Genomic DNA, 71,367 nt, shown 5'->3' on the forward strand with positions numbered 1-71,367 from the left:
GTGTTGTCTACGCGCCAAATGAAAGAGCTGATAGGATACCCAGTCGAATCATATCTGTATATTCCATGAATAGACGGGACCACGACCATTCACGCTGCGGTCTCGGCCGTCTCCGGCACAATTACAGTCGCATCGACGTTCCAATTTACCGAGTATGCTTTCGCGAGGGAAAATCTATATTATTAGTTTCAAAATAATGACAATAAAAAAACTCCCCCAGTACATGTACGAAGACAAGTAAGCGTTAAAACATGTATGAAGGCATGTACGTGTTGGAACATCATACATTAGACGGTTAACATCATGCATCGATGCTTATATCGCACATTACGAATTACACATGCACATTACCAATGAACTAAAGGACTGGCTTCGTAGAAGCACCGCGCTACTACTACTGGGTTCTGCAGCGCAAGCGTTCGCTCCTCACGTGCTCCGACTAACTGCACTAACAGACTTGTCAGACATAGATCCCCCCCCCCCCCCCCCCCCCCTATGTAATAAAAAACATCTTGTCAAATTACCCGAGCACCTACAGAAGCGTCAAAAACCTGGGGACAATCAGGGGCGGATGGGGGTATTTGCAGATCGGGGGTCAACGTATCCGATGTTTGAGAAAACACGCCCTTTTCCTCGCCCAAAATTTTTACGAGTGTTGAATGCAAGGACGCCGTCAAGACATCCTAACCTCAATGTCAATATAAATCCGCCACTGCGTACACGTGCTGCTCGCGACCGCGTTATCTGTATGCACGAAATCAACTCTCCTGCGTCACGCCGCAGTGGTGGCGCGTCGGTCGCACTTCCGGTCTGGGGCGGTGGGCAGAAGTCGCCGTGCCAGACATGCACTCTTGTATTCTTTTCGGATAAACCAGACAAAAAACCTGCGTTCTCGTCAAAATGCTGCGACGGGGACTGTACCAAAAGAGTCTGGAAAGGTTTGAAGATCAGTTTTCATGTGTTTCTTCCCGCTCCGTTCGTCCGAGTGTGGATAGCAGCCGTGAAAGGGGTAAACCAGACGCTGTCGAACTACGATTGCTTGTGCGGGCAACACTTTGTGGTCGGCAGATATATTTGTTCTGTTCCAACATGAACGAGAGAAAACCGCCAAGTTGTCCGGGCCACCCGCGGGCTCAGTGCGTCTTCAAATTCACACGGCCGCATGATCGTTCGAACTTTCGTATGCTCTTTCGAGATTGCTTTTTGTCGTCTGCTCGTTCAAACAAAAGCGGCCCGTAGACCAAACTTTGACCCGGTGATTGCAATAAGAAGTAATATCAGGCCTTAAAAGACTTGTGTACGCTCGGTGTAAAGAGCAGATACAAGATGTTGATCATTGGTACCAGTGGCCATCACCAACTTGTTACGCTTGGTCCGTCCCCGCTTCCGAATTTCAGTATCGACGTCGATCATCGCCGCTACCTTCTACACTTTTGCAGCACGAGCAACGTCGCGACCGAAAATATCTAGAAGAATCTCATCATGGGTTTGGCGTCCATTCTGCGCCGTTCACGCGAATGCCGCACGTCAAATTATTTATGCAAAGTTTAGCGGTGTAACGAGCCTTCTAATTTCGCTCAGGCGATTAAAGTGGTAAGACATTGCTATGAGGACGTAGAATAGACAATTCTAACGCGAAAAACAGTATACAAACTCACACAGACGTCGACGACGTGACGTTCCAATGGTTTGTTGACGCGGGACGCGGTGCTTCTGCCCTCACTCCATTTCGCATGCGTTCGAACTGTCGTCTGCTCTTTCAAACTTGTCTACTTTTTGTCGTCAGCTCGTTCAAACGACAGCGGCCCGTGAACCATACGTTGACCCGGTAATTGCGATAAGAGCTAAGTGCAGGCCTCAGGACACTCTTGAAGGTTGGTTGGGGTAAGAAGTGTTAACAGTAGATACAAGAAGATGTTGATTATTGTTACCAGTGGCCATCACCGATTTATAATGCCTGATTCTACCTGCGATTTTCAGTATCGACGCCCACCATCTCAGCTACGGTCCACGCTTTTGCAGCCCGAGCGACGCCGCGGCTGAAAATAGCAAGCAGAATCTCATCGTGCGAGTTAGGCTTTAGCGCCCATTCTGCGGCGTCCACATGAAATGAATGGCCGCAAGTAACATTATTCATGCAAAGTTTTGCCTCGTTAATTTTGCTGAAGCCGCTCAAGTATTCAGACGTTGTTAGGTGGACGTAGAATGAACAATTCCAACGCGAAAAAGAGCACGGGGGCTCCCACCGACGCCGAAAACAACGCAATTCAATGGTTTGTTTACGGGCGACGGCGGGCTTCTTGCCCACCGTCCACCGCGCATGCGCGGCGCCGGTGGCGTCCGCTAGGAGCGCTCCGGCTTGTTAGTAAACATGAGTTGGTGTATAAGAGATTCGAATTTCTAAAAGAAAGTGTATACTTGGAAAGGGCCACTTATTTAAAATGTCTGTTTTTAGAAGAAAAAAAAATGTTGCAGACGCCAGCACGGGGAGTAAAAAAATGTAGCAAAAAATTAATTACTATTCAACGTAAAAAGAAAAAAAAAATTGTGTTTCCGCCCGGGATCGAACCGGGGACCTTGCGCGTGTGAGGCGCACGTGATAACCGCTACACCACGGAAACGAAGGCTATCAACGGGCGCCTGAAACGAGACTTCGAATGTTCCGTGGCGTCTGATATCGCTTGTACCGTTGGCTTACTTTCCTGGTGTCGCCATCTAAATAAAAACATCCGCGATGAAACCCAGCCGTACTCGGCGGGGGGGTTGCCCTTCTAAATATAAAGCGTCACGACCCGACGCCGCGGCAGCAGCCTCATCTCCCACGCCACCGTCAAGCCAGCGACCGAGAGAGGCAGGTTCACACGTTTGCGGTTCAGTGTGACCGAGTGTCTCGTTTAGACCGCTTACGACTAACCGATCATACAGCGCCAAAACCGCACATGTTTCGTAGCGTTTCTGCACGTGTGCTATCATAGCTGAACCCATCATGTACAGGGAAGGCCCAGTGACTTTTGACATCGTTTAATTGTTAGCAAGATTCGACGAAGTTCGACTGATGGACAGTGCTGCCTCGAATCTTGGGAAACAAATAAGGTGGTTTAATTTACGCTTTATGTAAATTACTGCGTATTTTGAATGTGTACTTTGAATGTTTCAGTTTGTTGAACAAGTATTGCCCTCTTTCGCTAGGTGGCGCCAGCTCAGTTTCGATTTCCGCGCAATAGCACAATAATCGAACTTCAGTCGAACTTGACGAACTTTCGACAAAATCCGAACCTAATCGAAATCGAACCTCGCGCGGCAGGTTCGCGACATGGGAGCGTTTCACAAAAATCGGCATCGATACGGCCGATATGAATGAGGGATTTCATTTTTGTTCCTTCCGTTCAAAAAGGCACCCTATTTTTCACTTCCGCACTCGATGTGCCATCGCCAGGAAACGGAGCAGTGCACACAATCAATGTGTCCTGATCGAGTACTTTGTATTATTATTTTACTTTTGCCCTGTGTTTGAAGAAGTACAGCGACGGCGATCAGAGACCTAATACCTGTCTGCAAAACGGGTTCATAATCTCAGCAACAACAAAAAAAATGGAAACAAAAATATATTGACCGAATGACCTGGTTGACGCGACGCTACTCCGATACGACCAATAACGTCGGTGACTGAATATTACGTCCATGCAGAATAAGGAAGTTGCGTCAGATTGATATTTCGTACGGAGACGACGGTTCAAGAATATCAATCGTAGCAAGCCTTAAAGAAGTACCGTTCTGTTCATCTTAATGCCATAATCCATTCTGCAACTTTGACGCATCAGGGCAGTTGGGAGGCGATGAACAAATAAAATAGAGAGCAAAATAACATTAGCAAATAGCTCACTTTAAAATCAACAAGCTGGAGAGCTATCTCCTAAGCTAACGCTTATTAACAAACACAAAGTTGTGCAAATGGTTCCACGATCATAGAAAGACAAAAGCAAAACAGAACAACGACAGGCACCACAGCTCACCAATGAACTGGGTAAAAAAAAAACACACACACACAAATAGTGATAAAAAATGTTTTAATGCACACTAAATTTAGATATATATACAAAACAGTCCCTCCTACGCGCAAGCGTAGCTACTCCTCCAAGTGATCACCCCGCAGATTTAGGCCCACATGCCGACATCACGTCGTGATGTCGGACAATCCCGGACAAAAGCTCACCGGACAAAAGCTCACCGGACAGAAGCTCACCGGACAAAAGCTCACCCATTTCTTAGCAGACCCGGACAAAAGCTCACCAGAAAAAAAATTATGTTGGTCTTATAGAGAAACTAATAGCGAGTTCGTTTCACGGCACTCGTGCCCACGCGTGCCCACTCGCAGCGTGGAACGGGTTCGTTTCGGCCGGCACTCCACGAGTGGTTGCACTCTCCGAGTTCGTTTCAGCGCTGACACCCCACGCGTGCATGCACTCGCTGCACCGAGAAAATCGGGAGTGCGCCAAAATGCAATCCCGTCATGCCTCGCTCCGGTGGGGCCGGCGAGGAGCGGGAGCAGACGACGAGGGTTCGTCTGCTACGATATGTCGCGGAACCGAACGGGAAAAAAAGTAGATTTTCTTATAAAAATCGGGTCCCGCGGGCCACGAAATCAAACGCGAGCTTGAATTGTGAGCGTCTGCTATTTCCCGAAGAAAGAAATTGACAACCCGTGATTTATTTGCAGGTTTTAAATCGCTCTGTTGCCGTACAAACGCTGAAATATACCAGTGTGTAAAGAAATGCTCGGAGCAAACGCATCAGCGGCCCGCGAGATATTTATCACCATCCGTGTGCGGGTGAAAAATTTAACATTTGTCGACAAAACTCCCCCAGCAGAAACCTCTGACTGCCCAATAAGCATCAGAGAAAGCTAAAGATGGAGACTTTACCCGAAGATTGGGCAACATCATCATGTTTAACATTTACCTACGTCAGCTAACTTGCCCCGTCGTATTTTGTTCGAGAAAGCTCTCGTTCTCGACGCCCTCACCAAAGCTAATATCTAATCCACCTATAATGACGATCCAAATCGAAAGTCCCAGTTTTGCTGGATATTCCAACAAGCTAGTTTTAAGCCGTACCCTTTCAGTGGTTCACGCATAATACCATGCTCAAACGGATCAAGCTTCTGCTCGGACAGCATCATCAGTTTTCTTCAGTGTAAACGGTTATAAGAATTGAAAGATCGCAACCAGCTGCTTTGTAGACAGCTGGTTGCGGAAATTTACGCCGTCTGTAATTATCTCTACGGCAGCCTAGCTGCTTGAAGTCATCGCAACTATAAACTACAGGTTGCAGCGACCAACGTTTGTAGATAAACGTTGGTAGCCGACTGGCATTCTCGCATTCCCACGCATCACTCCGAACAGAAAGGCGCTAGTTTCGGTTTGAAGTCGGTACTCTTTCTACAACATAGATGGCGACAGCATCAGTCTTCTGCACTCGGTGCATTTGGCGAGTTCGTTTGAGTCCAGTTTTCCGTGCAACACTCTGTGAGTGCGATGCATTCTGGGAGAGAACTCGAACGGTGCCGGTGCGTGAGAAACGAACTCGCTATAAGTTTAGAGAAAAAGGCGATGAGCCTCCTTTTAGCGAATTCGGCCATCGCGAAGCGGCGGCCCAATTCGCTAAAAGGAGGCTCATCGACTTTTTTCTAAACTTCGCTCAAATTCGCTGTAATGAGCCGCCGCAGACTGCCGCCGCGAAGCGGCGGGAGCGCAGCAGGGGGCTTGGGTTAACACGCGCACCAGTGGTATACGCGCGAAGTAGAAAAGCCTTTTTTTTTTTTTTAAATAGGGTTCCCTTTTCGATAAACGGCATATCTTTAAACTGAGGCTATGCTTTCTCTAAACCGTGCTTCAATAAAACGTGCCCGTTCTCTAAAACATGTTTTAAAAATATGATGCAATATCCATCGCGTCCGCATTTTATTTCAGCCAGTGTTTCGCTCTGGTAGAGAAAAAAAAAAATGAGGTTAGCTTTTGTCCGGGTCTGTGAAAAAACGGGTGAGCTTTTGTCCGGTGAGCTTTTGTCCGGTTACCCACGACGTGGCACCCAAAAAGCTGCGCGATGATTATGCTGAAAGTTGACTGAAGCACGTATTGAGATACGTACTGCAGTCACAATGTTGTGCATATTGAAACATTTTTTTTATCACTTTTACTCCTTTTATCAAACTCGCCGGAAGCTGCTGCTAAACAAAAACAAACAAACAAAAAAGAATGCTCTTGTACATTACGACGAAATGTAGTCTATCAAACGTTCGGCATTACGCTTCAAACTCTGTGCGAAAATTGAGGTTTCTACCCGAGGGTAATGACATGTCTTTTGTTTGCTGGCTCGGAATGTAAATCGACGTTATGGAGTCGCAGACCCTTACGACAAAGGGGTAGAAGCGAGAAAAGTGGCCAAAATGGCGTCTGCTCTCGGATTGCAAACGAACAGAGAGAGAAGGCGGGTGTTAGGCGGCGGCGCGGCGAAACGGGAAGCAATAGCTCATCTTCAATCTCCGCCAATCAAATTCGACGGGGAAAACAAATCACCACGGGGTCGAACGACGGCACGCATCTTTTCTCGGGCACGCCACCGCGCTCCCCCCCCCCCCCCCCCCTTTTTTTTTTCTTCTTTATTTCTTTATTTTTTTAAATAAATATATTATGCCGCATTTTACGTTCACAAAGAACAAATATAAAAGTGTAAAAACGTTCGTCTGCTTCTTTATTCCTCCCCCCCCCCCCCCCTCCTTTTTTTTAGTATATCATGGCGACAAAAAGTTGTCTGCCTTGCCAGCTGCCGTCCCCAAGGAGGCATCTTGAGCGTATGATGCGTATTTTTTTGTCGAACCTGTTCGAGGTTCGAATGCGTCATACGAATCTTTGACTTTTTGGCAAAATTCGACGAAGTGCGACTTTTTAAAAGTGACCCGACTTTTAAACAAAAAGAGAAATATTAAGTTTTCATCGGGGGAAAAAAAATGAATTCTGTAAAAGGAAGAGTGTGGCCCGGCTTTGATACGAAGATTCCGAATATTTGAGAACAATAATTGCCGCGATAGTTCGTTTTATAATTTTACACAATATCAAAAGCAAACACCGAAGATTTTCATGGCGTGTATGCTAATGCAAAACAATGCACCAGACAAACGTCGTCCCTCCTCTCCGCTGCGTGGCACCACCTCACCTTCAATTTCCGCGTACTCGAAATTCAGTCCTGTCAAACTTCGCGTCAAAAGTTCAAAAAAAAAAAAAAAAAAAAAAGTCGACTCAAACTCCGATAGGTTTGCGGCATTCATAGACATGACAGAGCTAAAGCCGTCTCGCTCGAAAGCATATAAAACAGTGAAAAGATTACAAAAAAACAAAAAAACTATGCACCAAGAAAACAGACATATTCTAACACCCCCCCCCCCCCCCCCCCCTTTTCCCCCGCTGTGAAATCCTAGAATCGGGCCCACCGTCAGGGAGGAAATGCCACGCACTACGGTGTGCGTTGATGTGCATTGTGTCAAGGACTGTCAGTGCCAGATGAGGACGGCTGTGCGTGTTCAAAAATAAGGAATAGCGCGAAGGAAAAAAGAATCGCGCCACAATTAGCTTTTGCAGAAGGTACGACAACCGTAAGTGGCGGTGTCTGTCGACATCCAGTCCAAGGGTACGCACTTCGTAGAAGCTTTCCCACCGAAAGTTCTAAGGCTGAATTTCTTCTAACGTGAATGTGTCGTTACTTCTGCCCGTTCCTTTCATATTTGTAGTAAAAAGTGAAAGGAAATTAACCGACCGGAAAATAAATCATATCCGTCGTGGAATTCGAAGACACTCATCCGACTTCACTTGAAGCGGGGGTCACGTGCGCCATCCAATCGTTTCTTCATTAATTCGTTGCACGTTCTCTTCGCAGTGGTGCTGTTTTGTTACGACGCGCAGCAAATAGATTAGTCAGAGAAAACCCAAACAAGCTTCGATATTGAATTTAGTTGTAAGCAGGACTAGTGGAGATGTCCAGGAACCCTTAGAAACACGTGCAGAATATAATTACAAATAGCTGGCATGTGATTCGAGCAATCATTCAAACTATGAAAACGTTTATAGAAAGAAAAAGTAAGGCGACGCTCAAATCATTCTCAACCTTAGAGCAGAACAACCGCGTCGTTCTGGTATAGTCTTGTGTATTCATTAAAAGAGGAAAAGTGCGACTGATGCCATAAACAGTGCGAAGAAAACGTCATCGTATACACTCTAACAATACAAAATAAACAAAGACTATCTGCTTTCCCACTAAAGGCCCCCTTTGATAGCGGTCCGGACAAGAAGCCAAAGTTTTAGAGCTTGCTGTTACTCGAATCAAAAGTTAGAAGCGATTTCGGGAAATTTTCGACGGGAAAATAGCAGGCGACGAAGCCCACCAATACAAGGGGATTTATGGGCGCCAACTACCGAAAACGGACCCAATTTACCCATTAGATGTTTTAGAAACTCGCTTACAACTTCAGAATAAGATAGCGGCAAGGTCTGAAACTTTTGACATCTTGTCCGGACATCTAGCGCCACAGTTGGGCGGAGATGAGCGTTTGGCGACGCGTGAAAACACGGTTATGTTTTCGCCCGAACACCCGGTATATTCGACAATAATATATCTGTTGTTGTTGTTGTCTTTTTTCTTTTCTTTTTTTTTCAACACATTGGGAGTTGACAACGGATTTCAACAGTGCTGGCGCGCGCCTAAGTGACATCCAGAGTGTTTTAATATCGTGACATCGTTCATTTTTGATCGACATCGGCGGCACCGAAAATACGCAATAGACCTTTTGCCGAATTACCCAAGCATCAAAGAGAATGCCGGGAACGTAGGTACACGCGCTGCGCGTGCTGACTAGGGGTGTCGCGAACTTTTGTCGAACCAGATTTTTTGGTCGAACTTTCGGGGTCGACTGGGTCGAACCGGTTCGACGAACCTTCGAACTTTTCACCAGATTCGACCGGTTCGACTTTGCGGACAGTGTGGCCAGACCTTGATACAAGCATGTCTAGGTTTGGAGAATTTCTTTTTTTATGCAAAGGGTTATTTTATTGTGTGAACAGCTGCAATTAAAATAAACTAATTCTATTCACTGAAGAAGTTCATAACTTAAATTTTAGTACTGTATTGACTGAAATAGCCGATCAGCGCTGCACCTAATTCATCTCTTAGCCATTACCATCCAATCCGAAGCCAACTGGTTAGCCTCTCGCGCATGCGCACACGAGTTGAACCTCAATACAAGGTTCGACGAACTTTCCACTAAACGGTCGAAAAAGTCGAACCTGGTCGAACTCGAACCGCGGCCGGTTCGCGACACCCCTAGTGCTGACGTCTGCAGCTGTTCGAAAGTAAAAATCTAAAACAAATGGCACTTCGCACGCGCGTTCCACAAGTGCTTTATTTTGGATATTTCGAATTTTATGTATCAGGAAGGTGGGCACGTGCAGCGCGGGTACCTGCAATTCCCAGCATTCTCTTTGATGCTGGGGTAATTTAGCGAAAGGTCTAGTGACCTGTGTCGTCTCGTCCCAGGCAGGATGAAATGAGGTGACCCGCCGAGTCGTCAACCTTGAGCGCATGCTATCCCCGCCGCCACACAGGGAACAATGGATTCGTAGTGACCGCGGCCAAAAGCAGACGAAAAAGAAACAAAAACCGTAAATGACACCTCTTCCAGGTCAGCTCGCTTCGCGGGAACCATTTTGGTTCGGTCCATTTCCTCCCCCCAACCCCGGTTGTAACAAAGGAAACGAAAAGAAAGAAATGAAGGAGAGAAAAATAGGATGACCCAATCTAGAGAGCAGCACGAAATAAATCCATTCCGCGGTACAACGAACCCAGGGCGCTACGTTGCAACGCAAATCGTCGTCTGCTATTTAACGGCTGCTGCTGAATAAAACAGCAGACGACAACGCCTCGATACGGGTGTTGCCAGACTTCAGACGACGAAAAACAGTAAAATCTTGTTTTGTAGCTTTTGTACGCAGTACACACACGCAACAAAAATACGCGAAGAGTTTAAGAGTAAACAAAAATATTCTAGACCGATTCGACGCTGCTTTAGGAATGAAAGAATAAACGGAAAATCAAGCCATTGCGAATTCGTGGAAGATGTAGTGTAGTCTTTCACTAGCTCACCCCCATATCTAACAGCTTGAAAAACGTTTTTAATCATGAATACTACCGGCTTTTCAACATTTCTGAGTGCTTAGCTTAGCACAACAATGTATCGAAATGCGATCCACAATAAAAACATCGTTGTTGTTTTCCAAGAAATGTTGTGGGCGACACTGCGTGAATAAAAGAAAGATCGTTTTAACGCAACATTACAGCGCGTCAACATTCGGGTCGGCGACAGCACCCAACTGCTCGCCTCGGATCCTCATCAACAAACGAAGAAAAGATCCATCAGCACACAAGATGATAGGCGGTCCTTATCCGAGATGGTTGTAGTACAGGCACAAAAAGAACGATAACACGAAGAACGGCTTTCTGCCGACAGCGTGATGGATCGCTGTTATTCGTGACCCCGTTAATTTTATTTTCAAAATCTGTGTGGGAAGCTCTCCGACGTATCCCACCCACACCTCCACGAGGAGATGTCATCCTCACCGCACGATCGGCGTATGGTTTACTAACTGAGTCGGCAGCGCAAGACATTAAAAACACAGACTGCTGCTATTGTTGTAGCGTAGTGCAGCGAAATCATACCCAGAAGGCCACGAAACAGAATGATATCACGAAACGCATAACTAAAGAAAAAAAAAACGGCTTGTAGGGGGGTTCTCGCCTCGGCGTATGTCAACTTCACTCTCTAAAGATGGTATGGTGTCAGTCGTGACAGTGGAGCCTGTGTGATGCGGCGTGCGTGACGGTGTGTTTGAGTCGAGATCGGCGCAGGGGGCTTACCTGGAAGACGGCTTCTTTTTTTCCAGGGTGGAGAAGCGACTTCCCGAATCCGAATTGGACGAGATGCTGTGTCCGCGTGAGTGCATTCAAAAACCGTGGATGGGAAGTTTTGCTTCACTCCCGTCGGAAAAGATCGGGGGAGAGCCCGACACGAAAAATGGTCGCCCACACCGCAATCCCACAATGCAACGCGCCGTTGTGTTCGAATTGGTGGCGCCATCTCAATTCGGAAATATCTACTTTTACAGTGGTTTCGGTTTCGTTTCAAAATTATTAATTTATTAGTGCTTTGTGATGCAAATTTTTGTAATTTATTAAATATATTTACTTAATTTTTGCCTTTAAGTTGTGTTATGGCATAATTAACGTGTGTGTTGACCAAATTAGCCAAACCGAAACCTAAACTTTGAAATATTATGAGGATACAAAACTGTATTTGACTTATTTATGGCAAAATTAAAAAAAAACCAACACTATTTGAATTTAATAATTCAACATTGCAGGCGATAATAAGGAATAGTTTGCGACCGCTCACTTTACGACTTCACCGTTTTCGTCGCCAGGGCGACAATCGGTGACGCGACAAAGCTCGACAAAGATGGCGCCGTCCAAGTCGGGTGAACTGCTAGCGCGCGTGAATTTTCCGCTGTATTCGCTGAACGTACTCACCGAAAGGCACATCTTGGTCACCGGAGGCGGCGGCAAATCTAGGACCGGCATCCCCAACAAAATCGTAAGTTACAAAATGACCGCAACCCGCTCTTTTCATTCAAGATGAGCAACTCGAAGGTCCCTAGAGTTTCCAGAACATACGTGTCAAAAGTTACAGCTGATTACGTAGATGTGTTGTGTTTCGCCTCTTCCTGTTTTTTTTGCTTTCTTGTCCCCTGTTCAGTTACCGGGGTTGCTGCACGACTCTGTGATTTGTAGCTGGGCCTTTAAACCGACGGCGTATTTTTAAAGCTGCCGTAGCGGATGTCGTTAAAAAAAAGGACGTTTTCCTGTTCCAGCCGTTTGCACCGGCACAAACAAAAGACCTGTCGTAAATACGATGAGGCTGGGGAGCTTGGCATTGGAAAAGTGATATCCGCTTAGAACTTTTTTTTTTTTTTTATGTCAGTTCGTATTTGTCCTGTATTTTCTCTTCGCCGTTATCTTTAAGCGGCTATCAGAGCTCTTGTAGTTGGGTTTACAAGGCAGCCCTTGTTTTCCCTGTAAGTCTTTTATGTTTTTATTGTTGTAGTGATGAAGTTGCTTGTCAAGATGGCTGCATTTCTGTAGAAAGTGACCTCCTGTTTTCTTCGAATCATGTTTGTCTTTCTTTTTCGAATGTGAGGAGTGTTCATTTGATACATCAACAGCGCCAACTGAAAGGAGATTCTCCCATGATATTTGTGTTCTTATATTTTTTTTAATAATGTTATGTTGGGGAAATAAATTAACACAAATTCGTCAAGCAGCACCATGTCAGAAATAGACATTGAAAAGCAGACGCACTATATATTAAAGTGCGAGCTGGTTTATGTTACACATTTTTGAAAAACCGGAGTTTGAGACATCTTGTGTGTTGTCCCTTTTGTCGTCGTCCGTCGTTTCTGGTTTTTAAAAAAAGGATGTGTAACACTGTACATAGAGCAGACACACTTTACATAGAAACCAGTAAGTAGAATTAATCGTCACTACCCACCAATGGTGCCGCTCACAAGCTGTGTGTAGGAAGTTTTCATGCGACAAGAATCCACCATTTTGTTGTTATATGTCCCTCGGTGCTTTACGTATTTGATAGTGCCAGATAAATCCTTCAAATGCTTGCCTTTGGCACGCGCCAAATTACAAAATGGTGCACACAATCGCGTCAATGAAAACACCATATACATGGCTTGCATTGAAGTCACGTCAGGCGCCATCGCTCTGTACCATTCTCTTGTGCCCTTACCTTCTGCAGCAGGCATTTGGCACCATCGAATTTGTTCATCTCGGCAAGGCTTGCTGAGGAGAACAAATCTGATGGTGCCGAATATATGCTGCAGAACGTACGGGCACAGAAGCATGGTACGGAGCAATGGCGGCTGGTATGGCGCCATATGTTATCACATGCAAGGCATGTATAGGCCGTTTTACTAAAAGAGGGCAAGAGAGAAAAGGGGAAAGGGCTGCCAGTGCTTTCCTGAGTGGTTAGGAATGAGCAAAAGGACCCGGATAGATGCCTGTGTTCCTTCAAGTTTGGTTGTTTTCTTCGCAGTTTCCTCTATTTTATTTTACTTGAAGATGTAATTAGAGCTAGCGGAATTAATTTCGACAATCCCCTGGTCGTCGGGATATCATTGTTTGGTAATGATCTGCATGAATAACAAGCGAAAGTGCAGAATGTTATTGGAGGACATCTGTATTGTGCACGGGATCCGACAAGGCAACGGCAGCTGCGATGTCTTCAAACTCCATTGCTTTCCAAATGACCAATACTTCTGGCGGCAGTGGGTTGCGTCCGTAAACAGAAAATGCTTTTCCCCGACGCTATCCTCTCGAGTGTGCTCAGAACATTGAACTTACAGCCGTAACCTCGATGAACATGGGCCACGCTCGCAAGGTGGGCGCGAGTCTTCTCGTGAAAATCGCTGTTTCAGCTTGTAAATTTTTGTAAATTAATTTATTTTGCAGCAGTAACATTGACTCGATTTTATCATCTATTACGCTTAGTTGAAGGCTCATTTCCGCCGCCGTGTGTGGCTCGAAATTGTCAAAAAGTCAGTTCTATCAGTTTTTTTTTAATTGCAATTTCCTGTGCGATAGCAGGGAGCTGTGAACTTGTGTTAACTGTCACAACGCGACTGGGCTCTTCTTTTTTTTTTTTTTTAATTAATACACAAAGCTGGAAAGAAAACTTGTATTGGTATTGCTGAAACATGCTCATGCATCGATTTCAAATTTTTTAATTATTGAATAACTCGCGCCAGCAATGGGGTCATCTCGACTTTGCCGTTTTTAGTTCTAAACAAAGGAGACGCTCGTCAACATGAGATCCTCGGTTGAAACCTTTTTAAACACCTGCCAGCCGGAGAGAGCTGCTTTCGATCGTTCCCTGCACTGCTCTTATTCGGTGCGTCCTTGTTCACATTAAATACAAGAAAGAATAAAACGCCAAGGGCGGACAAAAGAACGCACTTGTCCGTCCTTTACGTTTTATTCTTTCTTGCATGTAGCTATCATCAACGCGCTCAACTAAAAGTAAATTGTTCACATTATATTTCATTGGTGTGGACGACACAAAACGCCAAAAATATTCTCGGTGTACTGCATCTAAAACGACAAAAAAACTGAAGAAAAATTCAATCGCTGTTAACTGAAACAATATTTTTAGTCCTTTCCTCAGATTTCTATCAGTGGCGCGTTCAGTGCCGCATTCAGTGCCGGTCTTGCCATCGTTGCGCTGGCAGATGCTGTAATGCGGGGTAAAGAAAGTTCCCAATAAGTTGATAAACACCATCCGCGGCCCACAAGAAGCCTCCTAAGTCGGATACCCAGCACTTTGGAGCACTCAACTAGCACACCCCATGCGGGAACAGTGCCCCAAAGTGTACTTTTGCCAATGTTTCTAAGCACTCAGCGTGGCTGCAGAACCTGGCGCTCGATGGGGGCACAGTATTTAAAATGGCACTGACCACAATAAAACGGTCTATAGAGAAACTCAACGCTCCTACGTCGCGCCGCGGTGGTGCGCGTTGGGCGCACTTCCGGTCTGGGGTGGTGGGCAGAAGTCGCAGTGCGAGACATGCATTCCTGTGTTCTTTTGGGAGAAACCAGACAAAAAACCTGCCTTCTCAAAATGCTGCGATGGGGCTGTACCAAGAGAGTCTGGAAAGGTTTGAAGATCACTTTTCATGTGTTTCTGCCCCCTCCGTTCGTTTGAGAACGTGGATAGAAGCCGTGACAAGGGCAAACCAGACGCTGTCAAACTACGATTGCTTGTGCGGGCAACACTTTGTGCTCACCAGGTGTAGTTGTTGTGTTCTAACATGAACGAGAGAAAACCGCCAAGTTGTCCGAACCACCCGGGTTCAGTGCGTCTTCAAATTCACACGGCCACCTGATCGTTCGAACTTTCGTCTGCTCTTTCGAACTTGTCTGCTTTGTCTCGTCTGTTCGTTCAAACGAAAGCGCCCCATAGACCAAACTTTGACCCGGTGACTGCAATAAGAAGTAATTGCAGGCCTCAAAAGACTTCAGTTGGCTCGGTGTAAATAGTAGATACAAGATGTTGATCATTGGTACCAGTGGCCATCACCTACTTGTTACGCTTGGTCTGTTCCCGCTTCCGATTTTCAGTATCGACATTGATCATCGCCGCTACCTTCTACACTTTTGCAGCAAGAGCGACGTTGCGACCGAAAATTGCTGGAAGAATCTCATCAGGGTTTTGGCGTCCATTCTGCGGCGTTCATGCGAATGAATCGCCGCACATCAAATTATTTACGCAAAGTTTAGCGGCGTAATGAACCTTGCTCAGGCAATTAAAGTGGTAAGACATTGCTATGACTTAGAATCAACAATTCCAACGCGAAAAAGAGTATGCAGACTCACACAGACACCGACAATGCAACATTCCATTGGTTTGTTGAAGCGGGACGTGGTGCTTCTTGCTCGCAGTCCATTGCGCATCCGTTCGAACTGTCGTCTGCTTTTTGTCGCCAGCTCGTTCAAACGACAGCGGCCCGTAAACCAAACGTTGACCCGGTAATTGCAATAAGAAGTAAGTGCAGGCCTCAAAACACCTTTGAAGGTTGGTTGAGGTAAGTATTCTAAGTGTAAACAGGGGATACAAAAAGATGTTAATCATTGTTACCAATGACCATCACCGACTTGTAATGCCCGATTTTACTTGCGGTTTTCAGTATTGACGTCCACCATCTCAGCTACGGTCCACGCTTTTGTAGCCCGAGCGATATCGCGTCTGAAAATAGCGAAATGATTCTCATAGTGGGAGTCAGGCTTTAGGGCCCATTCTGCGGCGTCCACGTGAAATGAATCGCCGCACGTCACATTATTCACGCAAAGTTTTGCGGTGTAACGAGTCTCGTTAATTTTGCTGAAGCCGCTCAAGTAGTCAGACATTGTTAAGAGGACGTAGGATCAACAATTCCAACGCAAGCACAGGGACTCACACCGACGCCCGCAACAACGCAATTCAATGGTTTGTTTATGGGCGACGGCGAGCTTCTTGCCCACCGTCCACTGCGCATGCGTGGCGCCGGTGACGTCCGCTAGGGGCGCTCCGGTTTGTTTGTAAACATGAGTTGGTGTATGCGGAGGGCAAGTTCGTCTGCTTCTTGCGCTGGGGGGTAGCGGTCACGTCAAAACGCCGAACCCTGATTGGCTGATCGCGACCCCCTATCTGAGCGTCGTCTGCTCCTTTGCAACGTCGTTTGCATCTGTCTTACCTTTCCTGAGACTTTCGGAAGTGCAGGTCTTTACGAGCGAGCTCGACTTCGCCTTTCAGAGAGGGCAGACGAAATAACTCGAGCGGTACATTGTTTTGATCTAACGACTAGCAGACACGCATCAAGGAGAGAAGTCAAAGGACTCACTGAGGAGGTGTTCCGAGGTGCCGAGGTTTGTTTGCTAAGAACCGAGAGTGAGGGTAGTTAGCCTCCGCAAGTTCCCTCCCAAATACTTTTTCCCTCCTTTCGTGTGCGGCGAGACTCTTCACTCTTTAACGGCGTAGGCGGGTTGGCACGGTTGGCGCAGTTAATGTCGTCTGCTTTACGTCTGCTAGTCAAAGCGATGGCTGCTTTACCTTTCCTGCGTCTGTCGGAGATTCACCTCTTTTTCACCGTCGAGAACGTGACCTTCGAAAAAGATTTGTATTTGTCTTTTGTCCCCCTTGTTCCCTTTCTCCAGGGATTATTTTCGTCATTCTTGTCCAGCTCGCTTGCACCTTTGCATTTAATTGCATTATAACAAGAATTGCTTCTTGGTGTCAGCAAGTCTACGACATAACTTCCGCGATACGTTCGACGCCGCTCGGGTAGCTCGATCGATCTTGCTCGGATTCTTTTCCAGAGATTAGCAAAGGTTTTCAAACTTCTGGCACTTGGGTTTCCGCCACACATACATACCCCAAAACGCTAACTGACAACAGCCTTTTAGTCGAGCGAGAAAGTTGTGACAACAAGCAGCGATCGAGCACTTTTGGGCTATGATGTGCTCACGGTACCGATCGCACAGCCGCATTTGTTTATTTGCAGTCACTACATCGGCAGACTTTTGTCTTTAGCTGACTATCTTTGAACAACTCATTAAACGCCAGGTACCATTCACGAAACTCGTGCAACTAAACGTTTTAACATAGCGATGAACATGGTGTTTACTCCTTACCTGAGCGAGCGACCTGCCGCGGCGTGCTGCTCTTGGGGCACTGCAGCCACTGCTGTGGGAGGGTCCATCTTGGACAGTCCATTTAGAGCCGCGTAAAGTGCGGTAGCCACCACATGTGGCTGCACTTTGTGGCGCCACGAGGGCAGTCACAGTGACTCTTTAAAATGCATCTAAAATGTCACCTTTATTAGAGAGTGTCTTCTTTATCGCGTAGCTACAATTCTTAAACGACGCCTGGACATTCGCAACTAGAGTGAAATTCTTCACCTCAAAAGAAAGGACGTATCCTTCAAGGTATTTCCTTTCGCCTTTTTCGAAGGCCGCGTTCTTGGCGGTGAAAAAGCGGGGATCTCCGACAGACGCAGGAAAGGTAAAGCAGCCATCGCTTTGACTAGCAGACGTAAAGCAGACGACGTCAACTGCGCCAACCCGCTGACGCCGTTAAAGAGTGAGGAGTCTCGCCGCACACGAAAGGAGGGAAAAAGTATTTGGGAGGGAACTTGCGGAGGCTAACTACCCTCACTCTCGGTTCTTAGCAAACAAACCTCGGCACCTCAGAACACCTCCTCAGTGAGTCCTTTGACTTCTCTCCTTGATGCGCATCTGCTAGTAGTTAGACAAAAACAATGTACCGCTCGAGTTATTTCTTTTGCCCTCTCTGAAAGGTGAAGTCGAGCTCGCTTGTAAAGACCTGCTTTTCTGAAAGTCTCAGGAAAGGTAAGGCAGACGGAGACGACGTTGCAAAGGAGCAGTCGACGCTCAGATAGGGGATCGCGATCAGCCAATCAGAGCTCGGCGTTCAGACGTCACCGCTACCCCCTGCGCTATAAGCAGACGAACTTGGTTTTTGCATAGTTGTTGCACTTTAATTAATTTGCCAACTAGGTTTTTTATTTTACCCATCATAGCTTCTTTGCTTTTTTTTAATTCACTTTTTTGTTATTGTAGACAAACTTCTGTACTTCCACTGGACAGATGTTTGCTGCTTGCTCGCTCTGTTGTCTCCTCAAACACCTGCTGCATCCCATTTTTTGTGTCATCCGTTATTCATGCTTCTTTGTCTGCTCTGTCATCACATAGTTTGTCTTGTCCACTGCCTGTCCAAAATTTAACATGTCTGCTCTATAATCTGTTCTTTCGTCCCCTCAGTTGTTCCCTGCGTTTTTTTCATTTCTGGTTCGGTCACCTGTTCCCTTTGTTGCCCGCATAATCTGCTTCACTGTCTGCTCTGTTCCTGCCCTCTCTTCTACTGCTTCACGTCGTCCATTCTTCGCTCCACCACCTTCTTCATTTTCTTTATCATCTGATCTCATCTCATTTATGTCTACCCCATCATCAGCTCTGTTGAATGCCCTAAATCTTGGACTCTGGTTCTATGCCCTCTTCGTTGTTGCTTAGTCTGCTTTATTTTCTGTATCCTTTGTTTGCTCTATAATCCACTCCATTCTCTGTTCTATCGCCTGCACCCATGTTTGCTCCATAATTTGTTCTGTCGTCCGCTTTCTTTTTCCCATGCAATTGTATGCTTCACATTTTGTGCTTTTTGGTCCCTTGTCCTCTTCATTGTCTGCTTCATCACGTGCTTTAGTGTCTGGATTCCTTTTCAGTCTTTTGTCCACTTCATAGTTCACATCATTCTCTTTTTACTTTTCTCCTTTGACTATAGACACCGATAAATGATTCCTAATCATCTGTTCTGTCGTCTGCTTTCTTTTTCCCATGCAGTTGTATGCTTCACACCCCGCACTCTTTGGTCCCCTGTCCTCTTTATTGTCTGCTTTATCATACGCTCTGTTGTCTGAATTTCTGTTTGGTCCTTTGTCTGTGCCATAAACTACTTCATTTTCGTCATTGCCAACTTCATTACCTGCCTCCTTGTCTGCTCCATCGTTTCTTCCATCATCTGGTGAGGCATTAATCCTTATCTCCTCCCTCTACTGCAGGAGATCTACGAGCTGGTCCCAACCGACAAGACATGCAAGGCAGAGCCAGTGACACGCCACCTGACTGGCGACTGCGCCATCATGAACTCCACAGTTTTCTTTCACAAGACCAAGCGGGACTTTGCTCTGGCCGCCGGGCACGACGAGCACTGTCAACTGTACCGCATGCGCTACTGCCTCCTCGAAGACAGCCACGACGATGACAAGGACACGCCAGACGCCCGCAGCGACAGAGGTCTGTGCTCTCTCACGTTGACTCTTACTATCCATAATGAATGAATGGATTGATGAATACGACTGAAACCACCAAATCTGGAGCTGCTTTGCTCCAGATTCGGCAGCCTGGCGGAAGCGCTAAAGGAGGTGGGAACCGTGACTTTGGCGAAATATGCAGAAAATATTTGTGCATTCTAGCGACCAGAACGTGTTACAAAGAGTTGGTCAGCAATGCGGTTAAAGTTACAAATGAGCTGGTGGCAAAAATTCCCACCTTTGGTCTTGAGAGTTCGCAAGAATGTCGATGGGGACTTGCGGATAAATTTCTGTCATTGCTTGGTGTGCGAGAATGCTGCTTTATTTGTGCACACGACCAGAGTGCCGAAAATCAGTGTAGTGGCGGTGCTTCCAGTGTTCAAGAACAGTGCAATGTTGTGGTGACAGGCCCTGAGTACAAGGCTTAGCTCTATAAATATGTCGCACACCTATAGAGACAGATCTTCTCGGCTTTAGTTTTTTCTCAAATCTGAAGGTAAAAGAAGCATTCAAACCCATTTTAATTCCTATTTTTAAGTGTCAGGTCGTGTAGCCACCCGAAGAGCTGCCTTCCCAAAATTAATTTGCAAAAACAGTTATGTTAAAATGTGATTTTCTTTTTTTATCCCACAGCCATTCTCTTTTGATAATCGCCTCTTTCCAATAATGGTCAATAGGCTCTGTGAATTAATTAGCTCATACATTATTTGACTGACCTTGCCTAAATCTGAAGAAGCGGCATCACAACGTTACGCACAAGCTATGTAGCTTATGTAAGGATTTTTGTCTGTGTGTACATATCTCATCTGTCACAAAGTGATATTGATTGCTTAGTCATTTAATTGGTCAATCAATTGTTAAATATTGCTGAACCCTTTGAATTAGGGTGATTGCTTGCTCCATTTAGCCAATATAATGGCAACTGTAAAAGAGAGGGAACAGTATTGGTGGTGGGAACATGAACTAGAGAAATGGTGATTTTGTGCCTTTGAAATATCGAGGAAAAATATATTTCTATGTATTGATTGATCTATTCATCAATCATCAGATGATTGATGATTGATTAATCAATCCTACTTAAAGGGGTACGGTAACTAAAATTGAAATATTCAAATTTTGTTCGAAAATGAGTCAAGTATGACAGATAATAACCGTAAATGATAATCTCACGTTTGTATTTTGAACGACCGGCTATATTTTTCGTTCCAAACGGTGCACTCGAGCAAGCGCTCCAAGAGAAGCAAACGGAGAGCGCGATGCGTCATGGGATATCCGGCGCAAACAAAAACAAAAAGAAAAGATTCTCCGCAATCGTGAAGTACAAGGCAGGCGTGATTATGAGCTTTGCGGCTTGGTGGCATTGTCAGCGTTGTAGTGGTGTCAATAACGTCAGCGCGTTACAACCGAGTCGTTCGAAGTACCCGTGGGGTGACGAACGTGTGGCTGGCCCAAGGAGCTTGTAGCTTCCACAACACTGTCAGCTTAGGGCTGAACGAGGTGGGGAAAGCAACTTTTGTTCGAGTTTTGAGCGACGGGCTAATCTTCTAGGGGGAGAATGGCTGTTTCCGGTTGCACGAACAAGGGTCCGAGAAAGAGGGGAGTCCTTCCTTTCCGTCTTCTTGGGTTTGGTAGAATGCGCGATTTGTGAGTTGAGCTAGGAGGAAAGCTAAGAAGGAAAATGTTGAAATTCCAAAGGGCGGTGCTGCTCCGAAGGAATCTGCTACGTCACGACTACGTAACAAGTTCCCCAAAGTTGCTAGGTTACCATGCATCCACCAGGTGCACATTGAAAGATCATTTATTTAGCTTTAAAATTAGTTTTCTTGTGTTTTTCAACGGAAGACGTGTTTTTGAGTTTAGGGTGCAACATGCAACACATTCAAGCTAGAAAATGAGTGCTGGAATTTCCTTTTCCCTACCCTTTTAAAGGGATACTGAATTGAAACTTTAAAATACAGAGAACATCAAGAAATAAGTCAAATGGGATCAGCTAAATCTGCGATTGATAACCGCATGGTTGTATTTTAAGCGGATGGCTATATTTTTTGTTCTAAACAACGGGATTTCGGCGAGCGCTTCAAAATCAGTCATTGAAAAACGCGATCCGCCTCAGACGATTCGGCGCGGCCTTGACACCACCATGCCCTGAAGGGCCAAGCGTATCATAGTTACAAGCTTTGCCACTTGGAGGTATCAGCGCGTTACAATCTCGCTTAGTCAAAGCACCCAAGGGCTGCAGCATATCGCGGAGCCGGCGGTGCTGCCTTGAGTGTGCGATGTCCAGCCAACGCAACGAGAGTGGTGGGTATTACAACGACAAAGACGCTGCTATATCACCAGTGGCGATGATGGCCGACAAGCGATTCGGCCTACTCGTATCTGTATGATTTGTCTGCCTTGTCTTTGTCGTCTGCAACAGGTAACAGAGCTTGTTCGCGAAACAATATTACGACAAAAGCTAGAAAGAAATCCGCATTAATAAAGCGAAATTATAGTCTAAGCCCGTTATAACAGACCTTGATTTTGAAAAGGAGTATGTTGTATGCAGATATGAAGTTGAGTCAATGGCGCATAGAGAAAAACCAACCAAACTTTACAAATCGGTATGTTATATCCAAATGCCTGTTGTAACCAGGTCTGTTAAAGTGAGCTTAGACTGTATTGCAAGTTTTTCGTAAACTACGGTGAAATCCTACGACCACGCCTATGACATACAGCTCCAGAAGTTTACGAACTTCATATGATCAAATCTTCATCGCCGACAACATCGCTTGCTTACGTTGTTTCAATGACCATTGTGCATTTCTATGTGCTCTCTGTGCGCATTCCGACATCAACCTGCACGAGAAAGAAAAAGTGTTTGGAACGCCGAAGCAGAGACAAACGCTAGAGCCACAGATACCTGAAAAAGCTACAACGACAATGATCCCACCGACCAAGCAACCGCCAAGGACTAGCGTATATTTAGGACCGCTAGGCTTAGCAGGGCACTCTGACACAATGTTACTCCGACGACCTGGGACAAGACCATCTGCACACGACAAGCTGGCTTGCTGAATGGAATATGGCCACATGACTTTTGTGGACCCTTCTCGTATGAATAGTTTTAACACTGACCTCTATACCATGGTGCTGCACTCTGGTGCAAAACCGCCCTCCTTAGCAGTACAGGTTCGGCTGCAATGACGACGAGCACGTTAGAATTCTATTGCGGCCACGTTCCAATATTATTGTGGCTTTTTGTCTGTTGGAAAACATTGATTATTTTTTAGGGAGGCAATCCTCCACAAAGAAGGGTTGCCTGTGTGCCAGGTCTCCGGGGCGGAAGAGATAATCCTGGCGTAAGAACATTTGTCGACAGCGAAGTGCGTCTCACAGGTAAAAGCAGTGTCGTTTATAACGTCCGCCTCAAGATAAATGCAGTTTTTCTTATGGTTTCGCTTCCTCTTGTAACTCAGAGCTATTCAGACGAAGATGAGGATGCTATATTTTTCAAATTGTATTTTCCCTCACAGCTGCACTGTCGCACACACTGCTTGAACTGGGGCAAGTTCTCTTAGTAAGTCGGAGTTACCGACTGATGGGAGCATCCCGCGACTGTTTTAGTTCATGCTAATGATGTCAATGATGAAGTGGGCACTGCCAGACCACAACACTAGGTCACTCTGTATAAGAAACCCAAAGCGGGACGCGAATACGGCCACAGCTCATCTGTTCCATTACCAGGCAGTGTGAGCGGGGTAAACAACAAAATTAAAAACTTCTACTACACGCCGCAACACCTTGTTGTGTTTGCGCACAAACCGCTGCCATCAAAGCGGTAAAATCCTAATTCACGCACGTGCGTCAGTAACCCACTCATACTTTTATGAGTAAAAAGAGTGATCGCTAATCGACTCACATTTTTACCTTTCTTATGTGATGCCGGAATGATCATTTTTAATGCAGTTGCGGGTAACACCAAACAAACTTTTTGCATGATTTTTTTGTTTTTTTTTTGCTGTTCAGGTGCAATTATATCCATAATACTCTGCACCAAAAAAAGAATTGGCAATATTCTTTTCTTCTCTCTGCGAAAAATGTAATTAAGAATTTCAGTCATACATTTTCAGTTATTTACCTTTGTAAGGTGTCCTGTCTTGGCCCCCTTTATGTTGCTTTCAATTAACACATCTAACATTGCCAACACACTGAAATTCATCAACCCAGCAATGTTGCAAAGTCTATTTTCTAGAGTTTCTTGGATAGTAATTATACCTGTTGTGGGCTAACTACATCATGTTAATAATGTATAGAAAAACTGAAGTACAGCCATCAACTTCTTTTTGAATTATGCGTTCAGGTTAGTACACAATAGAGGCTCAATTATCTGCCTTATTTTACCTTGTCTTTTAATTGCCGTATACTCGCTTTCTCTTGTAAGCATCGGGGATAAAGATTGGCGGGTAAGCAAAGTGAGCTTGGTTTTCAAATTTTAAGTTATTAAAAAAATGGTTACTGCATATTCGAGTTTCTTTTGTCGACAGCCATGAGGAACCATCGTAGCTACTAGATTAGGGACTTATCGTATAATGTTAGCTGCGGATTTCGGGCCCTGCAGGCACGGGCTCAGTCTGCAGAAAACTTTCCCATGCTCTCGCATGTGATCTACGAAAAGTCCCTATTAATGTGACAAGTAAGCGTAGCTGCACCCCTGAATCATGCCACAAGGTAAAGAATCAACAATTAACCTTGTCCTCCGCACAGCTGGCGATTTATGCTTCTGGCAATCTTCCTTGAATCGCCTCCCAGGAACCAAATAAAACTTTTCAGGGGACACATATTCACCTTTCTGTTTAATGTGATGCTGTGGCACTTGAGTAAACGGCCATATCTGGTGCCCTGCCCTTTTGCGTTCGGTACATTACTTTACGAAGCGTGAGGCCAGCACGACAAGCGTACCAGCCTCCCGCGTCGTCTGCTCCTCGTACTGCTAACAAGTATGGCCGCGCCTCGCCAGGGGAGGAGGGCTTCTTTATGTGCACGGCGAAACTCAAGTCTTTCCCCTTGTCGTCCCTAACTTGTTTTCAAATGAAGCAAGGGAGAACACTCTCGTCGAAAAGGGACACTCTTCTCGACCCTATCTCCTTTTTTGTGTTATAGAGCTCATATAAATGCCATATGGATTGCCTTCGGAACATGGGGACATACACTTTTTTTAGTGTGTCCATTTTATTCCGACATGACCGTACGCCAACACATGGCGAGTTAAAGCAGTTGGGAACTAATCAACGTCGGTCCAATCTTTCTCTGCCGAGCTTCACGTCAGTGTCGAGTTGCAATTGTCTAGTGGCCCAGCGGTTCATGAAATCGGTTGTACAAAATCGTTCCCCAATCCGTTACCAAGAATGCGGTACTAGTGCGGTTCCACTACCAGTGCGAGCAGGTATGTACGTGGATCTTGCTGACACTCTTTCACTTCAAACGTATATCCTGGGAAGTCGGCTCTCTCCCGCATCCCCAAAGCCACAACAAACGTGGCAGTCATTTGTTTACATGCGCGCCGCTTTGCAGAGCCGTGCGGGCTGCCTCCTTTTAGCAATGATGGTAGTTGCATTGACCTCGGAGCGATTGAGTTTGTTGCAGTCAACCAAGGCGGCTATCCCGTCGTCAGGAGAGGTGGGCATTCTCGTCCGTTTAGATAGAATTTCGTGGCGTCGCTATTACATTTCACATACACAATCCCCAAACCACCCGAAGCAAGCGTTCCCTGAAAGACCACTTGATACGTGCTTCACCAAAGCACGTCGATACTACGTTCAGACCTAAATAATCTTTATGAGTAAGCATACTTCAAGTTGTGGCGCTGCTCCCACTAACATGTTGTCGTCACGACATTTCATCAAAGCTTCACAGACATCTACGAGGTGGTTTTGGTTATCATTTTATTCAGTTTAAAATATGTTTTCTTGCGTCATCCTACGAAATATTGGTGTTGGTGAAGTTCTACTTTAACCCGCTTTATGTTTAAGCAAAGAGACAAGCTCTAGAATTTGGTTTTTGTGCCCCTTTAATCATGCCACATCACTGCAGAAAGAAGAGGCTCCTCTTCAGCAGTCCGCCGGAGACGCAAGTCTGACTCCCTGTCATCGTCGACTGGCGGAGCAGAGCGCGGCGAAGGGGACAAGCCACAGAAGGTGGAAAATGGCGGCCCCACCGGCCTAGCCGCAGAGCCGGAGACGACCAAGCCTGACTCCAATGCCAACAGTGTACGGATCGGCTTCTCTCTCCAGCCGGAAACGAGCTTCCAGACAGACTTCAGTCCGAAGGAAGAGCCCTTCCAGAAGGTGGTGCGCTTCGCACCCGAAGCGGAGCTGCTCTTCACTGGAGGAGCAGACGGATGTCTACGAGCCTGGAAGGTGAATTGCAGACGAGACATCTGGAGCGTCGTTTGCTCTAAAGATGTTGCCGGTTTGAATGTAGCTGTAGCCAAATGGCATTGCAGGCAGACAAATGTTTACAGGCCTGAATGTGGAAGGTAGATAGTGGATGAGACCTCTGGGACATCATCTGCTCGAAAGGTCTTGGCAGTCTGGGTGTAGCCATAGCCGTAACTGAGTAGCACTGTAGGAAGACGTTGTGCCCTGCCTGAATTGGGAAGTAGCGAAAAGAGAAGGTCTTAGGGGATATGAAAGGATATATGGGTAGCTGAAGTTGTCTATATTCAATTTTCATCTATTGATTAGTAATTCACTTGTTAAGAAATGAAGGTTTCCTTTATTTTCATTTTTGCTTTGTGCTAAAGCAAGAAGTACAGTGAATTCCGTTTAGAACGATCTCACATGCAGCGAATTATTGTCAATATCGAACTCACAGAAAATTTAAATAAAAATGCATAAACATACTTTTTATAACGAACAACATATTAGTTATATGAAACGTTTCCCCCAGCGAAGGCTTCCAAAAATGCACAAACAATCGTCTTCTAGCCTCTCCCTTCCCCCAAAAAAGAAGTAGGAAAGAAAGAAAATTCCAAAAGCTCTAGTTGCAAACGAAAGTGAGCGAAGAGAAGCGACGCAGAAAAGGAGATCAGCTAAAAAAAACAAAAAAAACTGCATGTATGCAAAAAAAAAAAAAAGCTTTCTAGCGCATTGTTACAAGGCAAAAGTGAAGAGACGAGAAAGAAAGAGAAGGCTCTCGCCTTACAATGAACGCATCGTGGAAGTTCTTTGTAAATTGTTTTTGCTATATTGACTGATCGTAGCGTTTCTTGCTGTTCGTTATAAACGGGTTTGACTGTAGTAGCTGTTTGCTGATGTAAATAGTATGTTCCTAAAGCTTATTCTTTTTTCTTTTTTAGAAATTATTGCATGCTTTGGGCCACAAGTAGAATTAATTTGTTGTGGCCATACACTGACAGTGTCTAGTGCTTTGCTGCCATATTTTTCCACTATGCATGTAATTGTCATTTGAAGCATTCCCTTAAGAAAAGTGTTCTTCTCGATATCTGAAATATGATCAAACTGAATCGAGCGGAGTCCCTTGTTTTCTTGTTGCACAGTATCCACAATTTAACATGGAGTATGAAGTCAAGGCTCACACTGATGAATTGGATGACCTCTGCATCAGCCCTACAGAAAGCATGGTCAGTATTCTGTCAGCCTCATTGCCTTCATGGCACTGAGGTTCTATTTCAGCCTTTGTAGTGTAATGTACACGGTTCAAACCCTAGGTGGCTCATTCGTCATGGATTTTATGCGGTGTCGCCCACATCCTGCGTTGGTCTACACCAGGGGTTCTCAAACTTTTTTGCCCCAGGGAACCCCAGCAAGCCTCAAAAAGTCCCAAGAAACCTCCCCCCCCCTTGTTGTCAGCCTATAATACTAAGCATGGAGACGTTTAGATAATGAACAAGAGTTTATTGCACTGCCAAAATAAGACAAAATGGAGGACTTCACACAGAATAAGAATGCAGAGACCTGGGGCACAGTGTAAAATATATATACATATTAGTGCAAAGGGTGAGGTTGGTTTGCTCGCAACACCAACTCAATTCATGGCTCAGTCCGTGGAAAGTTAAACTAGAGGAGGGGGTGCAGTGCAATTTGAGTGCTCGCGGAACCCATGAGACTCGCAGAACCCCTGTGTTTTGCAAAACCCAGTTTGAGAACCCTTGGCAATAAAGCCCCTCTATTTCTTTTTCCTTGTACCTTTTTTGTCAGAGTCACCTTCGTTATAATACTTCATTCCACAAGTCACATTTACTGGCAAAGTGGAGAGCTACTATCCAAGACTACGAACCCTGTGGACTCATATTTTTTTTACAGAATGACATAAATAGTTCCTATTCCTAGCCTATATTTAGGGCTGCACCAGAAGTTGTGATGCTGCAACAGTTTGAGATGAGTGAGGCTTCTCATGAAACCTTGGGCTTCCTTGAACGTATCTACAGCTGACTGAAATTTTAGGTATCATGCATCGCCTCGCAAGATTTGAAGTTTAGATTCTCAACAAAATTTAAGAACTGCCTAAATTTCTTTTCCTTTACATGTTAGCCTAGCTTAAACTGCCTTCCCAGAGCCCCCAAATTTCCTTTGTCTCTGCTCCCGTGCAAGGCGTTTTTCCTGCTAGAGCACTATTTTAGAAGATCTCAGCCACCTATTGATGCATAACTATGAGCCACTCGCACCCTAGTATATGTGAATTGGTACTGTTTAGGGGCCTGTAGGCTTCTGCACTGCTTCATTGTATCAGTGCCGAGATCGGCAACGCCTCCTGAGCTGTCATTTGAGAAAGAGCGAGGTTCCTCGATATCGAAGATTCTGAGAATCCATAGCCTAGGCCATACCCACCTGGGTCATGTACTGTAACGTGCTTCCTTTGAAACACGAAAGCCGCTATTGTTTTCATGTCAAACAATAGCAGTGAGCCTTATGAAATTGTTAGAAGCTCGACTTCTGGGCATTCTCACCTCCCGGCCAGTATTCTGCTCCCACCCGAGACTTCTGCATGGGAGTAACGCTTTTTGTCACGTGCCACAGGTGGTGACGGTGTCACGCGACGGTCACGGGTACGTCTGGGAACTCAAGGACGGCAAGAAGGTGTGCGAGCTGGCGTTCTCGGCACCCGGCAGAAGCGCCGAGAAGTACCTGTTCAGGGCGTGCAGGTGAGGCGTTGCAGGACGATCAAAGCATGGTCTCGTAGACACAGGACCCACGGACAACTTTAGGTTCCCCGCCAAATTTAGCGGAAAGGTTCACGTTGCATGACGTGTGCACAAATTCAATTTCCCCACAAAATTTGTCGGGAAAACTCATCACGATCGCACTGCTGCCGCCTAAATGCGTCACGCAGCATGATTGCTGCGCTAATTTTTTGGTACACTTCTCTAGTTTGACGCTCCGAGTGCAGTCTGCGAGCATCTGCGTCGGACGTGCTGCGTATTCTGCAGCTGTGTCGCGAGAGTTGTTGCGGCCGAGTCGCAGGAAGGCTGAGAATGGCAGGGAGGTTCCCAAGCATCGTGCCTGGAGCGCGTTTCCGACTGGTGTTTTTACCGCATCTAAATAGGGTGGTCCCCCGATTTCCGCCTCACTCAGTCATAAAAGTGTCGCGCTGTTGCCAGCCACATGACGGTCCGACTTTTGCGACATCATTTGTTGCCACTTCGGGACCTTTTTTGTTACGTGGGTGGAATGGTACGGCAAACGTGCTAAGTCTGAGACTAAATTTCCTACATGCTAAATTTCCTACATGACTAAATTCCCTTCTCCCCGCGTTTCCCTCCCTTCCGTCGAAGGCAACCCTCCTTACCCTTCTTCCGCGTCACGCCTTCCCCCCACCGCCATTTTCGTTCGAGGCCCACGTGGCGCGCGCCTATTCGTGACGGGCAGTACTTGTTTGCTATTGCGTACAAACGACTAGATGTTTTATTTTTTATTTTTTTTAAATATGAAGACAGTTTTGTTTTCTGACGTGAAGAAACTAGTGTTTGTACACCTTCATTGGAGTTCTAAAGCACACGAATACATCTCGATTGACAAATGTAATATCGCGAGCAGGGTGGGAGTTGCTCGGGTGTGAAGAAAGCTTTCTCCAATTTCGCTGAATGCGGATGACCTGACAAAAAGAAATGCGAATGGGGTCCCGGGTATTTTGAGACATTGACATGCACTGCAGAAATATACTGCGTTTACCCGTTTATTGCAGCTAGTGCTGAGGGCAGGAACATAATAGAAGGCACCTTTTCAGCGTGTAAATAGACAGTTTTAGCGGATCGTTAGGCAAGGGATGCGCTGCTAGCAGGAGCTTCTGCCATCGCTTTAAGCATGGATTCAGCGTGCGCCCGCAAGGCTCACAATCCTTAGCATACGCTCTACTAAATCTTTCTATAGTCTATCTCAGGAGTTGTGTTCAACAAAGGCAAAGGCATAGGTGCGGGCACATGGCTTTCAGATTTGCTTCCCTGAAAGAAACTGTGACAGCCACACTCTCGCCTATGCTTTTGCATTTGCAACGTGCAACTTTGCAGTCTCGGCATCGCTCGAGTTCGGCAAACAAAACACGGCACAACGCGTGCCAATCTAGGTTTTTCGGTAATCTTTATCATTAGCGATCGCTTTGCCAAACCAGCAGCTTGGTTTACTTCATACTCATTTTATAAACACTGAATACTAGCTGCAACTGTGCATGTGCTCACGGAGGAATATACAATGTTTGCTATTTACGCACTTTGTGCATTTAACTACCCATCAAATACATTCGTCTCCCTTGAAAGTACCGAAACTTTTCCAGTTGATTCGGCAGCGCCATCGTCTTCGTCGCTGAAGATATTTTTTTGCCGTCGGGACGGTAAAAAGCTTCTTTCCTTTCGCAACGCTGTTCGTACAATCCACAGTGCAGCAGTTGGTATCTCGTTGCTGCCGAGATCGTGGTACATAAAAAAACAAAACTACGGCCGGGCCGCAAGCAATGGAGCCACTCCCATTATCTCGTATGAAAATGGTGACAGTTCAGACCAGATGATTGAATCTCGCGGGAGGTAACAATCACGTGTTGCGCCCAATCCATTTTGAGTCGGATGAAAAATATATACTTAGAGGGAAAGAGCATGGGTGAGGAGGAATTTATCTTCCCCATTTCAGACAATGGTTTGCACGACCTTTCATTATATATAGGGACCTTATCTGAGATGCATTCGAGGTGCCGCAGCGTGTGCTTGCTGGCAACGATGGCGCTTGGTGTCTCTTGAGCGCCAAACTTGTGTGCGCAACCAAAGCATTACGGAGGGCAGTGAGTGCGTGCTGTCTTGTGCCGTCAGTGACTGTAGCGGTCCGCAACCGTCTTGTCTGCGGCAGGTTTGGCATTGTGGAAGGGGACCGGAGCAACCACCGGCTCTTCACGATATCCAACGCGGCAGTGCGCAAGAAGCCGCCCTCTCCCTGCTACCTCGTCAAGTGGGACGCCCGCAAGTTTGTCCCAGAGAAAGTTCAGGCCACGGGTCCTGACATGCTGTCCTCGCTGGCTGTAAGGTGAGCTCTCGGGAGATGGCTGGTTGCTGTACGACTGTGCCACGGGCGCTTTTTCGCGATGGGAGGAAAAGCAGTCGAGAAATTGCGCGTCCTCGAGAACATGAGTGCGTAGCGCGGGATTGCGGTGCTCCTGGCAAACGAACCTTTTAAATTCGCGGCAGCGGCGCCACCTATCTTGAAATGTTGCAGACTGTCGTTGGACTTTGGCTCTTCCCTGTTATGACAAGAGTGTGACAGATTTTTCTGTTACGTACCAATTCCATACATGGGTCATTGTCCCGAAAATTAAACATTTAGGTTCATGAAAAGTTATTTTGGTGACATTGACTATATTTTACTATATTATGTTGATCAATAGGTAATTTATTGGTTATTTTTATAGAAAACACTGTTGAGCTTCCAGATGTTTTCTTTATATCTTTAACAACAAATATTGTAGAGCATACTCAAGATAAAATAAGTGACAGCTATTTTAAAGCTTTTTTTTTCATTATCAGAATGTCTTTTTTGTTTTCATTTTGCACTATTAATGCCATAAATAAAACATATAGACTCATATTTTGTGTAAAGATTAGAAAATATTCTGGTGAGGGCTGTGTTGCTCCGCATCTTGTATCCGCTTCAAAACTAAGGTGACTGTTTTCGTTCGCATGCACCATTTTGACAGTTTTCAAGTGCGCACAAAAAACCCAGTGTCAGTCGTAGCAATCTTGCAACGTTGGAGTCAGCGACAAGTGGCACGACGGATCAACCCATGATTAGGGTGACCCGTGACATGACTTACCCATAGAACATCTGCTCGTGACAAAGCTCACTTGTGACACGACCGACTCGTGGTACAACTGCCCCCTTATACGACTTACGGTTCACTCAGATTCAAAATTGACGAGAACATTCGTGCATCCTACAAATCAATTTCACTCGAGGTATCTCTTAGTTGACAGCTTTTTTTTTTAATTGAGATTTTTTTACTTATAGTGTAGCTTGTAAACTTTTGGGTTTCCACCCCAAGGAATGGTGTGACGAAAAAAGGCTGTCAAGTCTGCATGATTATTTTAGTTGATGCAATGACTTGTGCTGCAATTTACTCGCGACTGACTGTTATACGACCATTATACACTTCTTGCAGAAACTATAGGGGGCGCTTCGAAAAACGTGCCTAGCGCTGCTAGTGGAAAAGCTGGCATTCGACAGTGATACGCTTTGAGCAGCCTGCGGCACCTTTTCGCAAAGCTGTAGCGGCGGAAGCGCACGCAGACGGAGCTTTGGCTTTTTGAGCCAATACGTTGAGGGTGACGTTGCATGAGGGCTACAGCAGACTAAAGAAGGACATCTAGCTGTTCTCCACTTCGTATATGTATGTCCCAGAAAATAAATTTTACATCTTCCATCAATCACTGCATGCTGGCTTCCGACAAGAAACCTTCCCAGCTTCTAGAAATGCAGCCACTGCATTTCTTTACATAATTGACGGGACATTTATATCCTGAAATTATTCTACCACAAATTCATTGAGTTCAGCGTGAAAAAGAAAAAATCAAGATTATTGAAATCATGATTTAAAGGGATGCGAACCGAAATTTGGATTCCACAAAGCACGCAGCAAGAGCGTGCAGTGGAGTGCTACAAATACCAAAACATCACTCATACAGCGATATCGCAAACGGATCACCGTTTGCGATATCGCAAACGGTGATCCGTATTTTTCAAGAAAAGGAGGCGCATTTGACAGAAATGGTCATGTCATGTTTCTCCGAAAAGGAGAGGGAACGGCCTCGCGTCTTCTCCGCCTCGCCGCCTTGAGAGAGCGAAGCGAAGAGAGGAGGCAACTGGGTACCTTGACGTCATGCGCCTCGCCAGCCTGGTTCAATCTCGACCTCTTTTTCCAAAAATATGGCCGTCCATTCGAGATATTACACGACTGACAGTTCGGGCAAATTAATTTTTTTATAAGAAACCAAGTTAGAATTTAATATTTTTAACACCAGGTGAACATACCGTACAATACCGGGCAAGTGCCCACTCAAACTTTGGAGATAATCGCAAACAAATGGGGGATGGGTGCTTGTCCGGTCATCAGTTTTACATATAAATGTACTGTGCATATTTTCTCAGATCTTACAAATTTGGTAATGGGCACTTAATGTGGAATGGGCAGATGCGCGGTATTCTACTGTATGTCTGTTTTGTCACCGCAAGTTAGTTCTCATCGAAATATTATGAAAAATGGCACATAAATATACCACTGAGACATAAAAAAGGTACACATTTATTTCTGTTCATTCATAAGCTAAAAAAACTTTAGATTTTGGCCCAAAGTGAATGGATCTTGTAAGACTTCCCTGAAAGCTGTTAAACAGCCTCCATACTTACGAATTGAACATGGTTTGCGGAGGTTTTAGACAAATTTGTATATCTTTCGTTATAACACTCACATTCCGGTTGGTCACTCTTGTTTCTTTTTAAGATTAATAAAAATATGAATACGTTAGTAGCACTAGACGCTAGGATCATATCTTCAATTGGAGCCGACGTAAGCGTACGATTCACGCCTTTGTTACTAACTACCACACAAGTGCCTGCCTTTGAAGCTTGTGTGGTGGTTAGCAGATACAAAACAAATGCTAAAATTACACATGGGATGCCATCTAAACTCACTGTTTTCTAAGATAGTCCCAATTATGAGAACTTGAAAATATTTGTTTTTAGGACACACTGACAATATGCTATACAAACTATATTTTAGGAATGACGGAAGGAAAGCATTTGAAGGTTACTTGACAGTCACGTTAATGTTTATTTTTGGGAGAGTGACCCACAAACTCGTATCGCTGCGTAAGCCAGATACGGAAAGCACAAGCTTTGGTGCGTCGTTTCGTTGCTGCACTGCACTCACAAGCATGAGACTTACATATAGACACCCTATTTCTCTTATCATTGCTTACGTGCTTACAGCGGAAAAGATGGCTGCATTTGACTTAATTCAATGACCAAAACCTGAGCACCATGATGTTACACCGTCACTTCACGGCACTTTATAAGGGACTGACAGTGTAGTATGTTGTGTCTGCACGCAGCTACTGCTGTGGTGGTGTAGGACTTGTGCTTATTTTGTACTTGTGTACCAAGTTACTGATATTTCATGCGGACATCAAACAAAAGTTAGTCGCCTGTTGCAGGCAGGTTTTTCTATACAACGAGAAACTTCGCCGAATAATTTTAACATATTATAAAACGAGGACTGCACGTTCGTTTCATCTTAATAGTCTCATTCTGGTTATAGTGGAGACCTGTCCATCTTACTGTCCGGTGCTTTTGTGCCACAAAACCGTTCTCATATTGTGTAATTCTTTCAGCGAGGACGGAAGATTTGTCGGTGTTGGCCACCTGTCCGGAGCCGTGGAAGTCTACATAGCTTTCAGCCTCCAGGTACGTCGGGCTCAGCCTCTCCAACTACGATGAAATCGCAAGGATTCTACAATTAACCAAACCGTGTCTCAGACTGTGAGGATTTGGCGGGCATCTCTCGAGCCAACCGTAGAAAAATTAAATGTGTCCGAGAACTCCCGGCAAAGCCCATGAAGTCGAGGCAACTTTTCATCCCCTAAATGTTTCTTGGCCTTGCGCATTTTAGCAACCTTTCTTCCTTTTTTCTACTTTTTTACTCATATTCTTTTTTATACTACTTTTTGTTTCTTAATTCTTCAAAATTATGTTTCAAAATGTTTTAATGTTTTTTTTTAATTGTTCTCGTTTTCTTATTTTTTTCTTTGTTTTTGTGGCTGCGGGATCAGCGGCTGTACCGGGCCGAGCACGCCCACAACATCTTTGTGACGGGTCTGGAGTTCCTCAAGTCGTGCGACGAGACGCGGCGCCTGGCGGGGAACTACGACGCCTCCCTCATCAGCATCTCGGTGGACAACCACATTGTGGCGCACCACATACCTTTCCCAGGTGAGCGCCAGGCCCTGCGCACACTGCGAGGTCCGTGGCCCGAATTTGGCCACCGGCACGGCTTGACGGAATCCCCACTGTGTGGACAAACTTTTCGAAGACGTATATCTTTGTCTCATCGTTATGGACGACTTAAATTATGGGAGATTTTTATTGGCAGAGAAGTGAGGCGTTCGTATTAACCCGACACGACTGCATTCCACGTGACCTAGGTTGTTTGCTCCGTGTATTATTTCTTTAATATACCGGGTGTCTGGGAAAAGCAGTTCAGTGTTTTTCTCGCCGCAAAAGCGAACTGTGCACATTCAAACTCTGAGTCTTTGGCCATATGTAGGTCGAGCGGTCTGGATCCGACGCCAGTTTCAGATCTTGCCATAAGTGATTTCTGGAAAATTTCCCATGAGAGAACAATGGCCGACAAAGCCCAGGAACACGCAGAAGCAAATGGCGTCAGCTACCGGGAATGAGCCCCATTTTCTTGTTGGAATTTTAAAACTTCCTTATTCGGTCGTGTCTCGTGAAAGTGGACATGCAAAAATATTGGGTGGGAATGTTTCTCATAGATCTTGTCGTGTAAAATGAGAAACCCCTGGATTTTGTCACCAAGCTTTGCTATCGCCGAGGTGACGATGTTTAAATGCTATTCGTGCAGTGGACACGATCACTGCGCGAGCATTCGATTCGGGCTCTTGACAGTCGGTGCCTCGACATGCAGCCGAACCTTAACAACGTGTGGATCACTGCGCGTGCCCCGTCGTTTGCCAACCCCAGCGCGCTGCTACGATAGACATTGGCGGCATATAGTAATCGGCACCAGATTGCGGGGCTGCTTTTTCTGGCTGCGAGTCGGGGGAGCAAACGCTGCACATGTTTCTCTCGCTTTTTCTGCGAGTGCCCTCGCTTAGAGAAGAAAATTAACTCGTGTTTCACAGGCTATGAATAACGAGGAATAATTCGAAGCAGGCATTTAATGGGAGTTCAAAAATTGTTGCAATGCCCCCTTAGTTTTTACTCCACCATTTTTCCCAAAATCATCCATAATGGGAATCATCAGTAATAACGAGACAAATACGCATGTATTTACCGAGTTCGTCCCTGAAAGCTTTGTCTGTGGGGCGGGATATTCATATCAGTGGCGTCCGTGTAAGACAGACATGACTAACTTTTTAATCGGATAACGGCAAGCTTTGAAACTCTGGCATCTGCTCCAGACTGCTAGTGTTGCATCTAGGCGGAGACTGAGCGTTCGGCGGTACATAGTTGATTTTTCTAGTGAAAAACGCACTGAGAATTATTTTTCCAGAGACCCTATACATGGGCCATAGATTTTGCGGTGCTTAATTATCAGAAAAATCGCCCGACATTTATTTGTGTTTTTTTTTAATAAATTTGGAAGTATTGTTGTATTTTGGCAATTTGTTCCGGATGGACACCTAAAGGCGCGTTCACACTCTTGCAACCGAGTACGACCGAGAAAGACTTCTTGGGACCGGATGCACTGAGCGGCGCTGGTCCTAAGAGATCGCAAGAGGCTTAAAAACCGGTTTGGTCTCTCTCGGTCGCACTCGGTTGCAAGAGTGTGAACGGGCCTTTACGTTCACACTCTTGCGACTGCTTGCGACCTCTTAAACCTGGGTTCCTTAAAACTTCTTAAACCAGAGAACACACTGGCGCCATCTATTGGGAAGCAGTGTAAACTCGGCGGTCCGGCATATTTCTTTTTATTTCTCGCGCAATATCCTTTCTTTTTTGGCTCGAAAAGCTTTTGTCAATGTTATAAACGAGCCTTTCTATGGGTATTACGCACATTTGACCTCGGAAATCCCGCAAAACCTTTGCTTTTGTGAAATGCAGTTCTAGGGTCACCGCGTAGATGACGCCACAATGTCAGTGTGTTCCCTCATTCTAGAAACATTTAAGAAGTTGTAAGAGATCTCGTATCTCTCAGTCGTACTCGGTCGCAAGAGTGTGAACGGGCCTTGACACGGTAATTATAGGCATGAAAAAACAATATTTCAAGACCTTGAGGCGAGGGTTTTGGGCATAAACAGTCCTAGCTGGAGCAAAGATTTTCCGAAACTTCTGTTTTCCGGTTGTAAATGATCTTGTAATTTTGACACCAATGGTTGTTCATCGGTTTTAACGGATGTTGTATTTTTGGCACCGACAGACATTTATTGATGTTAACCGGAAAGTCTGGCCTACCTGTATAGTACCAATCTGGTTGCTCATGAAATTTGTTCCGTCTCGTTCTTCATACAGCGACTATGGGAATGATGGGCCTGTTTGCCATGTTCGTCGGAGTGCTGCTCATGATCTACCTGCTCATGGACTTTCTCGGACTCTAAATCCGACGCCCCGTCGGAACATCCCAGCAAACACCGGTGCACCACGAGAGGGGAAGGTTCCGGAACGACCACAGTCCAACGTTTCTCACATTCCAACGTCTCACCGCTTTGCCGCCGAGCGTACCGACGACATAGATACAAAGACTTCTTCGCCGAGAACTTGTCGGGAGACAAGGGAAAAGTGACGAACAGCAGCAGCTTGCACCACGAATTGTTTCGAGCCCGGTAGTCGGCCATGCGAGCTCATCCTTGCTCCCCACTTTCTCGCGGGGGGGGAGGAAGAATTTGCGATAGAAGCCGGAGCATGCACAAACATCTGCTTCTATATCGCACTGCTCTTATGACACGTCGTCTCGACAAATATACAGCGTTTGTTTGAAGGACTTTTTGTTTTAGGAATTTTTTTGTGGTTTTAAACTAGGGTACTCCACTCCGCTTAGGGGTAGCTTTTTTTTCGTTGCGCACGTGTTTGTCATGCCAGCATACTTTGCTGCGAGCGGACGCAATGCCCACGCACAATAGACTTCGTGTAAGCTTTGGCGCGAATACATTGTGCTTCGACGTGAAGCACAGGGTGTTTACGCTAAAACTCGTAAGGTGTGGATGCCTCCCCTCCTGCACCTACTCTTTCTCTTTCACCTCTGTGTCCTTTAAGAGTTTGTTCCGCTCCTTTCAAACAGAAAGAAGAGAGCAGCTCCCATATAACGAAGCCTTCATGCAAGAAATTTTGCCGTCACTAAAGAAGACCCATGTAATGCACAGCTTGGATACGAGTTCTGCATCAGCATTCGGCTGGAATTCGTGCTCGATCGACGAGAATGTCTCAGCTGAACGCTGATGCAGCAGTCGTGTCAAATCTGTACCCCGCTTCGGCGTTTTTTAGGCTGCGACAAACATTCAGCGCAATGGCTTCGTTATCTGGAAGGTGTCGGGCATGTTTTTCTTTTTTGCTCTTCTCCTTTCTACCCTCTCAGTTTGGGGGGGGGGGGGGGGGAGAGAGGGAGGGGAAGGGGGCGATTTTCTGCCCTGCAGAAAATTTGGGCACTTCATTTCCTTGCAGGGGCACGCCAGCCAAAAATTTTCATGGTTTGTTTTTATTCCAATACCCCATAGTGGATGACGTTTCTGAACAATGTGACAAGCGTATTTATGAAAGCTGACCTCAGCATCCTTGTATAGGAGGGATTTGAGCTGCTGCACCTATAGAACTGGCATTGTTCCGTGAATAAACGAAATCTCGGTCCATTTATTGTTTGGCGTCTGCTTTCCTTTGTCCGTTTACAGACGAGGTGTGTAAAACGCAGCACCAAAGATCCTTGAAGCGTTTGTGACGTTTGGTTGTAAAACAATGCAGACGCGAGACGAGACACATGAACGACGAGAGCAGGTGAGAGCGTGAAACGAGAGATGGCAGGAAAAACTAAGCAAGACCGGATGGCCGATTGATACAGGGTAGTTTTTATTGGGTGGCCGCTTGGGCTACCTAGCTAATGCACGCTCAATTACGGAACTCAGTTTAGTTACGATTTTGAAAGACGACCGAAATTGGTCTTTTGGCGCAGATTACCCATGTCTTGGCAAAATGTAGCAGGGTTAGCCCTCTTGGTGCAATCGGCACAGCAATCACATCACTGAGATGATTAACCACTGCATTAACAGCCTTTTTAGCAGAACAAACATCTGTCATGTCACCATCGGCCTGCTTAACTGCCGTAAGCACTTCTTTTTTTATTTATTTACCTTGAAAGGCCTCGATGGGGAGACTACATTGTGGGTGGCGTCATATAAAACATACATTATTGAACAAATAATCAGCATAAAAAAAAAAATTAAATGACACCAAAACAAATATGAATGATGAATTCACAACAGATAGTCACAATTACCCACGTGAACTAAAAGAACAAACGAAAAAACTTACCACCCCATTTCAGTCAGTCGTGGCCGGAACAAATTGGGATAATTCGAACATATTAGTAGTCTTGGCAAAGGGAATTTGAACTTCGTTAGGGTTATCAAGAGTGCTAATGTCAGTGACTGGTAGGACGTTGGTTTGACTGAGACAGTGGAAATGCATAAAATGGACATCCGGACTATGACCTCCTTCAAAGCAACGCTTGTGGACATTATTACTGCAGAAAATTTTTTTGTACAATTTCTTTAACAATTTTGTTTTTCAGAAAACAGTTAAATTATATTGTCACCGCTTTTAAAAATATCATCCGCACAATATCCAAATGTTGAATTCTCTGCTGCACAAATATTTCAATTTTAAACAGAGCCGAACTGCTCAGATTGCACTCGCAAAACATATGGTATTCCAGTTGACAACAGCGGAAGCTCCAACGTAACATCATGCAAAGAGCCACGAAAGCTCTCAAGTGCTCAGTGAAAGAACTTTGTTCTAAGACAAGATTTACGGTATTAAGGGAAGCTCAATTCTTTGACAATGATCCTTGTATGAACCATAAACCAAATTGATTAAAACTGAGCAAGTCAACGCCCCTGACTCGACGTTACCATGCCTGATGCGATGTCTCAACACGACCAGCCATCTATACTTGCGAAACTTGGCGTGAAATTTTGTATTGATGTTCATAAATGATTTAACCAATAGTGGGGCGTATTTTAATGAAATAAATATCCCACGTGACTGGGACTAGCTCAAAAACTGGGCAACTTCCAGATGTCACCGGATAATCCCTTTAAATGCCTGCCACCATCCTCATTCTGCAAAAAAACAAAAAAGTATATCAAAGCATATTAAAGATTTTCAGATTAGCATGCAATGGAAGTTGTAGAGCCAGTACACTTGAAGCCTGACAGTCGGAATATTCAACGAGCCCACACAAAGTGTGCAAAACTATTTTATTAAAATAAATAGTTCAGAAAAAAGCGGCGGCTTGCAGCCTTTGGATGACCGGTTCTCAAGACACGACATACGAGATCTGGCCACCAACGTCCACTGTGGTCCCGTCCAGTTCCATATCGACGCCGTCCTTGTCTTTCTTTATCCGGAAGACGGCCTTCTCTGGAATGGCTAGCTTGCCTTCCTCGGTGTTCCCAAACGACGGTATTTTCCGTGGGCCCAGAACTGGATCCTCGTACCTCATCAGCGTGACCTTCAGTTTGTCAAGGTCGAGAGTGCCATCCATCCTCCCCAACCTTGCAACTACCTTGGCTGCAGAGTCGCCATCCAGGATGGGAACTAGGAGCTCAAACCGTCCTGAAGAAGGCTGCTGATTGATGCAACGCAGGTTGACAAACGAGTCCGATGCGTAGACGGCGTGCGGCTGGCCCGGGCAACAATCCTCCCTGACCTTGTCCTCTGCTTCAGTCTCGTCGCTGAACTTAATCTCAAGGTCGTCCAGCTCCAAGGTGTTGAGGATGTAGCGAGAGTTTTCCTCGAGGACCTGTTTTTCGTCAAAGTCGAGCGTCACATTGAGAGCCTCAATGCCGGTTTTTTCTACCTTCTCACGGACTGCTTGAGCAAACGGCATGACTTTCTTCATGTACTTCTTCAGCTCCGGCTTGTCCTTGAGCATTGCAGACACCACTTTGTTGTCTGGGAGGGTGCCATTGTGCTTCTGGAACAACTCCTTTAACATGGTCAGTATGGTCAGCTGCCAGGGAGGGAACGTCTTGGCAACCCAGACCGTGAGGCGAGTCATCTGGGGCCCTGGAGGACACATGGACAGGTCCTTCTTCTTGCACTTGTTGCTTGCAGCGGTCCTGAACGCCTTGAGCCGCAGACGAAACTCGTGGACGGCTTCCATGAGGTATTGCGACGACCGCAAAAGCGTCTCGTCTGCTTCGGATGCAACGGGCCACCGGGCTCTCATGATGCTCTGTTCTTTCCCGAGCAGGGACCATACGTGTTCGCAAGTATGGGGACAGATGGGACTTAGCAGGACTGCTTGCGTTTCTATGAACTTAAACACTAGGTCTCGGTGCATTCCCTTGAGGACGCAAAGCTCTCGGTACTTGTCCCTGGCCGCCTGGTATTCGAAGAAGCCCGTCCTCAGCGCCTCCTTGAACATCATTTGCTCGAAATGCTCTGCCGTGACTCGAATACCATGGTTCATGTCTGCCTCGAAAACCTTGTCAACGTAGCTGTCTGTTGGACCTGTACGCAGCGTGTTGGCAGAGGCAAGCATCTCCTTGACCCATTCCAGGAATGAGTATAGTCTGAGTATCCCAGCATCTGCCATCGTCTCGACAAAGTTGGCATCTTCGATGCCGTCTCCAGCATCTGCAAGTGCGAGACGCATCCCGTCTGCAGAGAACTTTTCCAGGGCATCGGCAAGGGTAAGGAAGTTCCCAGTCGACTTGGACATCTTCTCAGAGTTAAGCAGGAGGTGTCCGTTGGCTCTCATACCACGGACCCACTTCTGCGGCTCTGATGGCCACATGGCGCAATGGGTGAAGATGCAGTAAGACAGGTGGTTGGGGATCAAATCTTTTCCAGAGCAGCGAAGGTCCATTGGGTACCAGAACTCAAATTCCTTCCGCATTGCATTCAGCGCTTTGTTGTTCATCAGCTTAGGATCATTTCCGAGCTTGAGGAACACATAGTCCCAAGCTTCCGGGGTCATCTCTTCTGGTTTGATGTGGAAAGGTGGGCATGGGGTGGACCCCATCAGGTCTCCTCCTTGAAGGTAATGGGCAATGGTGTAGTAGGCCATGTAGATGGTTGAATCCGAAAGAGACTCAATCAACCAAGATTCGTCCCAAGGTAGCTTGGTACCAAGTCCATAGGTCCTGGAGCAGGCATGCTCGCAAAGCCAGTCCAACGTAGCCAAAAAGTTCTTGCGCACTTCGTCCGAGTAAGTCTCCATCTTTGACAGAGCAGTCTTGGCCATTTCCTTCCACTGTGGGTTGCCATAGTCCAGGTACCATTGATCGCACAGCGCAACGACGCACTCGTCACCCGAGCGTGACATCACCTTCTTCTCAGGCTCCATGTAGAGTACAGCTTCGCCACGTTCAATCAACTCTTTCTGGATGTCCTTCTTCATGTCCTGGACTTTCTTGCCTTTGTGAGGTCCCACAAGAAGCACTCCTTCATAGAAGCCCTTAAGGTAGACCTTCTCCTTGGCCTCTTGGAGCTTCTCGCGGTCATTCTGGCTCTGAATCTTGAGTTCCTCACAGGCAACAACAGCGCTCAGGGTCCCATACCCTGGAACCTCAATGATGGGAACTGGCTCAAATGGGAGCACCATGTGATCTGCAACTCCAAACTTCTGACGGAGGGCTTCCTTGTTCTTGAGGTCACGGAGGGCGGCATAGTCATCCGGAGCATCTGAGGGCACACTGGTCACCACACCGGTTCCCTTGTCCTCCTTGATGGTGAGCATCGGGAGAGTGTAAATGACTTTGTAGGAAGTCAGTGGAGACTCCAGTGCAAGCCCCATGATGTCTTGTCCTTGGAGATGTAGCAGGACATTCACACTCCCAGCTGCTGAAGTGAATCCTTGGTAGCTCATGTTGAGGGCAGCACGGTAGGTGCAAACAAAGACTTCTCCGTCTGCTAGTTCGAAAGCAACATACTTCATGTCGGGGCGCACCCAGCAGTTTGTCTGGCCGTACATGGTCTCAGTGCGAAGGGTCGCCGCAACAAGGAACACTTTTCGTCCCTCCAGACTTTTCAAGGCCTTGGGCAGCGGGGCAACCGCCTTCATCTTTACAAGAGTGTACTCTTGTGGTCCAACGCCTTCACCCGAACTCCTGTCATGGTCCATGCAGGGTTGGTTGTCCTTGGGCGAAAAGATGGTGTACCTTTTGCCAAACTTGATACGTTGGCGTTCTTTGAGCTGCTTGAACTGCCAACGGACAAACGAGTCGTAGTACGGATTCACGTCGGTGGTCACAAAGGAGCGTCTCCAGTCCACTTTGACACCCATCTTCTTAAGGTCCTCTCGAATGATCGGCGGAAAGTACTGCAGCCAATAGCTGGCATCCGCAAACTTGGCGATCTCTTCGTCCGAAAGCCCCAGCGACTGCATTATCTGCCACTGGTACTTTGCGGCGACAGTTTTGGCGGCCGCCTTGCTTTTCTTGCCCTTGGCCTTGGTCTTGAGGAGCGCTTCGGCGGCGTCGCCCGTGTCTTGGACTCCGATCTCATCATCACCGGTTTCTTCCGGAAACACAGGGGGGCACCCGAACTGTTCAATTTCGCGAGCAAGCTTGTCTGCGCAGGCCTTTATGGGCATGCCAGTGGCGTGAAAACCGAACGGGAAGAGGCATTTCTTCCCCTGCAGGCGCTGGTAACCGACCGCGAACTCGCATTTTGAAAGCGAAAACGTGTGGCCGAGGTGAAGGCGGCCGTTGACGTAAGGGTACGGGAAAGTGACGAAGAACTTGCCCGTCGTAGCAGACGATGCCTGATCGTCTGCGTTCCTTTCGAAGACTTTCTCGGCGTCCCACCTGGCTTGAACGGCAGCTTCGATGTCTTGGAGGGTTCTCACTTTGAACGTCCCTTTTCTCTCGCCGGTTGCTGCCATGCTGACACCGTTCTCGAGTTGTTCGAAATCAGTTTTTCACCCAGTGAAGGGTTCACTGGAATCCTTATGTGCCGGATTGTTAAAAACCTAGCCAGTTGGGCATGTGATGCAGGAAAAACTATTTCACTGCAGTCAGCATAACAGAATTGGAAACTTTTCACGTGGAAAGTGATGAACTGTCGCTCGCAAGCCGGTTGGTGAAAAGAAAACACGATGCACAAAAAGTTGCTCCCTTAAATTTAGACAAAATAAGCATCGTTATACAACTTTAAAATGCAATTTACTTTAAATTATTTATGACTTAAATATAATTTTTAAAATTTAAAGAACTATTTCGTCCGGCCTTGTTTCACATAGTTGTTTTCATAATGTTGTCAACGAGCCTAGAGGACGAGCTTTGAATGTTTTGTTTAATGGGTGGATGTATACCACAAACTATGCTTTTAAAATTGGGTGTTTACTTGCGCTACCCAGAGGTTTACATTGCGGGCTCGTTTAAATAATCTGGCTCGTCATTCTTAAATAAATAAGAGCTTCTAAAAAGGTTTCTAAATTTTAGTGTTGTATTTAAAGGCTAAAACATTGCTGTAAGTTCAAATTAATGACTTCGTCTTTTTTAATTGTCAAAATACGTATCATCATCACCGATTTCATCCAACGGCCAATCACAAAGGCAAGTTTAATATAACAAAGACCAAAGAACGGCTCGACCAATGGCAAGCGGAAGAAGGGAAGAAGGGAAGAATTTTGAAGCAAAAAAGCACACGAGCAGCGAGGAGCGTTGGATGCGCGAATGGCAGTTCGCATTTGAAATATTCGAAGCGACGGTCGGTCGCAGCAGCAGCGTCCAGTCATGTCTTCCGACAAGACTGCTCCCCGAGATGTGCCAGACATCGTTGTTGACCGTCGAGCCAAGAAAGAATATGTCCGAGGACGATTCCTCGGCAAGGTACGCAGCTCTTCAACTTACCTTTGTCGGCTACCGGTCAGCCTTGTTCCTGTGTGTTCCTACCTTATAGTTTGGTAGTTAATGGGCTATAACTGGAGGAAAAAAGAAAAATGCACACAATATTTGGTTACGTGCACGTAGAGGTAACTAACGGGCCGTCACTCTGCTCTGTGGTGTGCCTGTGGCCCCTTGTGGCAAAACCGTTGGGGTTGTTCCCTCGTTCCCACCTTTCGCATATTTGAAATAAAAATGCTATTCGGTTCGGCTTATCGTTCGAAATATATTGTTCTTGCAGAATATGTTAGCAGAAAATTTCCAGTGATTAGACATATCAGAACGCAACGTCGGGTGTTTCCTGTCGAGTGTCGGAGAGGGGTGGCATTCGTTCACACAAAAAGCATTTTGACGAACGCCATCTTTTGTAGTTTCGGGTCATCGCGCCTTTGGTGGGAACTTGTTTTAGAGAAAATTGTGTCTAAATCTACAGTTAGGTAAATGTCACTAAGCGGTGCAAGCCAGCTGGATTAACCTGATTAAATGAAAATGACCTCTGTACCTGTCCTCTCGCAAATAAAATGACCACCCGTCCCGCATTCAAGGCTCGTGTCCCGCGTCCCGCAAGAAATGCCACAATCTTCCAAATGACCCACGTTTCACATTGTCGTAACCTTCGCTACGCAAATTATGGCGCTTCCTAACAACGGGCCACGGGGGAGCGCGGAGGTTACTGATAAACGTGTGAATCTCGATGGTATGCAATTTTGCATCGAAGCACTGCGGGAAGCGAACGTCGTCCTTGCAGGAGCGAAGGCGCATGCGCCGTTGTGCCTCTCCCCTTATTGGCAAAATATCGTAAGCGAAAATTGCTGGCCAAAAGTTGAAAAGTAAACTATTGTATTTATTTACAGCACAGTATTTCGGGGTATGCGTGTTGGTGAATTTCCTTTAATACTTTTTCCTTGAGTCGTGAAAATACCGTCCTCCTCTTAATCCCCTCCCCTACCCTCCCCTGTCAGCAAGCCAGATTGTGTCTCATTGCAACCTACCCACCACTCGCATGGTGATCAGACCACCCCTAAAAAATGCCCGGGGAAAACCTTGACCTCATTTCAATGTGTCGACCGAAACTATGCCACTCTCCTCCCTGGCCAATAAGTTCCCAGATATGGAAGTAGTCTATTGGTGTTCAAAACGCGTGTTTTTATTGAAGACTCTGTGTCCCCGAATGGAATTCACTGTTTTTCTAACAGCGAACAGAAACTATCGATTGTCAAAAACTCTGTTTCTGCCTAAAATGTAGCTGTTGCGGTCTGAACCGGATGCCAAGGTTTCAGAACAAAGTTATGTTATTCAAAAGTTGTTACTGATTTTTCGGAAGTTTTCAAAGGTAAGATGGTGGCCGACAGAGTCCGCGAATGCATGGGTCTGAACAGCGTAAACTGCCGAGAATGGGCCTCATTTTCCCGTCGACAGGTTCAGAAAATCACTTGTAACTTTTTAACAAGACAACCGCTAGTCCTGAAACTTTGGCATCTGGCCCGAACTGCTAGTAGCTTCATGTTTGGTCGGAGATTGAGCATTTAGTGATGCGAATTTTATTTTTGCGGTGATACTTGAGAAACCGTGAGGCGACACTTCTCCGCCATATGAATTGAAAGTTCAAGTCTGGCAGTCCGTCCAGACCCACGTGATGAGCATGCTTGCTCATCATGTGGGTCTGGACAGCCACAAGCAAACTGTGCCGAAAAAGTGCATTCTCCCCCTGCAAAAATAACAAAAAAAAAAAAAAAAACGGACAGAAGCGGAGCGCTGCATTTTATATGGTGGAAAAGTGTTCTCATGATTTCTGAAATATCCTCTTTGGACATCCCTTTAGCTGCACGGGCGAAAGCCTTGACCTTCTCTGGGCTTTAGAAAATACTTTCTTAATACTGCACCTGTGTAACGCTTTTGGAGTGTTGAAACTCTGTGTCAGCTACCCACTTGCACATCTTTGGAAAGTGGGGGTTAACAAAACAAGTTTATCAAATGTGCTGCATTGACAACACAGTAAGATGGATTCCTCTGCACTGGCACAGCAGTAGCTTCCCACGCCTGGTTCCTTTTGCTCCTGCAGTTATTTTCTGAAACATATTTGCAAGATTTTCTCGAAATTCGGATTGTCCGGGCTATTTTCCAGGGAGGATTTGCCAAGTGCTACGAAATGACCGACAAGGACACCAACGTGATGTATGCCGGCAAGGTGGTCTCGAAGGCCTTGCTGCTTAAATCCCACCAGAAGGAAAAGGTAGGTTTTTTGTTATGGCCGCTCGTAGGGGTGTCTGGTGGCAGGGGAGGTCCCTCTCTCCCTGTGGCTAAACATAGCCTCAACAGGGATTTTAAGGTCGCGTGACCAACTCCATGGGGAGAAAGTACCTAGCATTCAGGACAATTCCCCCCAGCAAGCATAAGCTTTGCCTGTGGTTTTCTTCGGTTCTCTTCAGTCCTAAATTACACAAATGCAATTAATTTTCCTTGCATTTCAAGCTGGTTCACCCTCTTTCAGCGCGCAGTCAGACTTGAATAATCGAAGTAAAAACAGACTTATGGCAGCCTTTTCTTTTTTCTTTTTTTGAATGCTAGGTGCCTTTTGTTTTTTGTCACCATGGAGCCGGTTGTGTGACTCGAACTCTTTCCTGACCACTGGAAAAGTAGCAATTTACAAGGGATCTGCACAAATGCTTTTATTTTTCTAACTAGTTTAAGGAGCAATATGACACATCAAAATGTGTAGTTCTTTCAAAAGAAAGAGGTTGGTATAGGGTGCGAAATATTTGAACATTTTAATTCTTAAAAATACAATGTATGTGCTGAAGGCGTATAAATGCCGAAACTTCTACAGCTGTGTCAAATTAAACAACAAACAAGAAAAATTCGTAATAATAAAAAATGTGCCCACACCCACGGCTATTCCTTCTGAAAGTTGGTGTACTCTTAACTGACATTACTTATTTTTGGTTCATCCGAGAGTTAGGAACATGTCTGCTCTTTAACGAAAGAATGCTTATATTTGTGAAACACAGATAGTGCATTTCACGTCCCCAGAAGAATGCTTTCTCAGTGTTCTACCTTGGTTTTGTCATAGCCTTGATTGTAGTTACTTCATACCTAGAATTTGTGTGCGCCTTGTTGGGAAAATAAAACATGCAGGCCGACTCAGGACAACCTTGGCAATTATGGTGATGCGTGCTGACAACCATGTGTTAGCGGGCATCTGTAACATCATTTATAGTGTCCCCAGAGCTCCCGAGGTCAAAAAAGTATGCCGCAATGCACTCGAATTGTGTAAATAATGCTAGCTTTGTTACAAATGCATGTTAGACAAATGCAACCACTGTTTGCAGGACTATTTTTGACAGCCCACAAGCTAGTGATAAAGCTCAAACCTATGTCTAAACCGATACTAGAGTTCATCGGCTATCCACGAGATTCCAGGACACAATTCTCCACTCTAAATTTAATGTCTTGACGGCGCTCGGAAACCGTAGATCACTGGTGATTGACGACCTATGGGCGCAGTCAGAATAGTCAAAATTCCTTTTCCCTCCAACTCTAACCGCCGGAAGAGATGCCCACATTCGCCAGCAAACTGGCCCTGGCATCATCCTTGCAAATACGGGGTTGCACGTCGATTGTTGGTGTTCCTGCATTACGCACGAATTCAGCAACTGGTCGCACCCCAACCAGCTACATTTCGTGGCGGTCGGCTCTATAAACTTGTTCACACAGTCGCATTGACTCCAATGCGTCGTAAAGCCGACCTCTCCATTGGCTCGTCGTAAGGGTCAGCAAAGCAACAGCTCGATGCAAGGAGTCTTAAGCGCCGTTCACACTTTTGCAACCGAGTACGACCGAGAGAGACAAGACCGGTTTTTAAGCCTCTTATGACATCTTGGGACCAGCTCCGCAGCAACGCATCCGGTCCTAAGACGTCGCAAGACTTGGCTTAAAAACCGGTCTCGTCTCTCTCGGTCGTACTCGGTTAAGTGTGTGAACGAGCCTTTAAAGGTGCACTAAAGACATTTCTGAGGTTTTCTGTTCTTGGTGATAGCTCATTATACAAAGTCCTGGCATCCCAGAAATCGAAAAATTATGCTCCTGCAATGTCTATTTCTCTACTGAAAACATACTAGCATAATTTTTTGATTTCTAGAATGCTTGGACACTCGAACTCAACTGTGCATGAGCATGTTGCTTCGTAGCTATCTAGAGTGGAATCTGGGTTAGTTCAGCATGGACATAAAGCATTCATCTGAGAAACGTGCATCAACCTTGCTGCCGTCAGATTAGTGAGGTACTTTGCTGATCTCTGCTCTTTTTTGTCTGTTGTCACGCCTCTATCAAAAAGTTTAACATTTCTACGAGGATGATGCTGCAATTGATATCTGGCCTTCTCTTTTCTTTTTTCCTCGATTGACAGATGGCACAGGAGATCACAATCCACAAAAGCCTAGACCACAAGCACGTGGTCGGCTTTCACAGCTACTTCGAGGACGAGAAGAATGTTTACATCATACTGGAGCTGTGTGGCCGGAGGGTGAGGTTTTGTTAGAGTTTCATCATAGGCGAAACATGGGTCGGGGCTTAGAAATCTGCACGAGTAAGGGTTAGCCTACGGGCATGGCGTTGCGTTAGAATCTACAAGGCAGGCTCCCTGCTCGGGGCACCTACACCTGGGGTGTTAAATGATTAGTGAGTGGCGTCATTACGGACCCCAGCCACGTAAACCATCATACCCGCTCGCAATTTCTTTATTTATTTTTTTCTATGGGCTGCCTAGTTTTGCAGATTGTACTGACTAATAATAGCAGCAAAAAAGAGTAAAGGATGCTTACTTCATTGACTATTGGGTACCGTAGTGCATAGTCAACATGCATAGCAGTGGCAAGTGAGCTGTCATGCCATGGAAATTGCGAGCTATTCATACCCGGCATCGACGGAGCAGGCGTCGTTGGCCAGGCCGCCGCAAATTTTCAAAATGAAAAATGGGTCGCGTGGGGGTCAGAGTTCAAGGGACTGCGGACCGGGCTGGGCCGAGCTCCTAAATATCCGCCCGTGCAAACCTGCAGCGAAGAAATGCTGCCGCAACTTAGTGGTGGTATGCTACGTTGAAGGCGGTTTTTCTGACCTACTGTCACCACTGCCCTGTCTGCCCCCGCAGTCCCTGATGGAGATGCACCGGCGGCGGCAGACGCTAACGGAGCCCGAGGTGCGCTACTTCCTGCAGCACCTGGTGCAGGCCTGCCACTACCTGGTCTCCCAAAAGGTGATCCACCGGGACCTCAAGCTTGGCAACCTGCTGCTCACAGACCGCATGGAGCTCAAGGTCGGCGACTTCGGCCTGGCCACCCGTATAGACTACGAGGGCGAGCGCAAGAAGTGAGTTTCTTCTTCTCTTTTAGATGCGTCGGCGTATATTGCCCCGGTGCATGCCGCTGTCCTTGGTACGGACTGGGCCGGTTTCGTGGAACCGCGGCGCGGTTCCCACCGAAGCTTTTTCGATCCATTTGTTCGCTGGTTCGTCAGCCTTCCTTATGCGAGAGGGAAAGCGTCGTAAGCTTTCCCTCTTGCGTACGGGACAGGATACAGCTGCAAATTATGGGGTTTAGCGAGGAGACTGAATTGGCCTAGAAATCACGCATCTGCAATTTTCCCACTGAATTTAGCAAAGAAACTGAAGTCATTCGACATCACAGGCCACGGCTTCACCAAATTTGGAGCAACTAGCCAAAGAACGTTTGCCGTTGAAAAACTGCAGCTAGTATTCACATTCAAGTTCACAACTGGAATGTGAACTTGAATGTGAGGAATGTGAACTGCTGTTTGTTTTTTTATGCCAACTCGTTTAGTTACTACCTTTAATAGCTTCCATCCCTGTGATGACACGGTTAATTAATACAGTAAAGTAAAGCTAAATTAACTGAAGCAGTCAATGCAAACCTGAGAATAACTTAAACATGTTCAGTGGAATTTTGTTCTTTAATAAATGTAATAAGGTGTACCGCAAGGGTCTGTTTTGGGGCCCCTGTTGTTTTTAATTTACGTAAATGACTTACCACTGTGTGTATCATCATCGATTAGCCTCTTTGCTGATGATTGTGTAATTTATCGAGAAGTCAATAATACTACTGACATCGAACTTCTTCAAAATGACTTACAAGCTGTGGCTGATTGGTGTGATTTGTGGCAAATGTCCCTCAATACTAACAAATGTAAAGCGATGACTATCTCCCGTCGAATTACTATATCTCCTACTTACTCAATCGTTGAAATTCCTCTTGAAACTGTACCATGCTATAAGTACCTTGGGGTGCACATCACTTCTAACATGTCATGGAAAACTCATACTGACCACATTATCGCCAACGCTAACTCCATGCTTGGTTACCTGAAGAGAAACTTTAGGTTAGCCCCAGTGTCCCTAAAACTACTAATGTATAAATCCCTTGTCCGTTCCAAACTAGACTATGCAGCAGCAATTTGGGATCCTGGTCTCTCAACTCTCGTGACTGATCTTGAAGCCCTACAGAATCGCGGTGCCCGTTTTATATTTACTAACTATCATCGCACATCTAGTGTCTCAACTATGAAAACTAATTTATCACTTCCTGCTCTTTCATTACGCCGAAAAATATCTCGTTTGTGTCTTTTTTATAAAATTTATCATTCCAATACTCCGCTAAAAAACAAACTAATGTTAAATCCTGTTTTCATCTCTCCGCGCGTAGATCATCAATTTAAAGTCGGAATTCCTCATTGCATTACCTCAGCCTATTATAACTTTCATTCCAAGGACATCTTCAGAGTGGAACCGCCTTCCCACGCAATTAGTAAACATACCATCCTTTGACTTGTTTAAAAGTGCGTTGACTACTTACCTATGTTAATATCTCTCTTTGTTTGTTTGCCTTGTTTTATACATTTCTTAATTTGTTTACATATTTTTTTTTTTACATTTTTCGTGCTTGGCTTTTAGTGTTTGTATATTGTTTGTGTTCCAAACTTGTCTTGTACCACTCCCCTCTGTAATGCCCCAGGGCCTTGAGGGTACTTAAATAAATAAATAAATAAATAAAGCATATTTATCGCTTGCATGCCGATTTTTGTCATGGGGTGCGGTACCCCATGACAAAAATCGGCATGCAAACGATAAATATGCTTTATTTATTTATTTATTTATAGAACATCATTGATGTTCATAATCAAACGACAAAAGCTTTGTATTCTCTAAATAAAAAAAAATGGTTTTATTACAGCTTTTATCTATATTTGGGTTACATTTGATTTTGTACCTACAATAACCATGCACAGCAGTTTTTACTCTCCTTCCCCAATGAGCATCTTGTTACAGTGCCTTATACTTCAATGCACTTCAGTCTACATAAATGCATAAATCTTAACATGATATTTGCACTGGAATGAATAAAAATGAAATGTTTGTTTATGCTCCAAAGGGTCCTCCAAAATCACTCGGACCAATCACGTCGGCGAGTAGAAAAATAAAAATATTTGATTATTGGTTGACCTTTATATTCAGAGAAGTAGGAGGAAACGAAAATGGTGCAAGTATTATCTCGCAGAGTCTCTACTCGACGTATAGTTAGTTTCATCTTAAGTCTGAGCACAGTCGAAAGCTCGACAGCCAGCTCACGCTGCAGAACCCAGGGATCCTACCTGCCCGTTTCAATCTGTATTAGCATCATACCTGTGTGTGCAGTCGTGTATCACTACTGCGTGGTGCACGTTAAAGACCCCAGGCTAGTGGTTGTACCGCACTGGCTAAATTGCTCAAGCTGTATAAACATACTCACTGAAAGTGCAACTCGTGCGGCATTCGTCGCTGCACTTGATTTGTTCAGCCCATGGAAAAACACTTAGGGCCGGTTGCACCAACGTCGCTTATCTTTACCCAAAGCGGCTCTTTCTTAAGGCGGCTTAGCGTGCTAAACTGAGCTCAGATAAGCACGGGTTTAAATTCCGGTTGCACCAACGTTAACCCGGCTTTACAGACGCACCCCTAGCTAAACGCTGGATTTGCGTAGGGAATGTAGGGATAAACAGAGCGAACTAGGGAACGCTCAGGGGGACGAATACAATTGGCGGAGAGGAATCACGTGATGTAAACAAAAAAACTGCCGTAGTAGTCGTCGGCGTCTGCTTTCGCTGTATTTCTTCGGTGAGTAAGGAATTAAAGGTCTCCAAATTCAATCATGTTTTCGCTTAACGTTCAAAAACTGTAGTCAACGCTTTAAATAAACACGAATGCTCTTTACATCTGTGATTGTGTGTTTAATATCGGTTGATAACAAAATACTTTAACAGTGACAGTAGTTTTCGTGCTCACATTTTGAGATAAAGGAGCCATCGGGGGCCCCAAATCTCACCGAACGCGAGAAGGACGCTCTACTCGCTACATCACTGCAGACAAAACATCATCGAGAATGAGTAGGCAGGTAAGATGACTACTAAAATCAAGTCATGCCTGAGACGGATAAAGCTCAAAACAATGACGAACTCGCCACGGCAGCTGCGCAAATGCCCGGAAATCGTCGAATAGAAGTCGTCGAGAGGTCAGGTCACGAGACCTTGCATCGACGGTACTCATTGCTATCAGCAAGATGACAGAGCTGCACTGTACCATCGTTGAACATTCGCTGCAGCCTCAAACGGACTTCAGTAGCACACTGTCGAGTTCAGAAAACAAAACAAAAAAACTCCTGTCGTACATCACATCGTGCCGGTAAGAACGGTCGTCTTTTCGCATCACCTGCCCCAGCCTGCCCCGATACAGCAATGAACGAATCTAGCATTGTAGTCGTTACGATTTGTCGTCGCCACTGATGAAAGATATAAAGCAAAATATTCCTAAAAAATCGCGATCACCAAAAAAGTTTCGGTTGTGGAATGATAGTTTTCTGAAGCCAAGATTCTACTCGCGAGATTAGGAAAATTCACTGAAGATTGTCTCAAAACTCAGAAAACGAAAAAAATTGAATTTTCGCTGTTTTATTACTTAAAAGCGCCGCAATCTAATGCAAGCGGCAGAGGTGTCGACAATCAACTGATCGCCGAGATCATGTACTGCCACTATTCAACGCGCTGATAGGATTGAAGGATACGCGCTGCAAGTGTAAATAAACAAGGTGGTAAATAACAATACGTTACAGTTATGCGAAAATCAGTAAGTACATACGAATAAGCTCGTTGACAGAAGAACCAACAGGAAGACAGACGTGAGCCCCACAGCTCTGTACATATGTCATGTTCCTCCGCGGGGAAGAGGGCATGTCGAAAGACGAAGCGACACATAAGTAGACGAGCAAAAATTCATTTACTCACAAGCACAAAGGAAAGCAGAACAGAAAACAAAATTATAAGCGGAAGTGAAAGAAAAAAAAATAGAGTGGTTAAATAGCTACAGTCAATACAGACAATCTCGGTCGCGCGCTGAGAACACTCAGTCTCGAGCGTCGATCTTGTTTGGAACGGAACGCGGCCTTGTTCTTCGATGTTACGGGTGTGGGTCCAAGCTTGCTAGGAGCTCTGGGCCTCCCAGCACCGGTTCGATGGTATCCTTTGACGGACCAGGTACGCGGCCTTGTCCTTCGATGTTACGGGTGTGGGTCCAAGCTTGCTAGGAGCTCTGGGCCTCCCAGCACCGGTTCGATGGTGTCGCTTGACCGACCAGGTACGTGGCCTGGGTTGACAGGAGTGTTGCGAGGACACCCCTTCGCGTCCGCCTTCGAGCTCGAAGTCCAATGCTCCGGGCTTCTGGTGCGAGCAGCAGGCACGACGTCGCCCCGGCTCGATGGCGGCGAGAAGACCTGGAGCGGAGCCAGGGTTCTCCAGGAGCGAAGCCTGGGCTGCCGGGAGCGTTCGCGTGTCAGCTGCCGCCCTTCAGGTTCAGTCGTCGAATGTCCTGCGCGAGCTTCTCCTTTCCCTTTTGCTCGAGCTTATCCTTTCCCTTTTGCTCGAGCTTGCCCACTTCTTCGTCTCTCGCTTTCACCGTCACTTCAGGAACGTGACAACATATCTCGGTTAGGGCTAACACACCCAGAGAGTGGAGAGCCAACTTGAAAACAGGGGTCGATAAACACTTCACGCGACAATATTTTGCATCCTTGTCACAATCGAAGGTCATTTTGTCGACACTTTCATGCTGATGTAGCCTAAAACGCTTTGCACAACCAATTTCGTCGACCGCGACAAACCAGCCATCATGTTTTAAATCCAGGATTAAGAAACAACCAAAAGCAAAGCGCCCAATGTTGAGCGCTTAAGTTAAGCGTAGTTTAGTGCTAGGTTTAGCGATAGGCGATTTTGGTGCAACCGAACGAAACCGAAACTAAGCTTAGGTTCCCGGCTAAGCTCCGCTTTGCGCTAAGCGGTGTTGGTGCAACCGGCCCTTACAGGAAGATGTATGAATGCCATGATTTTGCGCTTTGACGCTGATACGCAAAAACATCTGATCCGTACCCCCCCCCCCCGCCCCTGCGTCCAGTACTCTGGTGTTTCGTTCTTGGTGGCTTGGTTCTTGGATGCTTACGCATCAATTCATGCACTTTCTAAAAACTAACTTGGTACCGTCTTTGGGCCGTTTGTTCCTGTTTCTCAGTCCTCTCGTTTGTGTGTTTTCTGCAGGACGCTTTGTGGCACCCCAAACTACATTGCACCAGAGATCCTGGGCAAGAAGGGCCATAGCTACGAGGTGGATGTCTGGTCCATTGGCTGCATTCTGTGAGTGATGTTTTTGTTCTTTTCTGTGTTTGCTTTCAGTTAATTTTTTACAGTGGAGCTATTAAGGGCTAAGTTCCCCAGGATCGTGTCCGGTACCACACAAATGTTGACACAACTCTTGACAGCCACTGCAATCTATGAGCGACGGCTGCAACCCGATAACCGGCTTGCCGGCCTCGCTTATAGATGGCGGCAACCTTTCCACTCTGGTTTTCACCAGAGTGTAAAGGCTGAATTTCTCTGAGCGTTGTCCTAGACGTCGTCCTTGAGGTTGTCCTAGACGTCGTCCTTGAGGTCACCCCACCATAGTACAGCTTCGCTGCTCTTCCTTCTTCACCAGTGGAAAGGGTGAAAGCTTTTTTTTTTAATCATTTGTGCACAGAAGTAACAAATGAAATCCGGTTGTTAAAGTAGCTACTGCAAAATCCCATATGAGCGCCCTCTGCTGAGAGATTGTCCGTTTCGTTTTTCTGGCAAAATACATGTACTATAAAAATTCTGAAACAATTCCCATCCCCGATTCCAGTCGAATATCACGTGACATTTGACGGGAATCGGATCAATCGCGCACTGTGCAGTACCAGTTACAGTGGGTCCTTGCGTCTTTGTCCCCGATTTGCACTCGCAATATCAGTTCCCGTGGCATGCGATCTAATCCCGCATGTTTATTGCATCCTGAAATGTGAATCTGCTTTCTCCGCAGCCTGCGGCATCCATTCCTGTGACAGTTCGTCGCAGGCTCCTGCGTCTTTGTTTGCAATCTGCGCGTACAATATCTGTTCCCGTGACAGGCAAATTCGTAGCGGGTTCCGACGTCTCTCTTGCACCGTGAAACGCAAACCTACTGGGTCAGCAATTTGCGGTACCTTTCTGCATGATACTGGAGTTTGTAGCAAATTCTTGCGGTTCAAGGCATTGCGAGTTCAATCTTCCGATCTGGATGAGCATTGCACCGGCGTGCTTTCGTGCATCGCCACTGCACGGTGCACGTTAAGACTTGGGGCAATCTGTGGTACTGTGCCGGCTGAATTTCTCATTTACGATGCAGACGCCAGTTGCCCATTGGGGCCGACTACCCTCCCTGAACGTACCCGCAATACAATTACTTTTTTTGTAGTGACCATAGTTGAGTCTGGCACTCGTTTGTCCGCAGCTTCACGCTGCTGGTGGGGCGGCCGCCATTTGAGACGTCCACCCTGAAGGAGACGTATGGGCGCATCAAGAAGAACGAGTACCACGTGCCCAAGAGCGTGAGCAGTCCCGCCCGGAACCTCATCAACCGCATGCTCCAGCCGGAGCCCGAGCGGCGGCCCACCATCGAGGCGGTGCTCAACGACGACTTCATGCACTCCGGTGAGCGTGGCAGAGGCCTCGGCCTAGTTTTGCAACTAGCTGTCGTCAGATTCAAGGACGACATCGCGACTGGAAAGCGTTCAATATAATGGCGTCTGATTGCCATAAAATCCCCAAATCTACCCCTATTTTTTTTTTTTTTTTTTGCTTCATTTTTGGCGTAAATGCGGCTTGTTAGCTGTGGTGGGATGTAAGCGAACGTTGCTGAATGGGACGTACGGTCATCTTTGCTTCATAGCCCCTTGCCACAATAACAAACTTGCAAGGGACACATGACCTAAAAATGGCATTTTTTCAACTTTTCTCCATTGTATAACGAAAGTTAGCCCACTCCATGTTTTCACCCGATTTGCTCTTGATTTTAGATGGGCTACCCTGTTTACTTGCGTAATGAACACACTTCTTTTTGTCCTGAAAAATTGACATATATTTTGGTTCTTTGTGCAGGGTAAAATTTTTTCATTTACTCATTTTGCGCAAATGTCATTTTAGGTGGCAATATAACACGGCAGCGTACTGTGGCACGTCTCCACTGACGGAGGCACACCCGCAACTGATCATGAGCGCGCCACAGTAACCGTTCCTAGACCTAACCTCATGATTTTATTGTTCGATAGTGGACCGCAGACGGCGACGTGTTTGTTGACATCAATGCATTCGATGAGCGAAGACTATCCAAAGCTGGGCACTTCCTCGACCCCAGCTTTGTTGCGTGTGCGTGCCACTCGGTTTCATTGTTGATCGCTTCCGCAACTTCACATTTGCAGCCATTACAAGAGCGTCTTGGCTTAGCTTGACTAATCTTGGCCGCTTGGCGGCAAAAGAAAATTGGCTGGTGGCTAGCTGCCTTGGACGCAGTTCGAGACTCGTGGAGCTAAAACTTGGAAATTGTTCATCACGCAGAGGGAAAAAAAAATCCAAACATTGACGCCTGTTGTGGAGGGTGCATTCATTATGGGAGTAAATACGGTATTCTTAAAATATTACGGTAGTTCAATATTTCCAAATTTATTTATAGTGTTGCTTTTTGGTGGGCTTTTGCAAGATTCTAAAAGTACCCGTGAACACAAATGAGACAATTTGTCACGTGCCGCATAATCGGCAAAAAGCTTAATGCAGTAAAAGAATGGCAGTAGAAGTGTGCATGAAAGTAGAAAGAGTACTTTCTAATGGTATTCTTGATTAACAAAAGTGCAGTAAAACGTGCAATAAAAAAAAATGCAGTTAAAGTCCAGATGAACATGTAAAAGAATGCTCATTTATATTTACACTTGTACCAATGGTGGCTCGAAACACGAGTTTCGTTTGGATTTCCAAGAGGAGGCCATTCTAAAAGGTGCACCGCCATCAATATGTGGTTCTATGTCTTCATTTTACTAGGGGATCGTGGTAATGTGGTCATATAATGTATTAACACCTCAGCTCGAAACACAGGGAGTGGAAGCTCATGCTGCAGACCCCAGGGATCCTGGGTTCAGTGCCTGCCCCTGCCAGTTTCGATCGGAATGAACATTGTACCGGCATGCGGTTGTGCATCATTGACGCGTGATGCACATTGAAAGACCCCAGGCCGGCAGTAATACTTCGCCGGCAAAGTTTCTCGTCTGGTGCGAAGACGGCAGACGCCCGTTGGGGGGCCAGCCAAGTTCCCGCTCTCTAAATGAACTCTCAACACAATTACTTTTGTATTATTGAATTCTCGTTCGCTTCGTCACGTGGACAGAAACCAAGGAGCAGGGAGTGTGTCGCGGGTTTTACCGTGGCAAGACCAGGCGAACTGGCGCACTGTACTGTCGTTACCCTATATATCTTTAATGTGAATCTGACGTGAATGAGGCAAGCAGTCGTGTGGTACGACTAGAGTCACTAAATAAGGTACGCTTCGGAGTAACGACACTTACCCATCTTGGGGCTTGAAAGCATGGTTGCCAGTTCTGTAAAGATTTATCTGAAACCACGGGAAACGCTTTTCCGTCCCCTACAAAGGTTTGCGACGGAGCAAAGCAATATTACATGAGCTTCCTAACGCCAATTTTAATGCGCAGGAAGTCACACTTTTGAATTATGATTGGCAGTTGCATCTGCTCTGCACAGGCACAAGAAGGCGGCGCCCACAAAAATGTTGGGGGACAAGAGTGCCGATACCCTATGCAAAGCTCATTTAGTGACTAGGTGACTTCTCGCTGCTCTCTGGCATGTTTGGCCTGGTCCGCAACCCTTCTAGAGCAGCTGTGCTACGCAGCTTGGTGGTTCGAGCGCCGCTGGGGCTCAAACCTTGTATATGAACTTTACATAAGACATTAACATTGTGTACCGCTCCCAGAGCAGTTCAGTTAGTGCGATTTGTTTTTTTGATGGGTGTCCAAAGGTTGCTGAATCTGTTTCATTCCGCAGGCCCTCTCCCGCGACGGCTGCCGGTGTCGTGCCTGACCACCGCCCCTCGCTTCGACACACTCAATGCCAGCTTTGTCCCGCGCAAGCCACTGCTTGAACTAAACACTGGGGCAGGTGAGTGACTTTACTACACACAGGTCCCTTGAAACGAAAAAAAAGTCATGAGCCAGGAGTGAAGACTGTTTTCTAGTCCTCATTCCCTGGCTCTTGTAGTAATCTTACGACGTAATCTCCCACAATAGGAAAGACCCATTTGCCAAAATCAGTTTATACAGTGCTGCTAAGCACAGCCTGGATAAAGGCACTTCAGATTTAAAAGAAAGCACCCCCCCCCCCCCCCCCCCCCCCCCCCCGAAACCGGCTTGTCAAACTTATCTTTTTCATTGTTGGAGACTGTACATACTAGCCAGTCTTTCCACCTTACTCTTGAAAGTGTTCGCAGTCTACAGTTGGACAGTACAGTCTGCAGCTGGTCAAGACTATTGTTCGTTCAATCTTTCTGTCACTAGGGGCTCTTCATAGATCTTTTCTGCCGTCCCGCAACACTGTCTGTAACCCGCTACGAAAACTAGAACGGTGCTGACGAAGCTAGGGGAGTCTTTGTTGCAAGAAGGGCAGCAGACTGTGAATGCTTGCTGCCATCTTGCCATTTAGTGTGGATTATTCATGCAAAATAGTCCATTCTTGTTGAAGGCATGAAAGCCAGTATATGTGCCATGCAAAGTTTACTGTAATCTCATTACCTGTTTTAATGAAGATTCAGTATCACCTGTAAGCGAAGCCTGCCTCTCTATTGTCTCTCTGTGTCTGGACTGTCCATAAATGTTCCAGTGCTACCTGACAGGTGGTACCGGCATTCTCTCGTCGTAACAGTGTCACGGTCAACTGCAACTGTTCAAATCGTGTTTGCGTTTGACTGACCGTGCATTTGCTACCTCTCTATACCTTGCTGCAGAAGCCTATTAGGCTTGATTTCTGGTCTATCTCGCTCAGAGTTGGACCCCAAGGTCACTCCCATCCCCGCCTCCAAGAGTGGCAAGGCGCCGATCAGGAAGCCAGCGTCCACAAAACGTAAGTATGGGCCGTGGAATCATTGTGAGTGGGTAGATAGGTGGAGCACAAGCTCGTCTGCTTTTTTGGCGCGGGTTGCGATGTCAGAATACAGAGTTCTGATTGGCTCTAATTGAGGGATGGTGAGAAGACCTCAAGGGTAGGTTGCTTTGAGGTCTACCTCTATCCCTCAATCACCACAACCCCTGCAAGAAAAGCAGGCGAACTTGCATTCTGCATGAAGCTCCTCTGAATGGAAAATTGGCTATAACATTTGAAAAGCACCGCTCGCTGTAATGGGACAATCATGATGGTGGGCTAGTGTGCGGGTAAGCAAGAAATGGAGATCTGAGAATTTGCAATGGAGGAAAAGGAAGGAGGGAGAGTTGCTGTTTCTTCAGCATGCAACGGAGGCCATGAACCGATTGCCGCAACCGGGGAGATGTTGGAAGCACAGCTTTGCAACTGTCCACGTCTTCGCTTGGGCGTTTTTTTGTAGATAAATCAATTTGATCCAGAAAGTGGCTCTGTAGCAGTGCGCTTTTGGTGCGTGTGTGTGCATTTGTATGTCTTTAGCCTCGAACTTCACTCTGACTTTACTAGGGGCAGTCCTGGTAACAAGAGTGTCGGAAAAATAAATCTTAAAAAATTGGCAGTGACCTTTATCCCCAAAGTCCTATAATAATGATAATAATGATTTACTTTGATGCCCCGGAACAACCAGCCGGTCAGAATATGGTGGCACATAATTGAAAACCAAAACGGTCCAGGTTAATAATCGGATTCACCTTTAAAAACAAACAAATCTGAAAATACTTCAACATGAGGAGACGGGATTCTTTTTCAATAGATGGGTAAAATATACATGAACATCTGGAAACGCGGGTCTGCACGTAAAGTTGTATTAGTGATGACAACAAATCACTATCTACACGGCCTTGAACCACTTTGTGTAAAAAAAAGATCATGAGCAATTCTTCTTTTCAACAAATTGCATTAAGAAAGCGGCATGAAATGCGGTATTTAAGGTGCGATTGCTTAAAATTATTTGGAAGACGTTGAAGCGTCGTTTCGGAGAGTGCAGAACTTTTTTTTTTTTTTTTATCAGATTTTCCAACACGTTAAAGGGCCTTTTTTTTTCTTTTTTTTTTTTTCTGGTTTTTAATTTGCATTGAACCTGAGCGCAATGAACATAGTATCTTAATAAAACTTCTCTTTTCTCGAATTTGCTTTAGTTTAAAAGTTATGGTCAAATTAAGATTACAAAAACAAGCAAAAAATAACCTCCTTCATGACGTCCTTGGTTGCTTTAGTGGCCGGGAACTAGAGGAGGGGTAGTGAGCTCGGCGAGCACTCGCGGCAGCTGCACTCCGTGTCGACGGCTCGAAAGGGCACCACTAAAGCGTGTTCTGGATAGTCTGTATGAAGCGGGCAGCCAGGGCGGCTGGCATCTTCTTTGCTCCGCATTTGCACACTAATTCGGCATGTCACTTCATTTGCCACAAACGACAGCAAACTCGGGGTAAAGATCAGTTCATAACGGGAGCCACTTCGTGCCGCCATACCGCCAAACGGCCAAACCACAAGCAAAAGCTATTCGCCGAAGTCCTCCGGAACGCTCGGAACCAGTCGGACCCTCGAAACCAGTCGGACCCTCGACTGCAGCGCAGCAGTGTACATCTGGGACCCTTCTAAGCTCACCGCTCGTCAGTGCTTGATCCCACTACACCTTTCTACTATGCGCCGCCTTTTCCACCGCTTGGTGGCGGGTATGTCGACAAGTCATTTCTTGTTTCCGTACATTATAAACTGCATTCGTTTCTTTTCTGACCTAAAATACTGAACAAGAACTACTTTTATAAATAATTGAAAGGGCTTGTAACACTTATATTTTGTATTTCGACTAAAAAGAAGCTTTTTTGCAGCTCTGACCAGTAGTAAGCCTAGGACCAAAGACGTCGCATATTGCGCACTTTCGATACCGCGGGTCGCCCCCGTAGGTGGAGGAGGTTTCCGCGTCGTTCGGTTAAAATATGACGCATTGATGTTCAATTACTCTCCCCGTGCCCGCTTGCCTGCTCGAACCCCAAGAGACGTGGAAACCGCAGAAAAAGTAGACGCTTAAAGGGACACTGACAGGGTATTTATGCTAGCCGAGGTTTTTAGTTGTATGTGACATATGAGAGCTCAACTACCCAGAACAGAATTTGCGGCTCTAAATTCGGTTTCTTTCCGCCCGAAAACCGCCGATCAAGAACTGGCCGGTTCGAATCTCGCTCACTCTCTTTTCCGCGATCACGGGCCGTTTTCTAAGGTATCGATGCGACCACCAAATTTAATCAAAATCGTGGGTCACTGAAAACACACACTCAATATTAAAAATAGAAAAAAATATGAAACCCATTTTTTGTGGCTTCTAAAAAGCTGCAAATACGTTGATTGAAAAAAAAAAGTTCCACAGACAACCGGAAGCATTCTGTGCGTTGGTCGTTTCGCGTATCGTGGGACTCGCGGGAACGGCGATGGCAGCGGACGACGGGCGTGGGACCTCTATCTCAGAACTGTCGTTCGCGGTACCGGCGAATTCTGCCTACTTTTAAAAGAGAAATTTGGGACTGATCAAAAGAATTGGTATTCATCCCGTACGACACGCCCGACCACTGAGCCGATTTGCACAAAGACGTCGCCGAGACGTCGCTCCCTTCTCGTGGCTGAAGACATCGCTCGCGCAAACGTCAAGCACGACGTGTCTACTTCGAGTAGAATATGCACGCGTACGATTTCTTTACTAGGTGCGAATGTCGCCAATGCGTGGTGCTTCCTGACTTCGACCCGGGAGTGCTTTTGCTAGACGAAAATCGGCAGCAAACTTTCCAACTTAGTTTACCGGCTGAATTATTAGTAAGGAAAGAGATCCACCATTGAAAAGATGCTCCAGTAGCTCATTGGGAACGACGTCCGCTTCGCACGCGGTAGGACCGGGTTCAATCCCCCGTGAAACCTTTCTTTTTTTTTTTCCGACATTTTTTGATGTTTACATATCTTTTCTCTTTTTTTTTACAATTATCACTGAAGAAACAAACAAAAAAGTGAAAGCTGCTTACAACTCCCTGTAACGCCGAATTAGAGCGCAGCTCTTGAGGAGGAGGAGGGAAGGGCACTGGGGGGGGGTTAAACTAACCAGGGGGTTCACGCGACCTTGGGGGGTCACGTGACCTTGGGGTCACGTGACCCCCAATGCCGACGATGTCATCACTGACGTCACTGATGACGTCATCAGTGACGATGACGATGCGGGTACCGATGACGTCATTAGTGACGTCACTGATGACTTCACCAGTGATGATGACGATGACGATGCGAATGTCGGTGACGTCATCAGTGACGTCGCTGATGACGTCATCAGTGACGATGACGATGCGGATGTCGGTAACGTCATCAGTGATGATGACGATGCGGATGCCGGTGACGTCATCAGTGATGATGACGATGACGATGCGGATGCCGGTGACGTCATCAGTGACGATGACGATGTGGATGCCGGTGACGACATCAGTGACGTCACTGATGACGTCATCAGTGATGATGACGATGGCGATGCGGATGTCGGTAACGTCATCAGTGATGATGACGATGCGGATGCCGGTGACGTCATCAGTGATGATGACGATGACGATGTGGATGCCGGTGACGTCATCAGTGATGATGACGATGTGGATGCCGGTGACGTCATCAGTGATGATGACGTCATCAGTGATGATGACGATGTGGATGCCGGTCATTGGGGGGGTCACGCGACATCGGCGGGGGTCACGTGACCTCAGGGGAGTCACGTGACTTCGGGGGGGGGGTCACGTGCCCCCCACGAGGTCACGTGACCCCGGTGGGGGGCTTGCGCGGTGCATTATGGGACATTTCCCATGATGCACCGGGGTCACGTGACCTCGGGGGGGGTCACGTGCCCCCCACGAGGTCACGTGACCCCGGTGGGGGGCTCGCGCGGTGCATTATGGGACATTTCCCATGATGCACCGCGCGGTTACGCCGACGGCGACGCCGCTCAAGCCGGAAACGGGCCCCTAAGAGCTGCGCTCTAAAAATAGCAAAAAAAATGTTGTGGACGACACTTCGCTGAATTAAATGGTATGGGATTTCCTTTTTGACACCTGCGAACTCAATGTAATCACTTTCCACAAAATGCAAGGAGCATATAAACCGGGTAGCGTCCGCTTTCCGAGGTGCCCGTATATGTTCTAAATTAATTGCAGCCAGCCATTGGTCCCGATCCCGTTGATCTTTCGGAAACTCTGTCACACAATGCCCTTTTTTTCCCGGACGCAGGACATGTGAGCCAGCTCTTCACGCAACATCTTGGGTGTATTCTTTTCGGAGCCGATCATGGAAATTCACCACGGGCACTCACTACTCATCTCCAACTCCTCAATGTACAAAACAACTCATCTTGGAGTACAGAACAACGAGCGGAACAAACATAACTGCAAAAGAAGCGCACGCCATGGCGAACACTTCCCGTACGCCGCATGTCGTGTCGTCTGCTACGGAGAGGAGAAAAAAAAAAAAAAACAAGAAAAACCGCACGGTCAGGTGTAGCCACGTGACTTCCGCCACTCATTTTCTTCTCTCCACTTCTCCGATCTCCGTCGGGTTTCGGTTTCGGTTTCAAGCAGTTGCGTCTTTTGGCTTTATTAAAAAAATACGCTACTCTGTTGCAAAATATTAATTGGGTAGTCCTCTGACACCATAATAAAGCGCCTGGCAAAAAATGAAAAAAAAATTTTGGGGGGTGTCAGTGTCCCTTTAAATATGATTGCAGGGCCCCTTTAAGCAGGGAAACTAAATGGGTGTATAGGTCTCGTGACGTCGGGTCATGAGACATCAAATTTCTTTATAAATCGGGCAAGGAATGTAAATTCGTCTACAGGTCATGCGACATCAGTTTTCCCGCTAAATTTAGCTGGAAATTCATACACCTTTTTCCTTCAGGGGTCTTGGGTAGATAAACCTAGAGCCTCGCTTCTCCTCGTACTGCTTATCACAATGAATCAAAAAAGGTCGCACAGAGACTGCCCGGTCTCCGTGACAACACCCCTGTACGGCAAGGCAGCTTCCGCTCCTCCCGACCACGTTTCTTACGACACCAGATTCATTTTTCATCCGTTTCTCCGTCCAGTCCGTGCCAGAATTCGCATCCCCACACTGTCCCAGCCTCTCGCGGACAGAGCGACCATTGACGGGAAGCTCGCGCTCTCTTGCGCAACAATACCTGGAGTTGCTGTACGTTGCCAGAGCATCGCATTCGATAGTGTCCGCTGTTACTGTTCAATTTTTAGCTTTGATTGGCCATTTTGGCACCGAGAATTACCACCGAAGTTAGGACGCACCCAGGTCAGAATGCGCTAGTTGAAATCATTGGTGAAACATGGTTGTATAAAAACAATATTAATTGTGCTGCAAAACCTTGTTAAGTAAACTAAACTTCTACGAAAACATCACGCTGGTGTCATTCTGTACTAATCTCTAGTAAGAGTTCCTACAAAAAGAGCTTTCTCCAGCGGTGCTGTTAAGGGCTAGATTCCGCAGTTTCGTGTCTGTGGACAAATGAATCTCGACACAACCGTCTGTACAGCTATCGCCATCTATGAGCGACAGCGGCAACCAGACAGAAGACCAACTTGCCGGTTGTCAGGTTGTTGCCGTCGCTCATAGATGGCGGCACATAGTAGAGCTCCACTGCTCATCCTTCTTCACCAGAGTGGAAAGGCTGAAAGTCTTTTGCGTTCGTTTTTACAGTTTGTTTTTAAGCAAAATGAGGCCTTCTAAATGTCGTGGTGAGCGCAGTAAAATGAAAGCCGTTTACAACTCCCTGTAATGCCGAATTAGAGCGCAGCTCTTGACGAGGAGGAGAAGGGGAGGGTATACCCTCCTTTCTCCTCCTCCCCTCGTGATCCTGCCTGCTACTCCCCCTCCCTCCTCCTCCTGTCCTCCTAGGGAGGGGTCACCTGACCTGGGGGGGTCTTGTGACCTCGCGGTTACGCCGATGCCGCTCAAGCCGGAAATGGGCCCCTAAGAGCTGCGCTCTAAAAAGATTGAGCCGCCATTTTCGTGGCTTGAGCCCAGGTGTTTCGGTACTTTGAGAACATTCAGCAACTCTAAAAATACTAAACCTGTGCACAGCCACCTCCGGCCGCATTCCGGCGGCCCCCAGCAACCCTCCCGCTGACCCAGAGGAGGCGACGGCCGCCAGCGCGGCCTGTCAGCGTAACCGGGACCACCTCCTGGGCGACCTCCTCAAGCAGCTACAGGACCTGGTGGCAGCGCGTCCGCAGGAGCGCAAGTTCACCCTGGATGACGACGCGGAAGACCCGGCCTCGGTGCCAGTGTTTTGGGTGAGCAAGTGGGTGGACTACACGGACAAGTACGGGCTTGGCTACCAGCTGTGCGACAACAGCATCGGCGTGCTCTTCAACGACAACACACGCATCATCCTGCTCAACAACCAAAAGTGAGTTGCATCAGGGGGGAGGGGGGAGGGAGGAGGAAGGAGGAGGAGAAGGAGATGGATGGAGTGGAGTGGGAGGGATGGAGCGCGGAGAGCAAAAGCACGCGCAGCCGAACCCAGGGATCCTGGGTTCGATCCCCATGCCCACCTGTTTCGATCTGGGTGAGCGTCATACTGGCATGCGGTCATGTATCACTATTGCATGACGCACGTTGAAGACCCCAGGCTAGCAGTCGTACTACACTGGCTAAATTTTTCACGTACCTTGGGTAAAAATGTTACCGTACTCTTGTGGTAGACTGAACTCCGGCTGCCTGAACAACTGACGAATAATTTTTTAAAGTATGAAGTGCTTTCTAACGGTACTTTTTAATCCCAAAATTTTGTCTGTCGTCCGTCTGCATTTTCCGCTAAATTTAGCGGGAAAGTTGATATCACGAGACCTATTCACGAGTTCTGTTTCTCGGCTAAATTTAGCATGAAAGTTGATTTCATGTCCGATACATGCAGTCCAATTCAGTTTTCCCGCTAAATTTGGCAAGAAAGTGGCATCGCGTGATTTATACACCTTGACGAAATTGACGTCACGTGGCCTACCGTAAAATACCAGGGAAGCGCCCTCTTCACTTTCACTAAAAACTGGGTTAACCCAGACGTGCGCGCTTGTCCAATCATATGGGGTGCTTGATTCCCAAGTTTGAGAAATGTCAACAGTGGGTGCTTCTGCAATGTTTTGCAGTATGCGTCGACTTACCGTAAAATACCGCGCATCCGCCCAGTCCACATTAAGCGCCCATTCTCAAATTTGTAAGACCTGAGGAAATACGCACAGTACATTTATATATAAAATTGATGACCGAAGAAGCGCCCATCCCCCATTCTCTCCCAGTTATTTTTTAAATTTTAAGTGGGCTCTTGCCCGGTATTTTACGGTAGTTTCCCCGCTAAATTTATCGGGAAAATTTGCGCCTTCGGCCAAAACATGTATTCAGTTTTCCCGCCAAATTCGGTGGGGAAAATTTGCGTCTTGCGACTTAGACACCGATCCAGTTTACCTGCCAAATTTAGGAGGGGAAACGTCACGTGACCTATACAACGATTTAGTTTCCCGCTAAATTTGGCGGGAGAAGATGCATCTGGGGCGTGACACTCAGATTCCCTTTAATGCATTTGGTGCATAATAGGACTTTGAAGGTAAGGTAGCTGCCAATTTTCATTCAAGTCTCACCCTTCGCTAATTGTTCTACGCTCACTAGGTGCACTGCGCAGTTTTATCTGTATCAACTAGATCCAAGCAACACCGCGCGGCGCAGAAGTGACTTAGGGGTGCCAGTGCACCGGTTACTATGATACTGCTGCTCAGCAGTTGCTTTCATCGCTCATATGTCCCCTGCTCAAGGTCGCACTGCTCATACTTCATACAAAAAGAAGCGACTTACGATTCTTATTCTTATTCAAGCAGACATCAAGTGCCTGAAGTTAAAGTTTACCCCGCCGGGGATGATCACAAGATCCGTGTGGCAAGCCGCAAGTTTGTCCTTCACACGGTCGCTTATGTGGCACCTGAAGGAGTCCAGGACCTACATGGCACTCACACCCAGGTGTGCGTGCATGTAGGTCCTGTAGGACCTCCATACCATGTAGGACCTCCATACCGAGTCTATTTAATCGATCATGAGATTTGTGTCCACCCAAACATTTTCAGGGAATGTACCGTTCACCGGAGGGGTCTTTCGCTTGAAGGTTAGGAAAGGGTTCAACTTTTGCTCGTCTGCCATGCAGCATAGCATTGCTGTAATCCTATTCTCATTTCCAGTCGAGGGAATTCACACTTGCTTGGCACCCTCCAATTCCACTGTATAATTGGATGGCAAGTTGAAAAACACGAGTTTGATCAGCGTTTCGATCTGTCCGATCATCTGGTTCCTGTACCGGCGAAGCTTGGTTACAAACAGGTGGAATGCAACCATTTGTTTGTCTCTCCATATGCTTCTCTCTTTTGCATTATAGTTTTGGAGATCCCGCTACTGCTGGCCTTAGAACCAGGACGGGGAATTTTGCAGCTTCTAGCGTGCCCGAGTGCCTTCACCTTGATCACACCTGAGGAGACGGGCAGTTGGTTCAGTCACAACCCCTTTATGTTGTCCACAAGAGTCTTCCAGCTCCAGAAAACGTCCACGTTGAGGGCGCAGCCTTTCTGCGAAGCTTTGCAGGCGAAAATGCGAGTCACGCACGCATGTCTCCGGAATGACCAAAGCTCATGACATGGTTCTGTTGCATTGTTTCACAAGGATGATGACTTTCCGCTTGAAAGGCACCTTATAATGGACTCGCCTTTTTGCTATCTTGCGAATGCCACCGAAGAACGCGCGGGCAAAACGTAAGTGACAGTCAGGAACGCAAAGCGGGTGTGACCACATGATAGGAAGATGGATGGATAGATAGCGGCTGTACCTTTGCAGAGGGCGGTTGCTCACGCCACCTAGCGTACTATGCAACCATGACATTGTTTCGACCTTTGTTAAAATTGGTTTATGGGTTAGATTGTAACGTGCATGCAAGTTAAGGCTCTCATTTTTGGGAAAAAAAGGTGCGCGTTACAGTTCCGCAAACACTGTATAGTCGAATCTCGTAAATTCAAACTCTAGGGGCGCCGAACATTTGTTTGAATAAAGCAAAGTTTGAATTATCAGGAGTTTCCTCCTATAGAGATGCATAGGATGGGACCTGCACGTTAGTTTAAATGATCCGCAAATTTGAATTAAGAGAGTTTGAATTAATGAGAGTCGACTGCTTGGAACGCATTTGCAGGCAGGCAGTTTGTCAACTATTTGGATTGCGTTTGCACGACCAGCGTTACTGTACTGTATTCTGCCCGGCATACTATTATCGGTGCGACCGTGGCCGTAGTTGGTGCGTCGTGCAAACGGGGATGACGTCTGCTCTTGTCTCCGTCCAGGAGCGTGACCTACGTGGACGACCAGTGTATCGAAAACTACTACGCGATGGACGGATACCCTGCGACTTTGGAGAAAAAGATGACGCTCCTGCGCTACTTCAGTGACTACATGAAGCAGTTCCTGCTCAAGGCGGGGGAGAGCGTGGCCCCCAGGGAGGTGGATGACCTCGTGAGGCTGCCCTGCCTCGGGTCGTGGTTCCGGACTCATTCGGCCATCGTGCTCTACCTCACTAACGGCACAGTCCAGGTGAATTTTGGCTCCCGCCTTACTTTCCGGCAGACTGGCTTACTGCAGCGTTTCGGCGGTATTGTCAAGAGCAGTTGGGATTGTTGGTGGGGTTATCTATCTGTAGTCGGTGTACTACAGTTAATGACTAGTTGGGCAGTCCACGTCCAGCACACGGTCATGGCCTTCTACGAGCCTTGGCGGTGCATGCGACTATGTCGCCAAAGACGGTTAGCTCGCACTGTAGGACCTTTTCCTAGAGTAACTGTATACGATCCACTTGCGGAGCAGAGTATGGCAATGGTGCTCCCAGGGCGGCCATGTTGGCTTCGAGCAGCGGTGCGGGAAGCGACCGGCTTTTTTTTTCCGGGATGTATGTTAGTGCGGGATGTATATTGGCTTTTTTAGTGCAGGATGTATATTTCGTAAATGCAAAGCGAGAAACGTGCTCCGCCCGAAGTTTGCCGCCTGCAAGGTCCCTTTCCTTCTCGAAGGTACGGTCCAGCTCTGTGCTCGCAACTGCTTCTCCGCCATTACGGAATTGGTGGGAACACGATGCTCTGGCTCTGCCAGCAGAGCCAATATAGATTTTCTACCCTTTTAGAGCAACGAGCGCCATCTGGGAGGATTTCTGTTAACTACAATCGTAGGACAGCCCGATGTGCCTCCACCCGTCTGAACAGATTGGCATCGGGCCGTTGTATCGCTTTTTATTGCTTTTGACGCTGCGCACTCCCGAAACTCAAAAAAGACAAAATATGCGCGAAGACTGGTGCCAAATATGTTGTCGTGCGAGACTGTGCCTTCAGAGAGTGACCGGAAGCAAGGCCAGAGGAGTGGGTATTTGCATGCACAGGAGCCTACTGCAGTGATGGAAGTACTGGACCAAATTGCACCTTGAAAGTCTTCTGCATCTTACACCAAAATGCTATTGTTGCTGAGAATTGCGCCATGCCTGCGCCGAGATGGACAAAATATGTCTTATTATTGGTCGACCTTAATATTCAGAGAAGTAAAAGGAAAGGAAAACCGTACAAATATGAATTTCACGGCGTCGCTACTTACCGTATAGTTTGTCTCGTCTTAGGTCAGTGTACAGTCGAAGGCTAATGGCCCGTTCACACTCGTGCAACTGAGTACGACCGAGAGAGGCGAGACCTGTTGAAACCTCATAAAATTTCTTAGGACGAGTGAACACACTGGCACTCTGGTGCCATATATGTGGTGACCCTGGAACTGCATTTCACAAGAGCGAAGGTTTTGCAAGATTTCCAAGGTCAAATGTGCGCAATACCTATAAGC

General features: G+C 46.4%; 3 protein-coding genes and 1 non-coding gene across 4 annotated transcripts in view; 2 read left to right on the top strand and 2 right to left on the bottom strand.

Moving 5' to 3' along the window:
* Nucleotides 1-2,548: 2,548 nt before the first annotated feature.
* Nucleotides 2,549-2,621, bottom strand: Trnav-cac. The gene has a single exon. It is a non-coding gene; the product is annotated as a tRNA-Val (tRNA).
* Nucleotides 2,622-11,546: 8,925 nt separating this feature from the next.
* LOC8051742 (prolactin regulatory element-binding protein) lies at nt 11,547-38,584 on the top strand. Its single transcript, XM_029989139.3, has 9 exons — nt 11,547-11,692; nt 19,275-19,509; nt 25,599-25,924; nt 27,067-27,150; nt 28,547-28,671; nt 30,860-31,033; nt 34,390-34,462; nt 34,828-34,987; nt 37,250-38,584. Exons 1-9 carry the CDS (start codon nt 11,558-11,560, stop codon nt 37,333-37,335), a joined length of 1,398 nt encoding a protein of 465 aa, XP_029844999.2. The 5' UTR covers nt 11,547-11,557; the 3' UTR covers nt 37,336-38,584.
* A 1,602-nt stretch (nt 38,585-40,186) lies between these two features.
* On the bottom strand, nt 40,187-44,208 carry LOC115328061 (leucine--tRNA ligase, cytoplasmic). The gene has a single exon (XM_029989138.4). The coding sequence runs from the start codon at nt 43,836-43,838 to the stop codon at nt 40,263-40,265; it is 3,576 nt and encodes a 1,191-aa protein (XP_029844998.2). The 5' UTR covers nt 43,839-44,208; the 3' UTR covers nt 40,187-40,262.
* Nucleotides 44,209-44,567: 359 nt separating this feature from the next.
* LOC115328060 (serine/threonine-protein kinase PLK1) overlaps nt 44,568-71,367 on the top strand; it is a 28,712-nt gene continuing 1,912 nt past the window's right edge. Inside the window, exons 1-10 of the mRNA XM_040220614.2 lie at nt 44,568-44,787; nt 46,967-47,074; nt 49,247-49,363; nt 49,988-50,205; nt 55,468-55,563; nt 56,717-56,916; nt 59,311-59,424; nt 60,304-60,381; nt 66,556-66,883; nt 69,840-70,086. Coding sequence (XP_040076548.1) covers nt 44,692-44,787; nt 46,967-47,074; nt 49,247-49,363; nt 49,988-50,205; nt 55,468-55,563; nt 56,717-56,916; nt 59,311-59,424; nt 60,304-60,381; nt 66,556-66,883; nt 69,840-70,086 — 1,602 coding nt within the window. The 5' untranslated portion in view covers nt 44,568-44,691. The remainder of the gene's footprint in view (nt 44,788-46,966; nt 47,075-49,246; nt 49,364-49,987; nt 50,206-55,467; nt 55,564-56,716; nt 56,917-59,310; nt 59,425-60,303; nt 60,382-66,555; nt 66,884-69,839; nt 70,087-71,367) is intronic.

This window comes from Ixodes scapularis, unplaced genomic scaffold (assembly GCF_016920785.2).
Source record: "Ixodes scapularis isolate PalLabHiFi unplaced genomic scaffold, ASM1692078v2 PGA_scaffold8__174_contigs__length_109621045, whole genome shotgun sequence".
In the NCBI taxonomy this organism is placed as follows: Eukaryota; Metazoa; Arthropoda; class Arachnida; order Ixodida; family Ixodidae; genus Ixodes; species Ixodes scapularis.

Excerpts from the sequence above, each read along its gene's own strand:
- LOC115328061 (XM_029989138.4), bottom strand. The coding sequence starts at position 43,838 with ATGGCAGCAACCGGCGAGAGAAAAGGGACGTTCAAAGTGAGAACCCTC.
- LOC8051742 (XM_029989139.3), top strand. The coding sequence starts at position 11,558 with ATGGCGCCGTCCAAGTCGGGTGAACTGCTAGCGCGCGTGAATTTTCCG. Across the intron at positions 31,034-34,389 it reads CTGTCCTCGCTGGCTGTAAG|CGAGGACGGAAGATTTGTCG; the intron begins GTGAGCTCTCGG and ends TAATTCTTTCAG. Across the intron at positions 34,988-37,249 it reads GCACCACATACCTTTCCCAG|CGACTATGGGAATGATGGGC; the intron begins GTGAGCGCCAGG and ends TTCTTCATACAG.